The sequence below is a fragment of the Trichosurus vulpecula genome, chromosome 4 (genome assembly GCF_011100635.1).
Source record: "Trichosurus vulpecula isolate mTriVul1 chromosome 4, mTriVul1.pri, whole genome shotgun sequence".
Lineage (NCBI taxonomy): Eukaryota > Metazoa > Chordata > Mammalia > Diprotodontia > Phalangeridae > Trichosurus > Trichosurus vulpecula.
Genome location: NC_050576.1, coordinates 283,688,381 through 283,749,171, shown reverse-complemented (window position 1 = coordinate 283,749,171; position 60,791 = coordinate 283,688,381). Strand labels below are relative to the sequence as shown.

Sequence of the window (60,791 nt, the reverse complement as noted above, 5' to 3'; positions counted from 1 at the left end):
GGGAAGGTGGCTTTATCTGTTGTAAATAAACTTCCTATCATTTTTGCTTTCATCCTGCTCTGCCAAAAAGAGAAGGGAGAGTTCAAGAACCAAAAAATGAGAACTTGTCTGTAAAAGGAAAATGGGGAATGAGGAGGTAGTTGAAGAACATGGGAAATGGGAATCTTCTAACACTGAAGTTAGAGTTATACTCTTGTTTTATTACTTTAAGAGCCTATCAAAAACAAACAAAACTATTCCCTTCTCACTAAGAAGTCCAGGGATTGGGAATCTGGGATGTCGGTGGTCCTGAGGCAGTGTGGCTAAGGGAGCCTGTCCTATGAGCTGAGGAGATTGGACGGTAGGACTGAATGTGCTGATTTTCAATAAGAGAGAGGGTGATACCCACACAGGCTGCTAAATGTGCCCTCTCCATGGCCATCAGGAGGCAGCTAGGTGGCATTACCAGCCTTGCTGTCAAAGACAATCAGCCAGCATGGCCTAGGATCAGAGGGGAGCTGGAAGGGCCTCCTAGAGGCCCTCTAATGTACCCTTATCATTTTACATAGGAAGAAACTGGCCCAGAAAGAGGAAGGGGGCCTGCTCAGAATTGCACAGGTAATATGTAGAAGAGCCAAGATTCAAACCCTGGATACCTCTTGACTATAAATCCAGGACTGGTCTGTCCTAGTCCAAGTCTTCATTCCCTGAAGCCATGTCAGGAGGCTGCTAACCTCCTTCCTCTTTATTCCTCCCTCTGTTGTTCTGTTTCCAATCTCACCAAATCAAATGTCTCCTCAAATCATAGAAAGCTGGAAGGAATCTTAGAGCTCTGCCCTCTCATTTTACAGATGTAGAAACTGAGGTTCAAAAGGGAATGCATATGTTCACAGAATAACAACAGTAACAGCTGGCATTTGTTTCATTAATGAACTTAAAATTACACTAACACTTTTGAGGTACTTTGAGGTATAGTACTTTAAATATAGTAAATATATATAGCAAATATATAAATATAGTACTAAATATAGTAAACATAGTACTAAATATAGTAAACATAGTACTAAATATAGTACTAAATATAGTAAAAAAACAGTATTAAATATAGTACTAGATATAGTAAGCATAGTACTAAATATAGTAAACATAGTACTAGATATAGTAAACAGCACTAGATGTAGTAAACATAGTACTAGATATAGTAAACATAGTTCTAAATATAGAAAACATAGTACTAAATATTGTAAATATAGTACTAGATATAGTAAATGTAGTACTTTAAAATCTGTAAAGCACTTTACAAATGCTCTTTCATTTTATCTTCATAACAACTCTAGGAGGTAGGTGCCCTTATTATCCCTACTTTATAGATGAGGAAATTAAAAGTAGAAAGACTGAAATGACTTAGCTAGAGACATAGTTGAATGTCTGAAGCTGGATTTGAACTCATACCTTCCTGATTCAAGGTCCAGTGCTTTGTCACCTAGCTGCCTCTAGTGGTCACTGAGAGAGGGCATCGTTACGGGCCTGTGTGGGTGCCAATCTTTCTCTTTCTGAAAAGTGGTTCACTTAGATCCGTCTCATTACTTCATTGGGCAGGCCATTTAACCCTGAAAAAAAAAACACCACCTCCTCCCAATTTCACCCATCCCATTTGCAGGGTGTCTCCAATGAGATGAAGGGGGGAGGTTGAGTGTTCACTGGTAGACTTAAATATATGTACTTGGTTTAAAGGGATACCAGTGCCTCTATTGTAGATCTTGAAATTGCAGAGGCTCCAGATAGTGAGAAGACTGAGCCAAAACCCAAAGCCCATAAGGGAATATCTTTGAAAATCATTTATACAAAACTAAATCGAGGCGTCCTGAGTACTCAGAGTAGGTCTGTGCTGCCATCTTGTGTCAGCATCAGAAACTCTAGCTGCGGTTTTCTAGAATTGCAGACTATTTGGTGTGGTGTGTAACAATCGATTATCTAAGAACTTGTGGCTTCCATCTTTGGTCCATTTCTTTCATCTTCTTCGAATAGGGACAAGAGCAAAAAAAAATAAAAGAACGGGAATTCAGATCTATCTAATATGGTCTGTATGATGTTTTTAGGTTCCCTATGCTTATCTTGTCCTTGTTAGGACCCTGAGAATGGCCTAAGCCGATAGTTCCCAACCCATGCTATTGCAAGGGGTCAATATCCAGTCATATATTTTCTTCACTATTAGATACTAATGATGCAATTATTATTATTGTGTGTGTGTGTGTGTGGTGGGGGGTGTCTGAAATTTTGGTAGGGTTAAAAGGGTTCCTCATATCCCAAAAGATGTGGGGCAGTGCATTATAACGAGAAGAACATGGATTTGGAATTAAAAGACCTGGCTTTGAGTTCTCCCTCTGACATCTATGCCCTATGTGCTTTTGAGCAACATAAACTCTCTGAATCTCTGTTTCCTCACCTCCGTAAGGAGGCAGTTAAACTAGATGAACTTTAAGGGCCTTTTCAGCTCAAAATTCTTTACTTTATGATGGACAAATTGGATATTGACTTTCCCTGTTGGCAGAATCAAGGGCTGAATTTCAGATTTGGAAAGGACCTCAGCAACCATCTAGTTTGTCCTTCATTTAAAAAGAGGACTGATGACGGCACAGGGTGATGTCTTGGCTCATGCATGAATTGTATTTAAGTGAGGCAGAGTTGCACAAAGTTGTTAGCCTCACTCTTTCTTAACATCTTGACAAAAGTCAAGATGACTGGTGATGACCGGGATGCAGTGGATGATCTTGGTATCTTTGAAGTCTGACCAAACTCTAAGCCTCCATAGCACCTGCTTCAGCTGCCTTCCTGGCCATTGGAACAAATTGTTCTCATCTGCCCATTCCACCAGGTGAAATTTTCACATGCTTGAGGTAAACACCTCGTCTAACTCCCCAAGGGGTTTGTGGTTACCCTTAACCTGGTTTAGCCCATCTGTTGAGACGGTTTACTGGGGTGTGGCTACTGTGCATGCTACAGCTTCTTGGAGCCACAGGTGAGAGCTGCCTAACGGGTGGACACCAAAGATGGATGAGCAGCCTGGGAAAGGGCTCAGCAGCCCTCACACCATAGGTCCTCCCTGAACAACCTGTACACCCCATCAAGTCCAACCAAATCTATCTTCCCAAATAATTTCTTTTACAATATATCCAACAAGTGGTCACCCAGCATTTGTTTGAAGATGCCCAGCCTATTACTATATCCTGCAGAAACACATTCCACTTTTGGGCAGCTCTAGTTGTTAGAAGCTTTTTTCCCCAACATCAAATCTAAATTTGTCTCTTTACAACTTCTTCCCTAGTTCTAACCTCTGGGGTCAAACCTTCCCAGTTGATCTTGACCTCCTTTCTCCATCCTCTGGCTTCCTGGAAGCCTCAAGTCCCCCTCCAGTAGAGGGATAGGTTTTGAGAGATTATATAGATTTTCCACCAAAATTTTCATGATTCTCCCTCCTCCCCCTTATCCCAAGTGGCATTCCCATGCCTCCATATCTCTTGAACCAGCATTAATGGATTAATCAATAGAATTTTAGACCCCCAAGAGGCCTGTGGTCAGCCAGGGAAAACTGGGAAGAGTAAAGGCAACAGACTCAAATTAAACTTGGGTTCAATTCTTGGCTCTCACTAAATATCTGTGTGTGTGTGTGTGTGAATAATTCACATCCCCAAGGTGACTTGGGATTGCCTAAGTGTTATAGTGGTCCTAGAGTCAGGAGACCTGACTCGACCATTTGGAACTTAAACACAAGTCATTTTCTGGGCCTCAGTTTCTTCATTTGTAAAGTTAAGATAATAGACTTTCCCTGAGACTCATCTTTTTCATCTGTAATATAAGGGGATTAAGTTAGACTCTCAGGATCCTCAGGCTGCTGAATTTATGACCTTTCAAGACTATGATAGCTACTTGTTGGCTGTGTTGTGGTGAGCACAATTATCCTTCCAGGTGGATGGGAATTTAGGATGGGTAGAATTTCCCAATTAAGAAATAGAGGTTATAGGGTGGTTTAGGTTCAGAGTCAGAAGACCTGGGTTCAAATTCTAACTCTATCTCTATTTAAACTTTAACCAATCGCTTAACTACTCTGGGTTTCATTTTCTTTAGATGTAAAATAGTAGGAGGGAGGTTAAATAACCCAGAAAAAACCCTGAACTGCCTGCTATTGCTGCCAAGAACACTTTCTCAGGAGAGAAGGCCAGGAAGGTCTTCGAGAAGACAAAAAATAAAAGTTATCATTACCTTTTTAGTTAGAATTAAGAGTGTAATGAGAGTTCCAATCCAGCTCCACCATTAGTTTAGTTATAAAACCACCGGGCAAATTGCTTCTTTTGTAAAATGAGATTGGCCTCATTATCTCTTCCAATCAATCAACAAGCATTCCTTTATTCCAGCTTTAACATTTGATGTCTAGCCTGCCCATTGAGACCCAATTCAGGAGGGGATAGGGAAAGGGATAGGTTACCTACCTCTGCCTAAGACTGAGCTGACTTTTTTTTTTGTTTTGTTCTGGAAGGAAGGATTAGGGGCAAATAGTTCGAGTCACAGAAAAACAGCTATGAGCTCAATATAAAGTAAAAACTTCGTTAAAGTCAATACTGTTCCCAAGTATCAGGCAACATTGGATGTCCTAAAACTGAAATTGGAGCCATGATTTTGAGAGATGTGTTTGGGATTCCTGTTCCAGTACAAATTGGATTAGGTGGCTTCCAAGCTCCCTTTTCCCCCTGAGATTCTAAGATGAGATGGTCCTGTCCACTTTGACTGTTCTATGATGATTCCAGGTGTTAGAAATCTGAATGGGTGACTGAGGAACTGTGGGATTGTCTTACTCTTTTTTGAATGGTTTAGGTACAGATCTACCTAAGGCTGGGGAATTAGATTAGGTCCCACTTGCAATTTTCCTTGTTTCTTTGGCACACCAGACATAGGATATCAGCACCGCCCAAGTCCAGGGATACAAAATACATTGGATTGGTCCATTTGAGTGACTTGTCCCTGGATTCTGAAGCTCTCTGAAGGGGCCTCCTTAGCCCTAATTTAGAAAAACTGGATTTAGAGTTGGAAGGGAAGTCAAATAATCTAGTCTAACCCTCACAGACGAGATAACTGAGGTCCATTTCAAGTAGCAACCTTTGCTCCCAATCCTTCTCATCTGATTTTGCATCTACTCCTGGCTCAACCCTTACCCCTTTGCTTGCCCTGTCTTTCCTAGGTCCTTGGAGGAAGCTGACGGCAGGCTAACTGAATGCATAACTTTATTAAATAAATGCTTTGTCATGACAAAAGACAAAGATCAAAGAGTAACATAAATTATAAGTTGAATAAATAGTATACAGCAATCTTCACTTTTTTAATAAAATGTGAGATCCTTTGTTTTTTTATTTTCTTAAGTACAAAATGCTAAAACAGGAGCTAAGCTCTTCCACATTCAGGTTTTTTTTTGTTTTATTTTCCACACATTGAGCTTTTTTTTTGTTCGTTTCACGTTTCCATTCTTTTCACTGGTAAAGATTATGAGTATTTCTTTATTTAAAAAAATTGGAAAAAAAGAAGAGAGAACAGAGCTATGGTACTTATGTAAAAAGCTATCAAGAACTAAAGTAAAATGTGTTGTGGTTATTGCTATCTTAAAAAAAAAGAACCAGGTTGGAGACTCGGAATCTGAGGGTGTGTTGTCTGATAACTGTACTATCCATATAGATGCCTAGGTGGTGGTGCTAGGAGGAGGAGATACAGGGCTCATGCTAATGATCAGGAGCTGGGGGTGGGCTGGGGATGCTGAGGCGGGGCACACAACTATAGGGGAGTCCCTTTCCCCTCATGTCTCCTCCGTCTGCCCCATCACCCCCAATTCCCCTCTGCTTGCCCCCTGCAGGTCTGGAGAGAGAAAAAGAGAGAGATTGGAGTCTATGAAGAATGACAGAAGGACACACTCTATTAGAAAAATCAAGAAAGTTTTTTTAAAAAAAGAAATAAAAAAACTAATAAGAAAGCAGTGGAGAGATAGTGCAATATAAAGCCTTGCACACTAGTGGTTTTTTTTTTCAAACAAACAAACAAACAAGGGCAGTATAAGGCCCAGGTTGCTGGTTGGTGGAAACCCTTCTCTCCTTGTCCCAGCCCTAACCCTCCCATTTCAAAATTTTCCCTACCCGAATATCATGCCTAGCACACCCAAAAATCTGTCTGAGACCAAAGGTCTCCTCTCTGTGACCAACTACACTCATGAGTTACTAACTTTTGAACGGCACCTTCCCAAGGTTAATAGGGTTCGGGGAGAAAACCCTCCTCCCCTTCCCCTGAGGGCTTGGGTGTAGCTGTGGTAAACAGTAGAGGCTGCCTGCTATAATAATTGACCTACCTGAGATGGAAATGGGTCAGCTCCACATCCCCAATTTCCTTCCCTTACCCTATGAGTCACCATGGGCAGTAACAGTGAAGGAGAATTGGGGCATGGACAGAGGACCTGGTGGGATCTTCCTATACCCCTCTCCTCTTTTGGGAATGAATGTCTCCAGGCTTCTATTTGCCTGGCTGTTAGTTTAAACTATGCATATGCATCAGGTTTCATTTCTTGCCAAACTCCCTCATTGCCTTGGGGATGGGGTGGAGGGAATGAAGGTCAGCTCAGACCCATTCCCCCTCACCAAAGTGGCTGAGGCAGGAAGAATATAAAGGCAGCTCCTCTACTTCCAAGAAGGGTGAGGCAGGAGGTGGACCAGAAACCTTCTTAAGCAAGGCCTGTAGGGAGGCTGGCCGGATACCCTGCTAACCCAGAGCCTAGAGCATCAATGATGAACAAAGGCTTGGCAATTGGCCAACCTCCAGAATTAGGGATGAAGATTTCATAGGAGCTATGAACTCCTGTGTCATTTCAGACCTGTCTTCCCTAAGTACTTTCTCTCAGGGGCGTGGGCCCAATGGGAAAAGGCAGTGTCCCTTCTGTCTCATCTTCATTATCTCTCAATCCATCTTCCTGGGCTCAGGTCAAGCTACCTGTTTGGGACGCTCAGTTCAGGTAGTCCCAGAAGTTGTGGCCATCTCTGGATGTTTACTTCCCAGAAACATCCTCATGCAGTCTCTAAGAGCTAGGTACCTCAAAGGGATAACTAGGGTTTGGGTCAGTAGATTTGGGCAGTATCACCAAGCTGCCTCCACCCATGTAGATCCATTCCCAAGGTTTTGGTGGGTTTCTTTTTTTTAAAACAACCTACAAGAGTGGACTGAGGGGGTTGGGAAAGATGGAAGAGGAGATCAGGGTGAATTCAATTTCCTTTCTGGAGCTAGAGAAGACCCCCTTTTATTTGGACTTTGAACTCACAGTACACTGACTTCCTCTTCCCACAGCATCCTCATTTGTTTAGCAACTTGTGGTGCTCACTCATGAGAACCGGACAAGCTTATGTCCAACCTCTAGGGATGGAGCTGAGGACGCCAAGGGTGGGGAAGCATTCCATCCAATGAAGCAAGGAGTGGGGATAATGAGGGGATAGGAGAAAGAAGGAAGGAAAAGAGGGTCAAAGAGAAAAGAGAAGAGGAGAGAGAAAACTAAGGAAACAGAAGATAGGGGAGTGTGGGAGAGGGGCAGAAAATGAGAGGACAGAAGTAAGATTCCTGGCTCAGTCTTATCTTAGGGGAAATGGCACCCCAGCATCTGCTTAGCAAATCCCAGACCAATAGATTGCTCAAGATCCAGGGAGAAAAAAAAATAAAAGAGAGAAAGTAGAGAGCAAAGTAAGAAAGGATTAAGGATACTGGCCTATGTAGATGGGGGAATGTCCAGGGTGGGGGTGGGGTGGGAATAAGGATTGGTGCAGAGAGATGGGGGAGGCAGAGAAGGCCCAGGTACAGCCCTGCTGCTGTGCTCCCCTTCTGGCCCTTTGTCTCAAGTATGTTTATTTCCCTCTCCTCTCCCTTGCCAAATGTTCTGCTGGGGGGAAGTAGGAGTCAAGGCCATTCCCTCTGGATTATTTCCTTATACTCTACAGCTTTGAATATTCCAACTCCACTGGAACACTTGTGCTTCTCTGCCATGCTCTCCCCAGATTAAGGCGGGATGAGTTTGAGGTTGGTCTCCTTGGGAGTGTGACACTAGGTAAAAGGTATGTGTTTTGAAGGGATGTATCCATAAAGGGATGGATTCTCTGCCAGTGTCCCTGCCAGCTTCCTTCTGACCAACATTTAGCCTCAAATCTACCCCATCCACTAAGGAAGAGTAATGTCTTTTCCCATTCCTGCAGCAGAAGAGGAAGGAGGGAGGGTGAGCTTGGATCAGAATTCTTGTTATTACCAGCCCAAATGACCCATGCCAGCCAAAATGTCCCTGGCATCATCCTGTCCCTCCCTTCTGAGGAAGGAAGAAGTAACTGACCAGAGTGGAATCAGAGACCAAAAGAAAGCAGCCTTGGCTCCAAACCTGCTCTGCCATAGTGGCATCCTCCTCCTGCTCCCGACCCTCCAGCTCTCTTCCAATTTCCATAGCAACTTTTGGTAGCTATTTAAGCCATATTCTGTTCTTTCCCCTCTCCTGGTATCTCCTCCTTGTTCGAAACTTCTGGCTTGGGATAGCCAGAGTCTAGCTCTCCTCTGGAAAGTAAAGTTTCTCAGAATGGAACAGTGCATGTCCTTTTCTCTCCTCTCTCTTTATTCTTGCATCTAGGGTGGGGAAGGAAGTCTGGGGAGCCTACTTCTGCCCTGTTCCCCTGTGCTCTGATGCTGGAAAGAGATAGGCAAGGAAGCACTATCTGTCCATCTCCAAGGCACTGGGGAAGTCCCTTGTTAATTATTTTCCCAACAGGGACAGAATTAACCCAAAGTTCTGATCTAGGCTCTTTCTACTTTTCTCCCTCTTGGCTGCCTCTCATTTCAATCTTTCATCCCCTTTCCCAAGGTGAAGGCTGAGAAAGAGGGTTTCAAAATGCAGTCTCCAGCCAGCTGAAACCCAAAGGCTGGGAAACCACAAATCTCTGTCTCATAACCTGTGGCTTGGGTTATGGTGGTGAGCTAAAGGGCCCAACTCAGTTCAGTGTAAAAGCCAGAGTTATTTCTGAAGGGCCACAAGAAATAAAAAAGGGAGGTGTGGGGGAAAGAAGGGATGTCTGTGTGTACACAGGCACAGAACTGCCTGGGAACATGCCCAAGCAGACATCCAGGCCGGGAGAACCAGAGGGTCATGGGAAAGCATTGATGCAAAATGTTGATGGATCTATATCACAATTTCACAGGAAGCACGTGCTTGAGCTTTCTGTTTTTGAGAGACCCCCTGCCCCCCAAACGGCAGGCAGTTGATGCTGGTATTTTGGTTTGTGTTGGGGGAAAATCTGGGCTTTTCTTGGCTTTGCCAGACTGGAAAGAATCCTCAGTGCCCGTTGAAACTACTTTTGGAAAGTCAATGCAAACCATTTGGAGAAAGACAGAAAGAAAGGAAAAAAAAAAGATATAAAAGTATATATGCAGACATATAGCCTTGTGGATAAATACAAGCCCACACAAATGCTTTGCCAGTCCATCCTCCCCTGTGGAGGCTACACTAAGAATTGAAAAAAAAATCCATATCCACACCCTTGGCATTATTTTAGTCACCTTGGAAGAAAAGGAAATTCCAAGGCTGTGTATGTAGTAATGACTGGTTATGTCTGTATGTGGCCTGAAAGATACACACAGACATAGGTGCATATAATGTGTCAATATATGTCTGTCTAGAAAATCCTACCAAGCTAGGATCATTCAGAAGTTTGGATTGTTAAAAACTAAAACAGTAATGGAATGCATTTTCATTTTTTAGACAAACCTTGGAAGAATCAGGGGGTGAGGGGAGAGGAATGATAAGCCTGAAGAGGCCTTGGGAGCTGACTGGAGGAGGAGACACAGGAGAGCAGAGCCCTGGTTCGCCCTTTCTTCTACCACCAAAACCTCTCTCCTCTTTTCACCAAACCAAACTGAAAAAAACCCTCAGCAAGCAGCTGGATCCCACCTAATAGCTCAGGCCCTCCCCAGGCAAAACCGTTTCCCAGCTAAGGGTCCCTCTTGGCAGCAGGATGTGGGCCAATACAGGTTACTAATTACTTCTCCTCTGGTCTTTCTTGCTTTTCTTGACTTTTTGTGTCCTTCTCAGTGATTCTCTTCTGTCACATGCTCTCTATTTTCTTCTTCCGCTCTTCCCTTCTCCATTCATTCTCCTTACCACCCCACTCTTTACCCCATCAACCAAAAAAAGGGGGCTGTCTTCTTGGCTTATTCTGTCTCTGTTGTTGTTGTTGCTTAAAAAACAAAAGGTTGAGAACTTGCTAAAGATTCCGAGGTCCTCAGTTTCTTCAAACATTTTTTTCCCTTAAATGAGATGAAATGAGTGGCATCCTCGGGGTGGAGAGGGGCACTGGCTGGAATGGGGTGGGGGAAGGGAGCTGGGGAAAAGCTGAGGAGTGGGGGGGTGGAGGGGCAAGGGATGAGGGATGGGAGGGATGCCTCACTCAACATTGCTGCTATCAAAACTGTGACACTGGAAATCTCCATCAACGTATTCCATCCCTGGCAGCTTCATCCCGTACTTGTCCACGCACCAGCAAATGCCACGTTTGCGGCCCCGAGATGGCTTGCACTAGGGAGAGAGGGTGAGAAAGACACAAATGGACTTAGGGTTGGCACAGGGTGAAATGGAGGAAGAGCAGATGAGTGAAAAAAAATGCATCTCTAAATCCTAGATCCTTGTCTGCCTCTTCTCCAGCCTGGCATGCCCCACTCCCCCAAGTTACAAGCATACACAGCATACACACCATTAAGATGTGCTGGTCTCAAGGGAGGGCTAATCCCCACAAAATGGTGAAAGAGGCTATGTGTTTATCTTAGGTTTCTTCCACTCCCCCTTCCTAGCATTCTCTACCCCTTCATTACTCCAACCTGCCTAGAGTCAACACTTTACCTAAGTGCTCACGAAAAGGTGAAGATGGTTCAATTAAGTTTTACTACCACTCCCTGGCATGTTCCCATTTTAAGAAACTACAACTTAGGGGTGTGTGTGTATGTGTGTATGTGTGTGTATGTGTGGATGAGTGAACAGCAATGATTAACACAAAGGAATGAATACGTTCTTCTTAATGGTGACATCCCAAGCACTGTGTCGCCTGGATAAGGGGAGGTGATTTTAGAAGGACAGGTTGGGGTGTGTCCCCAGTTCCACTGCTGACTTTGCCTATTCATCAAGCTGGTCCCATAAGGAAGCCAGAATAACTGAAATTTTACTTTGTTCACCATTATCCTCCCTTTGACCGCAGACTGTGTGTGGTGTCTGGCATTATGTTGGGCATTCAATAAAAACGTGTGGATTGACTGAAATCTGCATTCCTTTGACTTTTACCTCCTCATAGAAAAAAGAAGGTGCCCCCTCCTTTTTTGGATGCTAATTTCCATTCCCTTGTTCATTAAGCAAATACTTTTTGAGTCCCTATTCTGTGCCCTCTCATCCCAGCATCAGCTCGAATGGGATTTCTTCCTCTCTTCCTCTCAGTGGAATTAGTCCTCCACAAATCACATTCCCCTAGTCTCCCTGACTCTGACTACAATCTCTGACTCCAAGTTTCTTACCCCTGATCCCACAAAGTTTATACTACATGACTCCATTAAATTGATAGAAGAGAAAGGAACAATGATTACCTGTTTCCTCTTGTAAAAGCCTTTACGGTCACAGTTGGGCAGGTAAACAGTTCGGGGAACCATACGGGGGCTGGTTTTGAGCTCTTGCAGGGAAGCTTCCATGTGCCTGCGGCAGGGGCCCTAGAAGGAGAAGTGAGAGTTGGAAAAGCCAGGGCAATCACTTGTGACTGCTAAGGGGGTAAGACCTAGGGCCACCTCTGCAGGGGCGTATGGTCCTAAAGACATAAGTCATTTATAAGATTCAACTCCCTTTATTACTGATTAGTTTTTACTAAAGATTTTTTTTCCCACATTAATCCCAGATCTTACCATTTGGCACCATGTTAGACAAAGGTTGGGAGAGGGTGCCCTTCTTCCCTGCCCTTGTCCCCCTTTCCTTACCCCACACATACTTTTTCACCTTTCCTGAATTCCCTGCTTCAGAACAGTATCTGCTCAAGTTCTTCAAGGACAGGGTTCCGATGCTGAATTGGGTAAGGGTGCCATTGTAGGGGAAGCTACGCAATTCTGTGGGCCATAGGGGCAACCCAAGACTAGTTCTCTCTGGTGTGGGTTTTGATCCTGCCATCTTAAATTTTCTTGAACTGACTGGAACCTGTCCAGGTCCACAAAATCTTCTCCCTGCCTTCAGGCCAGTCCCCTAGTCCAGCCAGAATGCAGCTCCCCACTTTTGAGTGGGGCTGATTTGATTCTTTCTAAGGTCAATCATGAAATTACCTCCCCGGCCTTTCCCATAATACCTCCTTGGGGATCTTTAGCCAGCCCAAGGAAATGCCAAGAATGAGGCATGGGTGGCAGAGTAAACAGAAGTTATCTCCATAAGGACTCACTTGTTCAGACTCTTGTCTCATCTCAGGGACAGAGATGACCCGGGACTGGGCAGTGTTCTCAGCAATGCCAACAAACTTGGACTGGGTCAGCTTCTTCCGGCGGTCTTTCTTCAGGGCCTCAGCCTTCATCTCAGAGAGGTGAACATGTTTGGGCCGGAAAACTTTTGGGGAGTAGGTCTCCTCAGCCATCTCTGAAGTGGTTGGCTCCTCATGCTCCCGGGATTCCCTCTCTAGGAAGATAAGTCAGAAAGAAGATCAGTGCCTTGGGACTTAGGGCCTACAGAGCATCACAGATGAAGAAAGAGTCAATTTGGAAGCAGGAGATCTGGGTTTGCTTCCAGCTCTTTTATATTGTATGGTATGGTATGGTATGGTATTGTATTGTATTGTATTGTAATGGTATTCCTGGGTGAGTCACTTCTCTTTCTGAGCTTCAGTTTCTTCACCCACAAAATGGGAATAAAGATACTTGCCCTGTTCACCTCATGGGGCTGCTTTAAGGATAAACCTTAAAAGGCTCCAGAATGTGATGTCCTATGCTACCTGGTCCGTGTGTATTGGGAAGGAATATAAAAGGGAGAAGATACCTTTGGGACCTTGAGTCTAATGAAGGAGATAGGGCAGACACATCAAAGACAGAGAGGCTGGCAGCCTAGAAGGCCGTACTTAAGTGTCAGAGAGCTTCCTTTAGTCACTGAAGACTGGTACAGTTAGTTCAGGGAGGTTTCACAGGAGAGGTGTGTTTGGAGCTGAGATCCAAGAAGTCTGGCAGAAATGAGAGGAGAACATTCTGAATGCAGACGAGGTGAGTGAAAGGGGCAGGGGGGAGATCACAGGATTCAGCAGGTCCAGGCAGAGGCAGGGGCAGGCCCTTTGGTACAAGGTGTGACAGGTTTTGTTTGACTAGGGTGGAGAGTCTGGGGAAAGGGGCAGTTATAACTTGGTTAGCGAAGGAGAGATAAAAAAGACAACATATCCTTAAAAGTCACTCTGAGGAGTCTGGGGCAACTAGGTTTAAGGAGATTTGGGAGTTGGGAAGATCTGGATTTAAATCCCAACTAATACTATGAGATCATAGGGAGATTGCTTAAGGTCTCTTCATTTGGAAAATATGATTAAGACTACCTATGGTAGCGGCAGCTTGCCCTGGAGTCAGGAGGACCTGAGTTCAAATCCAGCCTCAGACACTTGACACACTTACTAGCTGTGTGACCTTGGGCAAGTCACTTAACCCCAATTGCCCTGCCGTGCCCCCTGCAAAAAAAAAAAAGAATACCTATGGTATCTAACTCACTATCAGACTCTCAGCAGATGGCATGCTGACACTGGGGTCAGGAAGTCCCTGAGTACAAATCCAGCTTCAGAAACTTACTAGCTGTGTGACCCTGGGTAAGTCACTTAACCTCTGTCTACTTCAGGTTCCTCTTCTGTAAAAGTGGGGACAATAATCACATCTGCTTCCTAGGGTCTGAAAACTAGCATTTATTTTATTTTATTTTTTGGAGGGGGGAAGGAAGAGGGCAATTGGGGTTAAGTGACTTGCCCAAAGTCACACAGCTACTGTGTCAAGTTCTGAGGCTGAATTTGAACTCAGGTCCTCCTGACTCCAAGGCCAGTGCTCTACTCACTGCACCACCTAACTGCTCCTCAACTAGCATTTATTAAGGGTCAACTATGTGCCAAGCACTGTGCTAAGGAACTGAGGATCCAAAGAAAGACCAAAAAAAACCCCAAACCCCAAAGCAAACCAAAACAAACCAGTCTCCATTCTGGAGGATAAAATAACAAAATATTTCTAAAGCCCTTTGCAAACCTTAAATCATTATATGAATGCTGGTGTTTTCATCAGTATGTGAAGCGCTATATCAATATGGACAGTTATCATTTGATGGCTAGAAAATATGGAAAGCAGATTAGTTGGCCCTCTCTTTGTGTACAGTCTTTGTCTATTTTTTGTCCCAGAATTACTAAAAGATATATTTGAGCCTGGGGAGCAGGAGATTGGGGGACATAAGGGGCAAAGATTGCAGAAGAAAGAGCAGTAGGAGGAGAGCAGGACGCGAAACATAGGAACTAGAGGGAAAGAGAGACAGGAAATGAAGGTTTTGGCTTCTTTTTCCCCCCCTGCCTTAGTCCTCATGTCCAACCTGGCTCTATGACCTCTGTCCCAACCAAGCTGGAGTGTTACTTAGGGATCCCTGGTAGGCCAAGAAAGTCTGACAGCTGAACCGTGGCTAAAGCAGTTATATATAGGACAGGACTGATAAGAGACTATATTTAGCTGACTTATGACCTTTAACAAAACTGGGTTCTCTTTCTTATTCTATTATTCTTTCTCTTTTTTTCTCTCTTTCTTTCTCTTCCTTCCTTTCTTTCTCTCCTTTCTCTCTCTCTCTCTCTCTCTCTCTCTCTCTCTCTCTCTCTCTCTCTCTCTCTCTCTCCCCCCCCCCTCCCTTCCTTCCTCCCTCTCTCCCATTGCTGTTTTTTTTCAGATGAGTTCGCCAATCTGGATTAAGTTCTGATCTCCCTGAGCACTCTCCCTTTTAGTCATCACCTTCTTCTTTGCCTTACATTTATGTATCATTCTAAAGTTCACAGAATGCTTTCACATTTATTATTGCATTTTGATTTTTAGGACCATGTGAGATAGGTAAGGCTAGGGTTATTACCCCTACTGTATAGATCAAAAAGTTAAGGAAAAACGAGGTTAAGTGATTTATCCAAAGCTACCCAGCCAGTAAAGTGGCAGGGCTGAGCACAGCACCCAAGACTTCTGCCTTCAAGTACAGTGGGTGTATCATGTTGTACCGATACTGCTATGTACTCCTTGATCCCTTTGGCTGAGGTTGATTCAATTTGTGGGAACCTGAGGGTTCTGCCTTAGATCACTGTTCCCTTTGTAAAGGAAAAATGGCTAGGTGCAATGTGATAAGAACAAGAGATAAGGATAATACTAGATTGGCTTTGGATTAGGTCTAATGTTTACAATGTTTTCCCTTAGATTGAGCCTAAATCTTTCTCTCTACAAATGCAATCCACTGCTTGCTTTATGGGAAGTTAAGTGGTACAGTGGATAGAGTACCCAGCCTGGAGTTGGAAAGACTCATTTTCCTGAGTTCGAATCTGGCCTCAGATACTTACTAGCCATGTGACCCTAGCCAAGTCACTTATCCCTGTTTGCCTCAGTTTGCTCATCTGTAAAATGAGCTGGAGAAGGAATTGACAAACCACTCCAGTATCTTCCCCAGTAAAACCCAAATAGGGTCAAGAAGAGTGAGGCACAATTGAAAATTAAACACCAACAAGCCCCTTATCCACTCCCTTCTTTTCATACTTCAGTCTTTTTCATCTATAAAGTGAGGGGGAAAGAAAAAACATCATTGGAGAAGGTCCTAAGTGCTCAAAAGGAGGTGAAAACCAACAATCTCGCCTTTAATCCATACCCATCTTCTCTGTAATTCCAAACCCCTACAATCCATTGGGACACAGGTTATAGCCAGCAGTGTAGTTTAGCCTGGGCTCCACAAGGTGGTGCTTAACCACATGTTCTCTGGGCTATTAACCAGCCCAACACCGAAGAAGAAGGAAGGATCTGGTAGAATAGGAAATAGACAAGAAGCCCAGCTGGACCAACAATGCAGGATTCAACACTGTAGGCAAGGGAAGCATTATTAGGGGGAGACTTCTGTGCATGTTGACGATAAAGAAACAAAGACTATCCATTCCTTTTGTCTACGTAGCTCAGTCACTGAGTCAAAGGAAAGCTGAAGCCCTGCCCAATGTTAAACAATACCAGGCTTCTCCAGAATAGGTTGTTGTTGTGTTTGTCCTTCGTTCTTGAAGAGGACCATGGCATCAGGGGAATGATGACACGACTTGCAGTTGACTTGGATTTGAGTGAAGGAGGGCTGCGCGAGGCCACCAGCCTCACTTTCTCCTCCACAGCCATCTGGGTCCAGTGGCCAGATATTCATCAGGATGACTGGAGATGACCCAGGATGCAATGGGTGACCCTGGCCCTTTCAGGCTAAGGTCTTTTCAGGTTCTCCCTTTGAGTGAGGTAATGCCCATTCAGTGAACAGGCCTCTTTAAGAAGCTAATCAAGGATGGTTCCTTTAATCAAAAACTCAAAAGAAAAAAAAATCAGACTGGGAGGGGAAGACTGTCAGGGTTCCAGCCCAAAAGAGAAACAGTTACTATCTAGTATTTAGAAACACTATCTTTTAGAGCTGGAAAGGCTGGGAGTCTACAACCAGATCCCTAACAGAGGCATGAGACAAGCAAAGAGTGGCCTCTCGTTGCTTTGGGGGCCAACTTGTCTGCATTGGACAAGATCCCAGAGCAGAATAGGGAAGTGCAGTTGTTGGGAAGGAAGGTAGTTCTGCTAGGTCACTGATTTTTCTGGCTGGGTCAGTTAAAAGTGGGGGAACAGGTGTAACTTCACATGGAAGCCAGAAGATGGCAGCATGGGCCCACAGTTTAATAACATGCAACACCCTCTGTCTTTCTTCTGTCCTAGAGTTTGCAATGACTTTGAAGCTGACTGGAGGGGATGAGATGAAAAGGCTGGGAAGGTTTTGTAGCTGAGCAATGTTAATTTTTACACAACTAAAATTTTGAGGTTGAGGTCTCTTTTTATCTTTTTTTTTACCCTTCCTGCAACCAATACCTTCTCTTTTAAAACAATATTTGGTGAACTATTTACAGTTTAAATGCCTAAAGGTACAGTAGGATGAATCTAATTGTGAAATTTCAGGCATCAGTGAGGCCTGTTTTCAAGCAGGTGGGCCTTCTAAGGGATCTTAAGTTGGATCTTAAGAACCGGGACTCTATAACGTAACTAACCGATTTGTGGAATTATAGGACTTTCGTAGGATATTAGAGGGAGCTGAAAGGCCATCTAGCCCAACTTACTCTTTTTAAAGACTTGGAAACTGAGACTCAAAGAGTTTAAATATCTTGCAGAAGTTCACAAGCATTAAGAGCAGGGGATGAGACATGAACCTAGCACTAAAGAACTCTATAGCTGAGCAACTGAAGAGATATCAATAGCTAACCATCTAATGATTACACTATTTCATGGCCATCCAAAAAGTCTAACCATCCAATGATTATTTTCAAAAGGCCTTTTAACCTGGTGGTTACTGATCTCTTTGTCCATAAAAGTAAAACTATAGATTTAGAGGCAGAGCCCTGGTTTGACTCCCAGAGTTCAAAATTTATATGAATTGGGGGCCAGTCACTTTATCTCTCTGGGCCTCAGTTAGTTTATCTATAAAGGATGCTTCAAGTTTCTTCCAGTTCTAATGCTCTTTATTACTCTAAGAGAAACATCATACAGACTCTCTCTGTATTTATCCAACAATCTTGTTCTTAGAAGGCAGCTGGATAATGATGGAGAGCAAGAGCTTAGGAATATTCTGGGGGTCCAGTTATAATGTGTGGCGGAGGTGAGTGACTCCCAGTCCCTTACCCTAAATAAGTTTGAAACTGGAATGGGTGAGAAGCAGAAAGGACTGGGAATGGCTGAAAGACAAACAAAAGAATGGGCTTCCTTCCCCTGGGGTTGTGCCAGCACCTGGCCCAGGCAGCTGACAGATTCTCCTTCCCCAGATGCACCTGTTTAGCTGGGAGCTCAAGAATGCTGACCTCTGTAAGAAGAGAGCCCAAGGGTGAGTCTTTTTTCTGCACCACCTCCAGCTGGCGTATGGTGCTGACTTATTTCGTTGCCACAGGCTATCTTCTCTACAAGTCATTTATTCTGTGGAGCCCAGACTCCTGTACAGTAAACCCAATCTGATAAAGTGCCCTCCTTCCTGATCTCACCTGTCCTTAATGTTTTCCTGCAAAGGAGAGGCCACAGCCTGCCTCTGTCTACCTAAATCGTTATCCCCTCAACTCTGAGGCATACCACCTTAATCAGTCATGCTGCAATTCAAAAGGCTTTTCCTCTTCTTTTCTGGAGAAAAGATCAGTCACTTAATAGTCTCCTTAAAATTAATATCCTTTTCCAGGAATGTGAAACCAGTTCATCATTTCAAGCTAACTCAGCTGAAATTTTCTAATGTCCCCCTAGAGTTCTGCTGACTAACTTTTCGTTAAGTCTTTCTTGGGGAAAGATGGTTTTTAAGATTCATTGAATAAGCCCTAAAGCTTACATTAACCTCCCACTACCCTCTTTTACTACTTGGGGTTCAAGTAATGGCCACACACCAATGGTATAGAATATTCCTGCCTGCACATGTCCTAATGTCAGTACTTCAAGGACTGTTTCATAATTCATCTGCCACCACTCTGGAAACAGGGGGGGTTTATGAGTCAAATCTGCTTGGTAAAGTGGAGAGAATCACTGGATTTGGAATTAGATATTGCCTGGGTTCCAGAACTGTTACTACCTGTGAGTCACTCAACCAACTCGGGCTTCAGTTTTCTCATTTGTTAGTTGTAGTGGTCTCTGTTCCTTTCGGTTCCAGATCTATAAGCCTATGACCTTTCTGAATGTCAGTTTCCTTATCTCTAAAATGAGAGAGTCAGAGTAGATGTCCTCTAAATCTGTGATCTGGGCCTACCTTGGATCTCATGCTTTTTTTTTACCTCCTTCTGGATGCACATCAGTGTTGACCTTGACTCCACAGGGCTCAGGCCTTGGGGAGTAAAAAGATAGAGTCAGATGGACATTAACAAAAGACAAAGTGCCCTTTGTTTAGTTATGGGCTAACAGAAAGACAACAGACTCTTGGAGATTGTCTTGGGATTAAGAGAAGGAAGGAATGAGCAGAGTCATGATTTAAAGGGTTGGAATGTAAGAAAAGGACAGTAAAAAAGCCTTGAGAAGAGAAGACTGGGTGATACTGAAGAAGTACAGAGATACAAGCCCGAGATTTGGAGTGAAAAGATCTGGGATTGAAACCTGGTTCTCTGAGACTCCCATTTTCTCCTTTGTAAAATCAGAGTAGGGAAATTAGAGCTGGGGTCCTTGTCCTGGGGCTTACAAAGTTGTTTTTAAATAGTATTCTGCTAACTATTTCATCTTATACATATTTTATTTATCATGGTACATATTTTTTATTTTCTGCATTTAAACCCTTTCTGCAAAGGGGTCCATTGGCTTCTCCAGACTAGTGCTAAAGGGGTCTATGAGAAAGAAAAGAGCCCCGACGATCTCCAAGCTCCCTTCCAGCTCTAAATTCTAGGGCACTAGGACCAAAGCTAGAGCGGAAGGAATTCAGGGGAGAAATTAGGGGAAGAGCTTGACAGTGGGTCTGTTCTGTCAAACTCTCAAAGGGCAATCCACTTAAAGACAGGATGGTACCCAGGGATGGTCGGTAGAGGGAGACAGAAACACATGCCAGAGAAAACCAGAGCCAGCCCATGGCCTGCTGTCCCAGGTCAGAGCTGAGTTATAAATTATTATGAATATAAACAACTTCTTCAACCTGGAATTTGTGGGCCTGCCTTGCTCACACCATCCAAAATTTCTCCTGCTAGTTGTGGTTCTCTCCAGTAATTAAAGGGACACGAAGATATGTGAGCACTGGAGAGGGTTGCTTAAAAGGGGGTTGGGGTGGGGGTGGGCAATGCTTGAAGCTTGAGAGCAGAAGAGGGGGGTGAAAAAGAGAGCTATGCAATGTATCTGTGCAAGCTCGAGGCTATTTCTGATCACCTGGAACAGAAATTGTCTTGGAGAAGAGAAAACATACACACATGCCCAGAACTCTCTTCTCTCAGTCTAAATTCTTTGGCAAGATGGGGGGTGGGGGGAGGAGGGAGAGGGTACATGCAGAATGCTTACTATTCCATCCTTGGAAACTCAGGTCAGTCCAACAGACTTAATGGGCCCCCATGGCCTTATCCTTTTGTGGGCTGGCCAGTGGTGGATCTAGAGGATGGGGATGTCAGCTTCTCTCACATTACTTCCAACTTTGGGGTGGAGAAGAGCCCAAAAGGGAGTCTAATAAGCATTTCTGCCTTCTGTTCTCCCCAAATTTCCAACCACAACCCCTTTAATTTTGGCTTCCTGACCCAGTTTCAAGACTCCTCTGCCTCCCTGGAATCAGATGCCACCCGTGTCTGGAGAGAGAAGGGCAAAGGGCCTCAGACAATTTGTTCCCTCTGTTCCAAAGTCCAAAGTTCTTGGGGGATTTGGGGGAACAGATGCTCCCTGTCCCAAGCCCTCAGCAAATGTGAAAATCCACAATTCTTGTTTTCTCTCCTTCCTGCAGAACTTATACTTGGAGTTTTCTGGTAAAGACTGATTCAGTACTTAGGGAGGAGGTTTCTACATTAGTCTTCTCCTTCCCTCCAACCCCATCCCCCTCTATCTCTTTCCCCCTTCCTTCGCTGTCCTGCTTCCCCTTCCCCCACCATTCTCTCCTCTCTTCCTCCAGTCACCACTCAGCTTGTCAGTGGCTCGCCTTCACTCCACAAAACTGCTCAGCCTGGTGATTCGATTAAGGCCTAAGCAATCTCTGGAGAAGACAAGGAATGTTAACCCTTTCCTGGTCAAAGGTGGGGGTAAAGAGCTATTTCACTTCAGTCGTGGGTACCAACCAGTCCTAAGAGCACCAGAACAGTTAATTCAAAATGCCCAGTTGTTCATCTATATATTCATTTGAATAGGTGGGGCATAATTCACAAACCTTCTCTGCCTATTCCTCCAATTTTGTCCCTTCCTCTTCCTCTCCATGCCTCCAGACCCAAATGCAACTTTGGGAACAAGGGATTTCAGGAGGGATTCTTCAAGAAGAAGGGCAACCTCTGCAACCATGTCTCCAGAGAAGAGATAAATTTATTCACAGCACCCCACCCTGCATCAAGAATCCTGGTTAAGTCTGCATTTTCCTCTTCCCTCCATCATGCCATTTAGAAGCTGAGACCCCATTTTACAGCTAGGAAAGCTGAGGCCCAAAGCAGGTAGAAGTTGGCTGCAGATCTTCGTTAAGCCCTAGAGCCTCTAAGTGAGTTGGAGGTACGCGTGTGAGGGGAGGGTGTCTAGAGCCGGATGAGAATAGGACTTGGGCTTCACCCCACTACATTCACAGCTACCCACATCTACAGACATGTCCTTTTCATCTCACATATTCTACCCTATTACCTCCGTTAGGTGATTTTTGACACAGCTTCTCCAGCTATGAAGTGAATGGGAGAGAAATGAGTCTAGAGAAAGAACTCTAGAGGTCTTGGTTTGGAAAGAGCAACACCTGACTGGCTGCATGATCCTAAACAACCGTCATCCTAAGACCCAGGAGAGAATGAGCACCAGAATACTCCCATCCCCCACTCCCTTGGCATCTAGGACACAGCAGAAGTCTTACGTGCCTTCGAGGAACAGAGGTGATTCAGTAACTTGACTGACAATTTCAGTTCAGGTTCAAATCCATTCTCCAGCAGTTCCCATTTATTTAGGGTTTTAGGGAGATTGAGTGGTACAGAGGAAGGTATACTGGCTTGGGACTGAAAGGACTTTGGTTCAAACGCTGCTGTCTGTTATCCATGTGACCTTGGACAAGGCAGTTAGCCTCCTTGGGTCTCATTATAAAATGAGAAGGCTGAAGTCACTTCCAACTCTACGATCCTAAGGCCTACAAAGTGCTTTTCTCAAAAACAAACAAACAAAAACAAAAACAAAACCACAACCACCTCTGTAAAGTAGGAAACAAAAGCATTATTATCTTCATTTTTACAGATGAAGAAATTGAGGCTCAGAGAGTTTAGGCAGTTTTTCTGTAGTTACAGGCTTCTGGTCATAATTCAAGCCCTGGTTCCCAGATTGTAAATCCAGTGCTGCCTCTTTGTGAGGAAGCTCAATTTTATTTTGTGGGATGAACAAACTCAGTGTTTTGAAAAGCTGGACTAGGGAAGCATGGTGTAGTGAGGAGACCATTGGACTTGTGAGTCAGGAAGACCAGGTTTCAAATCCTACTTTGGACACTTACTAAGCAAATTATTTCTCTGTATCTCAGTCCCCTCAACTGTAAAATGGACATGATTGGGTCTAAGGTCTCTTCCATCTCTAAATCTATGATCACATGAACGTGGACCAAGAGACCCTAGGAAAAAATGGAGAAGTGGGCTCCATATTGTTCTCTTCCCCTAGAACACCCCACAGTTGGTGGGATCTCCTCTAGAGAGCTGACTCCAAGTAGCTTGTTAATCTCCTATATCTCCCCTGCCCCTCATCATTTATCCTTGGCCCTGAGCCCAGCTCCCTAGCTCAGGAAGCTCTTGTTAGGATGTCACCAGGGTCTTTATTTTTGGTCCCCAAACTCTTAGGAGATGTCCTCTAATCCTGAGAGCTGATCCTGAGATAAAATGACTCTGCTGATACAATGCTTAATTTTATCCTGCCCTCACTTCTCCCATCCCCCTGAACTACATGTGACTATAAATAATTCTCCTCCCTAGCCCACTCCTGATTGAGAGCCTTGTGGAGCCCAACTGAGTATACCTCTGGGCTCAGCCAACAGCTCGGGGTCTCCTCCTGTACAACACCACCCCCAGCCCTCGTGATGTCCCAGACATCAGCATACAGCATGAACACACCCTGGATCATCCCTGCATAGGTTCATCTCACCTTTCCAGGGAGAACATGGCTCAATTCAATTTAACAAGCATTTATCAAGCACCAGGGGTACTATGTTAGGCAACGGAGAAATGAACAGATCCCTTGCCCTCAAAGGCTCTTACAACATCACATGCCTAACTACAAGGTAATTAAAGAAGGCTGAGAGCACTAGTAATTGGAGAAGTGGAGGAGGCTTCCCCTAGGAGGCGACTGACACAGGAACTAAGCCTTAAAGGTAGAAGATGAGTCTAAGACTAGGAGCTGATAAGGGAGTGAATTCCAGATAAGGCGTGGGGGAAGGTGGGGGCATTAGCCTATGTGTCTTCATGGTAAGTGCATGGAGGAGGGAGATGGAATGGGGAGTTGGGAGGACAGCTAGTAATCTAGTTTGGCTAGAACACAGAGTACATGAAGTAATTTGAAATAAGACTGGGAAGGAATGACTAATGTGATAGCAAGCTGGGAAGGTAGGCTTGGAGCTCAAAGGTGGAAGACCTCTAAAGCCAGGCTGTTTGTATTTTATCCTGGAGGCAATAGGGAGCCACTGATCATTCTTGAACAAAGAAGTCAACATAGTCAGATTTGTGCCTTGGAAAGACTTGTTTTGACAGCTGTATAGATGAAGGATTGGAGAAGAGAGAGAGACTGGAAGTTACTTTGATGTTCCTGCCATTTTGTTCCTTTGGCAAACAGAAAGACCACGGCAGATAATCCATGCACTCTCACTATTAACTCTAATTAATTCTATTAACTCTAATTAATTCTAATCACTAATTAATTGGTGGGAGACTATTCCAGGAGATATGTAGTTCCAAGCTTATTCTGCCTTTCCGCAGAAGAAAATAGAAGAAACAGAGCTGTGCTTCTTGGTTCCACTTTTGTCAATACCAGTCAATAGTCTCTGGAAAGCCCAGTCCCTGATGTCCAAGTCCACTCCTGCTGCCTGAAGCCCTTCCAAGTGCTCTACCATGACCACATGTCTGCCACTCAGAGGCAGCCCATCCACCTCCACCCTTTTTCCAAATGGAAATAGCAACTCTGACATCCAGGGTCATTGCTCATAGCAAGGATATGGGTTCACAGTAAGCAAGCAAAGAGCTTGAGGCTGATCTTGAATTCAGGGCTGGAAAGTCCCTGGCCTTCTGCCAAAACCACCGGAAGTGATACAACCAAAGAGTTGAGTGGCCAACCAGTGCATGTGGAACATGAGAATGGGTTGGATTTCTTTTGAATCTCATCCCTGCACCTTCTATCCTAACAATCATTGGAACTAGATGACTGCAAAGGCCTTTCAGTGTCAACAGTCCATGGTCCTGGGATTCTAGAAATGCCACTAGGATAGCTTACCCAGCAGTCACAATAGGACTCAAAAATGGACTAAGTTCTAAGCCTCCATGGTCCATGTGACACTGAGGTCATGCTATTGACCTACTTGCCTTAGAAAGAAGGGAAGAAATTCCCAAGCATTCCTGGGTTCTTCTTCCATACAGAAGTTGCCCACCTAAACCTGGGTTTAGAGGCATGAGCTGGTGAATCATCACCTCTGTCCCCTAGCATTCCAGCCAACCAGTCAGCCCCCTGCTAGGACCTGGGCCTGGGAATATTGCCACCACTTGGGAGACCAAAAGACTGGATGACTGTGAAAATAATATATAAAGCGTCTCATTCTCCTGAGGTCTGACAGTTTCCTAGCCCGTCATGCCAAATGACTCAATGGCAATTTGAAGAAAAAGAGAAGGTGTATATTGGTGGGGGGGGGAGCTGGTGAAGACTGGGTGGAGGTTTGTAATGCCCCTCCCTGATTCCTCCTCCTACCCACTCTGTCACTGGCCAGAGTTTGTCTTTCCCCAGGCTCCTGGAAGGGACTGTTTTCTTTTCCTTTGTGGTCAGTGTCAGACGCACATGTTCTGGGCTTCTTTTAACCTGAATTATAGGCTGGAACGGAAATGGGCACCAGCCTTCCAAGAGGAAAACCAACCTAGACAACTGTCATGCAGAAAGGAAGGAGCAAGGGGAAAATTTGCTGGCGGGGGGAGGCCAGGCTCAGAAAGCTGTATTGACCGGTCAGAGTTGGGGAGCCTAACTCCCTCTGTAACTGAGTAACTGTAACTGAGTGCCTTCCCCTCTGTAATGGCAGAAGAGATGGTGTATTCTGGGCCAACAGGCAAGGCCAGGACCTCGTTATGCCTCAGTTTCACCACTATGAAAAAGGGTACAGTGAGAAAGAGCATGGGGTTTGAATTCAAAAGACCCCAATTTAAATCCTGGCTTTGCCACCCACTACTCTTGTGACCTTAGGCCTCAACCTGTCTGGATCTTGTTTTCCTCATCTTATACAACTAGAGGATTTAGCTAGATGACTTCCTGGGTTCAATTCCAGCTCTAAATCTATGACTCCATGAACAGGAATGACATATTGGGCCTCTCTATCACTCCACCCCTCTGTGTTCAGTGGTCCCTGCTGGTGGCTAACATAGTACACTACTGTTCTTAGGAGGTGGGCTGGTGTCCTTCAGATGGGAGATATACAGAGTAAATGAGAATACAGTGAGTGTAACTGACTAATGGGAAGAAAGTACTTCTTAATTGCTTGTCATCCCTATCCTTCTCTCCCTTGTGAGACTCCTGACTCTCCACTATTCCCTTCCAGGGACAAAGTCTAGATCTGTTGGAAAGTATAGGGGAAAAAGAATAGAGAAGAAAAGTTTCAAGAGTAATGATAACTAGCAGATTGGCTCTTGGGAATGGCCAGCTTAGTTGAACAGGGTCTTAGGGAATGGAAATCACATGCCAATTAGCCTGTAGTCGACCTCTTCTCAACACTTCCAAGGGGGAAGCCTTAGTACTGGTACAATCATGGTAGTTCTCAGATGGAACACTACAGAAGGAAATGGTACTAACTTCCAGGGCCAATGAGGAAAATGACTGGAGAATATCCCAAGTGGCATTATCCTGAGTGACACTTTCCTCTCTTATCAGGTGTTCCCCTTCCCCCCACTCCTCCTTGAGTTCCAACATGCCACAAACTTTTGATTTTTGTGAAGCTCAGTAGCTGGCTATCTGAGATGGATGGGCCACAGTAGGAATTGAAGAATCCTTAGCTTTACCACTTTCCCTCACTTCTTCATCTCTACCTACTTCTGCCTAAACAAGCACTATGCTCAATCATAGGCAAGAAGGCCATTGGAAAGAAGATTGTACAAACTCTCTCTTGAGACCAGCTGAAACCTGGACAGCTTTCATCACAGGGAAGATCTTCCTTATGTATAATCATATCCACCTCATGTTGTAGTTTACTTCTTTCTGGCTTTAGAAAGGATGAAAGGAAAGTTAGCATCTTTTAAACAGAAAATTTCCATGCATTTGAAGACCTAAATCCAAATGTGACCTTTCAGAACAGCTTCCCCACTCTCCAAATAGTTTTACTTTGTGTACACAGGGTGTCCCAAAATTCTTAGTGCAGTTGGAAGTGATTCCAACTGCACTATGACTTTTGGGACACTGTATTTTGTAGTGATTTCTCTCTCTCTCTCCATATACATACATACATATATATCTTTGCATGTATATATGTATATCATATGTGTATATATGTATGTGTACACACACACATATTCCATCTGTAGAATTTAAGCTCCTTGAGGGCAGGGACCATTTTGGGTTTTGTCTTTATATTCTTGGTTTTTGGCATATAATAAGGACCTAATACACGCTCATTGAATTGCTGCTTAAATAAACCTTCTCAGTTTGTCTCCTGGGTATGCTCCACCCCTCCATCTCTCTTACCACCACCTTTACTGCCTCATCTTCACTAAATGGAGCTCTGACACATAGACAGGGGCAATGATAAACCAAGCAGGTCTCCTCTTTATTTTGGGGGTTCAGTCTCTAAATTTAGGAGCTGAGACACTAGTCTCTTGGCATGTCTGTATCTCAGTCTTTGGCTGTAACGGAGTCCCTCATTATATATATATATATATATATATATATATATATATATATATATATATATATATATATACATATATATATATATATATTATATACCCCCCATACTTTTGTATAACAATATGTACATGTTTATAAAACATATGTATGTATACATATATACATATACATAAAACTAAAAAACTAGGAGGGTTGGGTAGCAGGAACATAGTAAAGAACTCTGAGGAAGAAAGAGGAGTAAGAGGAGGGGGAGGAGAGAAGGGAAGAGGAGGAAGCAGTCTAGTTCTCAGTTACACATTTATTTATTTCTTTGACCCTGCCCTGGGGACATTTCCACTCATGACTCATCAGAACTCGAGCTGCTCATTCTGCACTGTACACTCCAGCAAATAAGTGTGTCTCCTCAACAGTCCTCGGGGTGGGAAGGACGAGAGGAACAGGGATCAAGTAGATCTCTTTTCTTGCCCTGTGACATCTCCCCTCCCTCCATTTCTCTTGTGTTGTACCTGTTTTGGTGTAACAAGGGGAGTCTTGTCAGAAAATTAAGCCAGAGGATGAGGAAGCTGGTGCTAGGGCCTAGCTCCTTGGCTCTGGTTCCCTTAAAATGTTCTTCTGGGAGCTGGAAGTGGGGTGAGGAGTTTGGCAGAGATGGTCTCAAGTTGTTTTAGTCCTAGGTGAGGGAGGGGGCTGAAAGCTGAGATCTCCCCCAGAAAGCTCCAACAGGACTCTCAACCACTGGTAGAGGTAGAAAATGGAGGAGGAGAAAATTATACCTAAAAATTATGGGGAGAGGGAAGAGACAGGAGCGGTTGGGAGGAGATAGCTCCTGTATTATATTACTTTAGGGGGGTAGTGAGGACCCCTCTTCAACCCCCTCAACCAGTCTCCCTAAGATCACACTACCTTTCTCCAGACTCAAATATCAAACACTAAGGAAACTTCAGAGGTTACCTAGCTCCTGAACAGAGGTGCAAATTTGGCCTTTTGTTGGAGTTTCAGAATTTGGCAGGAGTGGGGGCTGTGAATAAATAGCCCACTCAGGTGTGGTTCCAGATTTCTGGGAAGATCCTGACTAATTAGAACCATAGATTGTTATAAAGTTATAGGTTATAAGTAGCTACTCATTTTCTTTTTCAGACTGGGGGGAGGGATCTTTTCTAAAGATTCATCTAGTGGTGTTAAGCCATTGTATAAATAGGCTTTCTTCCCTCATTCCTTAAAATCCCCAAGGAAAGAAAGATTCCAGACTCTGGGATCTCATAGCTCCTACTGCCATAAGACGCCCCCCCAGTGGCAACTCTGGGCTCTACATCTCTGCCCACAGTACTGGCTGAATATCGCTGGATACTTGCTTGTTTCCACGGAGAGAGGGGGGCAATTCTGATGCCACTGACTTGACTTTGACCTCATGGTGCCCTTGGCAGATCTAGCATCTTCCCTTCTCCCAAAAGGAGCACAAGATCAACTTGGCAGGAATTCCCTTCCCTTTCCTGCTTAGGGACAGTATCAATGCTTTTCAGTTTCTCAACCAAAGAGTCTTCTGATCTTTAAAATGAATATTCAATAAAAGAAAATTAGCTCAGGCTCTTTATCTCTCCACCCATTTCCTTTCTCCATTACCTACTCTTTTCCTCTTGTCCAACTAAAATTAGGAAACCTTAGCTGAAAACTGTTTTGCTAGTCCTGGTGAAGGCAAGGTCCTCCAAAGTTCATTTCATCCATTCCCCTGCTTCTGAGGACAAAGTTCTTTCTCCTGGTAACAAGAGGTGGCCTTATTAGCCCAGAGAATAGAAGAAAAGGAAGGAAGAGGATTAGAATATCAAAGAGAGCATACTGCTAGGGCATGGGTGAGCACACAGGATGTTCCGGGGTTGGTTTTACCAGTGGCAGATTCATCTTAAAGATTTCCCCCAAAGAAGTGAATTCAAAAAATTTAATTCTTACAGATTAAGAAGCCAGGGCCACTCAAAGCACCTGCTGACAGGCCTGGCGGATCATGTTTCTGGATCCTTACTCAAATTTTCTTTTACCCCACTCCTCCCTCATAATCCATTATCATGTCCCCACTAGTGACTTCAGAAGAGAACACAACAGCACAACAGATATTATGGTCAATCTAAGTTTATAGTAAAGTGGGGGAGGTGGAGGGAAGAAACTTCTTTTGACTTTGAGGGGAAAGTAGAGGCTTAGGGAAAATCTCTTGATTATTTGTATTTGCAAATATAAACTAAGTCTCCTGGATTCTGTGTATAAGGCAACAATGCTGACGCAGATGCAAGTATGTTTCAATCTATGAGCATCTAGTATCTGCTCAGCTCTGTGGGTTTGATTATGGCTTTGGATGCCCTGTTTAGATCACCTCCACCATCAGTGACTTGGAAGAAGCAAGATTCTCTGTGACAAAAAAAAAAAAAAAAAAAAAAACTGTTGAAACTTCCTTTTCTCTCACTGGAGCTGACCTCTTCTCCTTCCTCCTATCCCTTCCTCTCCTGTCTGGTACCTGGTCTGTTTCATCTACACATTTAAAGTTCATTGCAGATGAAAATGATTCAAATTTAGATTTATTGCCTGTTCCTGGTTTCCTGGGACATACAGAGTCTAGTGTTTGCCAATTCCTTCTCCAAAGTTGGATGGGTCTCATCATCATTTATATTAAGAATTTCAGTGGTCAGTGGGGTGCTCAGGCTCTGAGCAAAGATTACACACACACACACACACACACACACACACATGTGTGCGCACATACACTATATATACATACATATATAGTATGTGCGCATGCATATAAAAATTATATACATACATGATACAGTGTGTATATGTATGTATATAAGATATATTCCCCCGTATTCCCTTCCATATGTATGTATACATATATATATGTGTGTATATATACATATATGTGTGTGTATGTGTATATATATATATATATACATACAGAGAGAGAGAGAGTGAGAGTCTTTTCTTCTTCATAGGCAAGGGTTCTCTGCTCCTATGATCTTTGCTCTGACCTTCACTCTGACCCCTAACCCTGAGGTCAATACAATTTTCAAGGTTACTGCTATGTGTATACCTGACCCCTCCCCTCTCCCTCACCACCAACTCAAGTTCCAGTCTATCGATCTGCAGTTTCCCTATGTCTGTGAAAGCTGGAGTCCATATGGCAAAGCCAAAGAAGAAACTCAGGGGAGGAGACAGAAAAGGGGGTGGGGTGGGGCAGATAGAGAAAGGAGAAAGAAGTATTAGGGGAGAAAAAGAGAGAAAGGTAGCTCTCTTTGTTGAACTGCATACTTCTCTTGTTTGAGCTGACATGGGGGGGGCGGGGAAGAAAGGAAAAAAAGAGGAAATTGGGAAAAAAGAAAAAAATATCCAGTTAAAGTTTAATCTGTCTGTTGCCCTCCCAGTTCTAGCTATGGTTGGCTCACTAGGAAACCTTTCAAAGGCTTTTTTTTTTGAAAGGAAAGGAAAGGGGGAAGGAATCTGGCTCCCTCACTTTTCCATGAGCTTGTTCAACTCAGTGGACATGAATTTGGCTAATAAAACTAGCTCTGGAACTCAGTTTCCACATGGCTCTTGGACTAGGCAGGGAACTATGGCTAGGCCGACCATGGAAGCCAGAAAGTGAGGGGAGTCACTGACACCTTGCCCCACCCTCCCCACCTGCTGGCCAAAAGGCTGTAAATTCCATACCCCCTAATCCCTAAGGATGAGGTTCCCATTTTTTGATTAGGTGATGATTTTTTTCCGTATCCCCTGAGCAGATAAAAAAATTAGTGTGGTATATTCCCACATCTGACACATGCTAACCTGTGACAGGGAATAAAGTTGATTCACTTGAGTCTGTTTCTTCACCTGTACAATATGGAAATTAACACTTGTTCCTTCCTATCTCAAAGAGTTGTTCTGAGGACCAAATTTATGTAAGACAATTTTGAACCATAAAATGGTATTAGACATAAGCTATTTCTCTTTGCTCCAACTCCTGAATAGATCAGAAACTTCAATTACTAAAATATAGAAAAGCAGCCCTGCCCTTCCTCTTTATAACCTCTCTCCACTAGAATTCCGCCCCCCCCCCAATACTTGGCAGTTTTCCTGGCTGACAAACTTATCTCCCCTTCCTGCAATGCTGGAAACCCAACTGGGATGTAGCACCCCCCCCCCTCCCATTTAGTAATGGAAGCACATATGGGAACTGCTTCAGCTATTATGATACAGTACAATCATAACATTTGATTTCTGTATTTATATCTCCTCTTTTCAGCTTAAATCTGGGTTTCCCCTGTGTCTTTCGGGTTCACCACACATTGATGCATCTTTCATATCTATCTATCTATCTATCTGTCTCATAAACATAATATTGCTTTAATACATAGAGGCATATGATGGATTGTGCCCAAAAGTAAGGTGGAATACTTCAAAAGCCTATCCCTCAGTACTACCACCCCCAATTACCTCACACTGGGTCTAGCACACAGTAGGTGCTTAATAAATGCTTCTTGATGATTGATTTCAATCACTGTTTATGTCTGTGTATAGGTTAGTATACTGTGATTGTAACTCTTTGTCTCAAATCTTGACTGTTTAGCTAACTTGACACACTTTTGTCTCAGGCTTTTTCTCTGTCTTTGGACTGTGTGGCCAAATGGGAGATAGCAATCTGGCTCTTGAGCTCCCTCTAGTTGTGCAGCAACAGGCCTATGAAGATATACTTTCCTTTCTTTTTCATTCTTACATTTTACATTGGAGAAACCATGGCTGCTTTCTACCTCCTTCGTTCTGACCTCAGAAATGCTGGTTTTTTTCATGGTCTCCCCTCCCCCTGCCCCGTGTGGTTTCAGGACAAGCCCAGCCACCTTGGACATTTCTCCTTCCATCCCTTCACTCACACTCCCATCTCTCAAAAGGGTGGAAGTCTAGGGGATGCCAGAGGCCGGGGATTGCAGAAGAGGAATCTTACTTATTTTTTCCCTGCCAGCCTAGCTTCCCTGTGCCATAAACTGGCTAAAGCTATTCTAAACCACCCTGCTCTGTCCCTAACTCTGTAACTTTCAAGGACCCCTTTAAATTGTTGCGGGGGAGGGGGGGCTGGGGAGAGGCGATAGATGTCTACATTCCCTTTCCGAATGTTTGAACATTCTGTGATTCCAAGACGTGGCCAGATCCCATTCCCAAGAGAAAGAAACCTTCAGGCAAAGCCAACCGGCTCACGTATGTCATACACCTGCTCTGGGGGAGGTGGGGGTGGGGCAGGAGGGGCTCCCATAAGAAGGCGGAGCGAGGGGGCGGGGAAGCAAGCCCTGCCAGACAAGGAAAACCAGCCCCCTCATTCGCGGGGTGGCACTAGCCAGTTGCTCGAAGGCGTGGGGGTGGGGGAGGGGAGCAGCAGTTTCTGCTAGCATCACGCTTAGGAAACAACCTAGGCTCTTGGAAGACTGGGACGCCAGGGTCCTTCAGGCTGCTCTCCTTGAATGGCCTGTCTCCCTAGCCCTTACACACACACACACACACACACACACACACGAATAAAAAAGAGACGCATGACGCTGTGTGAGGATACTTTGCATAGTTTGAGTGTGACCAGGTTATTACACAGCGTGCTAGGTTCCAAGACAGGAAATCAACTCATACCTTTTCCCTGGCGCTAAGCTAGTTCAAATCCATATTTCTGAGGATCAAGGCCGGTCCGGCCGCCTTTTTTTTTTTTTTTTTTGGCTTCTAAAAAAATAACCGGATTCTGGGCTATCTTTCCTGCTCCCCCGCCCTCTCCGCGGCTCCCACCACCTTTCTCAAAATGCAACCTCTGGAATCACTTGCTTGTCCAAGACCACTGAGGAGGGCGGTCGGGGTGGGAACAGGGGATAGGGACGGACAACCCGCAGGACACTCAAGCCACAAGATGCCACCTGGGAAAGCCGTCCTTCCTTCAAGAATTTGGCGACCGCGACCACACGGTTCCCGGACACCACAACTCCTTTGCATTGCACTACGAAAAAGAGTGTCTGCGGGGTTAGAATGTATGGGCATGTAGTGAGGTGAGGGTGGGAGGCAACAGTGGCTGGGGCTGGGGTTGGGGGGCGGGGAGGGAGGCGCCCTGGGATCTGAGCCAGGACACTTCTCCAAGTTCAGAATTTCTAAGCGCAGGTTTTCTAACCCCCTCTGAAAGGAGTCAATTACAATCAGTCTGGGCGGGACGTGCCCATGGCTCTGATCTGGGACCTCTGGCTCAGGTTCCTTTCTAGCTTTTCCTCTCTCCCTCTCTTTTTAAGGATCAGGTAAAGCAGAAAGGGGATGGGACCGAAAAGGGCCCCGGACCTTTGTCCACCGAGTAGCAAGCCTCGTCAATCACTCAGGCCAAGGTCTCCAGGATGCTCAGCAAGTGCGGTGTAGGGGGAAGGGGCGGAAGTTACAGGTTGGGAGTCTTAGCCGCACAACTCCAACACTTCTGGCGTGTGCTCCCCCCCGCCCCATCTTCTCTTAACTGTAATATGTTCTTGTCCCCCAGTACACTCACTCCCCAACGCGTAGGGATCTGCCAAACGCTTGGTTGGGAGTATTATAGATGAAGACGGGGAGGGGTGGTGTGCAGAGCAGCTGAAGGAGGTTGGATTTCGGAGTCGCCAATCTTTCTCCCGCCACCTTCCCACCCTCACCTTTACCCCGCGGTACAATTCAAATTTCTGGGGCTGGTGGGGAAGAGCGCTTAGGAAAATGCCAGGAGAAGCAGCCCAGCTTTCCGTCTTTGCGGATGGAGACTGGGCAGCGATCCAAGCTCAGGCGGGAAGGTGCGCGCCGAGAGGGAGGTGGTGGTGGTGGAGGTGAAGGGGTTGGTGTGTGGGAAAGAGAAGGAATTTTGAATTTTAAAGCCCATCGTTCATCCCAAGTTCAAAAGCGCTGATCTTGCATGAGAAAAATAAAAATAAGAACAGCCTTCTCGAAACCAATTTGCCATTGGTAATGAGGGTGGGGTCTTGAGAATTATATAAGCGGACGGAGAGCGGGGGAAGGGGAACGAGAAAAAGTGTCACAAGGGGCATCAAAGAAAGAGCACCCACCCCCACCCCCCCATTAAAGGAAATTCTCGGCGGATCTTTTTGTCTTTTAGTTAGGAACAAATTGCGAAGGGGGGTGGGTGGGAAATTAATGTGCTGGGATATGTGAAAGCCCCACCCCAGCCTGGATTCTGGCGGTGACAGGGGCTGGAGTAGAGAATCCCAGCTGAGGTCAGCAGTCGGGAGAGGTTAGGGGGACAGCAATGGGAAATTGGGGGAAGGGGGGTCCGCGAGGTTGCGAAGTAGCCCCGAGCGGCAGGATTGGGCAGGTGGCTCCAGTGTCCTGGAGAAAAAATCCCAACACCCAAGTCCAGGCTGGCTCCAAGCCACTTGCAGAGGAAGGGTAGATAGTGGATTTCAAGCACTTCCCCGCTAGCCTCCCGCCGCGCAATGAATGACCCGGACAATAAAGTTCCCTCACCGATCTTAGCTTGCTCGCGGTAGCTCTTTTCGTTGAGGCAGACCCCGCGTCCGTGCAGGAGGGCGTGCAGGGGCTTCTCCTCGTCCTGTCGGGGGAGGCAGCGGAGCCCTTGGGCGCAACGCTCAGTGTACACTCCGCACGACTGCCCCTCGTTCAGCGCGCAGGTCATGCAGCAGCCGCAGCCCGGCTCCTTGACCAGCTCGCAGCCCAGGGGGCTCGGGGGGCACATGGACAGGGCTTTCTCGTCGCACGCTTCGCAGTGCACGAAAGAGCCCAGTCCTTGGGCTGCTCCGATGCAGGCGGACAGCAGCAGGAACACCGTAAGCAGTATCATCTTCCTAAAGTTCCCCCTTACCTTGGGGCACGGTGCAGGGCTGGGGAGACTGTGGGGGCAGGGTGTGTGTGCGGAGGGCCGAGTCTTAATATCTGCCCAGCTACCTATTGTCTCGGAAGCAAGACAAGGGCTTTCCTCCTTTTCCTTTCTCTACCAAGGATTTTTAAAAAACAGTGCTGAGAAAAATTGAGGTGATGGGGGAGCTGGTCTCAGTTGCAAGAATCAAGGCTTGCAACAATTTAGGGCAAAGAAAAAAATCTCCAGGTGAAAGGAGAAAGAAGAATGACAAAATAACCCCCAAACCCAGCTCACCTGTCTTTTTTTTAAAGTGAAAAACCCCACAAGACAGGTCACCTCAAAGCAACCACCGGAAAATTTGCTTGAAGGTTGGGGAGGAGACTAAAAAAAAAAAAACAAAACTGAAGCTCACACCCAAGTGTGAACTCCTTGTCCTCCCTATGAATGCATCAAGTGGATCGGGGTTGCCACGGAGCAGGTAGAAAGCTGCCCGACCTAAAAAAAGTATAAGCAAGAATTGTTTTACTATAGAAAAACCCCTCTTTTCTCCTGTCCACTACCTCTTCCAAATCGCCAGGTTCTCTGCAAAGCACGAATAAGAATCCTGCGGAAGGAGGAGGAAGGGGAAAATATTATAAAAGCACCACCACTTTGTAGCTCTCCCAACACTTTTCCCCTGGAGAAGTTTCTAAAGAGACTGATTATTGCCGAGCAGGCTGTCTTTTTTAAATAGACGTCCCCCTGGCTGCCGGCCAGCCGTTCGCTGCAACCCGAGAGCACACGACACCCAGTCTGAAAAGATGCCAGCAACTCGCGCAATATTGCAGCGCACACTCACACGGCCTGGGGGGTGGGGCGAGGACTTCGAGACACCGAGCGGGCTCCCCCTCTAGTCTTGAACACCACCCCTCCCCCCGGAATGCAAGGAAGGGGAGCAGGATTTGGGCTTCTGGAAAGCGGGTCAAGCAGAAAGGAGAACCAGTTCTCTTGCAGGGATGGACACAATAAGCCATGTAACTCTGTCTCACCCCCCACCCCCACCCCAAGACTCGCACACCCCGGCCCCAGGGAGCAGGAGGGAGAAGCAGTTTAGTTTTAGCCAACTCTACATACACAGAGTCGAAGAAAATCTTTTCTAAGCTTTGCAAATCGGCTCTTTGCCGATGTCTATTTAAGTTACCATGTAAGGTTTGGGAAGATGGGGATGGGGGGGGGGGCGGTGAGGCGGTGGCTCGAGGTGGTGGGCTGAGTTTTTTTTTTTAAGGCAAAAGAAAAAAACGTTTCTGGAAACTTTGCAAATTTCTGTTCACCTGGTTCTCTTAAGTGACCATTCATTCCCTTAGGGCTACATTATTGGAACAGGGATGCTTGTGTGAGCCCCAATTCCCCCTTACTCTGTCTGCGTCTGTGTGTAAGGGTAGTGTGTATGAATGGGCAGGTTTTTTTTTTGAGGCAGTGGGCGGCACAAAATTTAATATTGTCAACAGTGAGGAAAGAGTTAATATAACATTCACGGTTTAGGAAAGCCAAACAATTCAGATTATTGGTGAGAAAATCTGGTTATTTCTAAATCAACTTCATGAAGTTGAGCATAATCTCGGGATGTTCTTTTGGGTGGATAGGCTTGTTAGATTCATACTGCCACCCCCTTTGGGTTTTCTTCAGCTTTGTTTCTAAGGACCTTCAACTAGATAGAGTGTTGTGTGTGTGTGTGTGTGTGTGTGTGTGTGTGTGTGTGTGTGAGAGAGAGAGAGAGAGAGAGAGAGAGAGAGAGAGAGAGTACCAGTCTGCTTTTTAGAATAAAGATAACCATCTTACGGATACACTGTAAATTAGGGTCCCTCTCCCATGACCAGAAATGTTATGAGACCAGCTGAAAGCCACCACAATTGGGACACATGCGGGCCTATTCCAACCACCCTCCCAAACTTTTCTTAATAAAATGCAGGGGAACCTCAAGCTAGAGCAGAGGTACAGAATTGGAGCTGAACTGAAATTGATTTAGGAAATGCACTTCAGAGGCCCAGGAAAGGAACATTTAAATGTCCAGGAATTTCTAGGTGGCATTTTTTTCTTTAATTTGGGAGTGGATAGGTACTATCCCCCTCTGCCTTCTCTGTTCTTTATGAAATTTCCTTGAGACCAGGGGCTGTATTTCATAGAGTTTGCCACTAGACTGCACCCTTATCTATGATTAAAAAAACCTCAGTCGAGTTTGCTTAAGATACTTAACTGACTGGACATGTTGAGTAGATGACCATTTTATGTTGCTAATGTTCCCACGGCTGTTCTCTCTTCTCACCTGTCTGTTTGCTATAAGGGTATTAAGGAACCAGGCACTGAAATTTAAAATTGGACTTTTCTTTCTTCTTGACAAACAGAGTGGGGGAGAATACAGACCTTTATATACCTCTATAGTTTTAAATGACTCCAAGCTTTTTTCTTTTCATTTCTCCCCAGTAATTCAGTTTTGGAGCAATTGCTTACCCCCCCCCTGCCCCCACCATATGCAATTTTTTTCACTTTTTTTGGTCAGCTACAAATTAGAAGAAAAGTAGTAAAACTTTGTTGTCTACCACTTCCACACCATCTCAGCTGAGCCCAGGGACACTGGCAGAATTGGGGAAGAATGGAGAAGTTGTGTCTCTTTTTCTTCCAAAGAAATATGAGCTACCTAATTTCAGCCATCCTATATTTCTGGGGTGAGTGCCATAGATGTATCTTTTGGTCTGGCAAATTTCCAGTGAAGGGAAAAATAACACCTCTGAAGAAAGGTGAAAAGAAAAGGGGATGATTCACTGGGGAGGAGAGAAGACTTGGTGTTGGGGATAGATGTTGGGGTGTGGGGTTTGGATTTTGAGCATTGATATACAAATACCATCTAGCAAACCACTGTTCTCCACCTCTAGATAGGGAAGGTAAGGGGAAATGGATTGTGGTGGAGTGAGAAATTGAGGTTGGTTACAAGGAAGAGCAGCCTCTCAGGGAGTTTTAAAGACAATGGAATGGCTGCCCAATAAAAACCGGAATCATCTTCCCCAGAGTACTTGAAAAGTAGATTATTTCTCTTGTCTAGGTCTGATATGGATTTCTGCAAAGGCCGGTGGATAGATTAGACAATCTCTGACCCTAAGCTTCTATGATGCTGGGAAGCAATTCATTCTACTTTTGACTTCCTCCCAACTTAAAGGTTTGTACTCCCTCCCTCTCCTCCCCTCACTAATTTTTCAGGTTCTTTTGTTCTTCTTCATTCTACCACCACTGTAAAGTACAGGCATAAACTCCCTTAAGAGTGCACCATGCTAGCCTCAGGGAAAAATCATCTATTTTAGCAAGTTTGGTTGGAAGGAGTTCACTTTATCCTCTCCAGATTGCACTTTCAGGGGTCAGATTCACCACTGAGGTCTTCTTCATTCAATTCCCTTCAGTCTGGCATAAGACAGTTTTAATACACTTTAGTCAAGATTTTCTCTGGAGAGGAAGAAGGCTAAATGCTGCTCTCTTGTTGAGGGTCCCTCCTATTGGGGTTCTTAAGAGTTTAGCTGCAGATTGAAAGGAGATTTCAGCAAATATAATTTTAGAAAGATTGGTCTTTGTAGATTAATCTTTTAAAATGTCAGTAGCATTTGAACTCCATTGTGTCTGCCACTGCCTTCTTGTACTGAAGGAAGGAAATTAGAGAAAAGAATGGGGAGCTTATACTAAAGCCAGGGTCCAAATAGAGAGTGGGATGAGGGAAGAGATCTGATCTGTATCCACAGACTTCTCAGGCTAGAGGGAAGAAGTGGGACAAATGAGTTCTTCTTCATCCTGACTTCTTTGACAAGAATGGACTTTCAAGGACTATTCCTTTTTTGAGATTACCTTGAAAAAATTTTCTCCTTTCTTAGAATGTGGAACTCAGTTATTCAGGGGATAGGCATCCACTGTGGGCCCTGTCCCCAGTTACCCCTCCCTAATCCTTAATGATCCCAAGTGAGGGTTTTGGAAAAAGTATGGCAGCTGTCCATTAAGATGGGTCAGAAAGGATCAGCCTTTAATGATTTACAGTGGTATTGTGGAAGTATTCTTATCTTTCTTCTCTCTACAAACCCCCTCACCTTTCTCTGAGGATTGCCTCTAAACCAAACCAAATAACTCTCAATCTCTGGTCTTGCTAAAGAACTCAAGACAGAGATTGATCACTTTCCCCTACGCCAGGACACAGGGAATACACTGGTACTTTTGCCTCATGCTTGTACATAACATAGATAAAGGATTTTTTTTGAAGAAATACTATATATAAGGTGGCAGTCACTGAGGCTCTACCAGAAACCGAGAAAGAAATTCTGAGCAGCTTGAACTTTTCTGTTTAGCCTTTCAACACAGCCTGGCTGTAGTGAAGTCACTGAAGGCTAGGTGGCAGAATGAATACATTATTCGACACAGTCTTCCTGGGAATGAGAAGAAGGAATTGAACTCTGGCCCTTATCTCTACTTATAGGGGAAAACTGAAATGTTATGGACATATGCTACTGGGAAATGAATTGAAATCCCCCCTTGCCCCAAACCCACATCATTACTATCAATGTAGGAATTCATATGGGCCCAAATCAACTTTTTTTTTTCTGGGGGAGGTGGGGCAAGACCTGTAAGGAAGTCCCAGTGAGGAAACTCCTTTCACCAACAGAGAACATATCAGCAACTATTCTTAGAGAGTAGTCTAGGGTCCTGAGAAGTTAAATGAGTTTCCCAGAGTCACCCAGCCAGCACTAGACAGGACTTAGACCTAGGTCTTCAAGTCTACAAGGTTGACTCTTTGGAGTCCACTAGGATCAGTTATGCCACATTTCCTCTCACCTCCAGATCAGCCTTGAAATGATCCTTGGACACTTTTTTTCACTAATGGAATCAATAATGCCCTTTGGTCACCTTGGCAGTGGGACCAAAGAGCATCAAATGAGAGTATTTGTAAAGTGCTTAGCATGTGGTAGGTACATAATTAAATGTCTATTCCCTTTTCTTCTCATCTTCATGGGCTTCTTAAGTTCCAATCCTCATTTTCCTTCAACTGGCTATGTGACCTTGAATAAATCATCTCACCTCTCTTGGCTTCAATTTCCTCATTTGAAAGCTAGGGGACAGGACTAGATTCAAATATTCTGTGCTCCATTTTTCAAGTCCCTGGCCTTGTAGAGACTGGCCCATTTGAAATGAGTTACAATAGCATTAATGAATGCCAGTAAGCCCAATGTATTTAATCCCATTCATGGATAGGATTTGGGCATTTGGCACCTTTGCTCATCAATAACTTAGTAAAACTATATAGACAGTGAACTAGAGGGTTGCAAAGACCAAAGAGAAGCTAGGTCAGGTCAGAATTTAATTGCTTTTGGCCAAAGGCCCAGGCAAAGTTAAAACAAAGGACAGGTATATTGTGAGCCCACATGCAGATAGAATGGGTTTCCTCCTGTAACAATATTTCAGAGTTAGTTTCACAGAGACCCATCAAAGCAATATATCTCTGTGTGGATTTAATGACAGTGTCTAAAATAACCTTAGCTCATATTTCTAAGCTCACATGTCCAAAAAGAGAGTCACTAAATGTTAGGGATATAGCTGACAGTAATTAATTTTGTCCATTATTATTCTCGGGTGGCTGACTACTAGTTAGATTCACCCAAAAGATGATTTTGGAATGGTTTCAGATCAAAAGGAAAGAGTCAAAAGATAAAGGAAGGTTTCTCATTCAGAGGCTCCACAAATAAGGTGCCTTATAGGGCTAAGAGGATCCTATCTGCTTTATAATCATGACTCTGGAATGGTCTGGAAAAGTTGCCTTAAAGGCTTTTTTCTGAGCTTGGAAAAAGCATGATCTGCTGGGACCAAGAAGTGAGATAACCTGGTTCCAGTCCTCCTAGGTCAAGAAAGGGTGGGGCAGGGAGGGACAGGCAGGGCAAGAAAAGGTTGGGGACTAGCCCAGGAGAAAGGGGCAACCATGGAAGTGATGTCTCTTGGAGGCCAGTTTGATGGGATGGTGGGCAGGATAACCTTTTAGAAAGCAGTGACCCTGCTCACCTTAGAAGTGGTGAGATCTCTACTTGGATTTTCCCTAGGGTTATACCCAGGAAGATAACCTATAGAATTTTCATGCTAGTGTACCGTTTGTCAGTGCTTTGTTTAGGCTTACACAGACTGTGCATTCTATTCTTAGAATGTTTGCAAGTTAACATGTGACACTGTTTTCTCTAAAAGCTGTCATTTCTTGACAGAATTGTAACTGGGGTAGGGTCAATGGAGCTTTGCTCCAAGATGTGGAAATTTAATACATGCTGTCCTGCAGCAGAACAGATGCCACTATGTTGATTAATTATCTCTTCTACTTAAGTTTATTGTCTCAGTTCTCTTAAGAATGGAGGCATCTCCTTTCTCCACACCATTTCCTTTCATGATTTCATAAGCTCTCATGGGTTAATTATAATCTCTATGCAAATGACTTCCATATCTGTATGTCAAGCCCCTATCTTTCCCTGAACTCTAGTCCCATATTACCAGCTGTCTCCTGGACATTTTCACCTGGATATCCCTTAGGCATCTCAAACTCAACATTTCAAAATGGAAATCATTTTTTTCTCCAGCCAATTCTTCTTCCAAACTCTATTGGCAACATCCATCATCATTTCATCCATCATTCCACCTCCCTAATATCTCACTTATGAAGCCCCTTTTTTCCTACTCACACAGCCTTCACATAGCCTACATCAGACCCTACTGGCCGATTGTAATAGCCTTCAAATTGGTCTGCCAGCATCCAGTCCTTCCCTCTCCAGGCCACCTTCCAAACAGCTGACACATTGATATTCCTAAAACACAAATCTGATCAGGTCACCCTCCACTCAAAAATCTTCAACAACTCCCTGTGGCCTCCAAAGTAAAACAGAAAACCCTCAACCTGGCATTCAAAGCCCTCCACAGTCTGGCTTCCACTTGTCTTTCTGGGTCTTACTTCATATTACTCCTAACCAAGCATTCTAAGCTGAAATTCCTCTGGACTGCTTGTTGTTTCCTGTAAACAAATTCCTTCGAAGGCCTCCATGCACTTGTATGAATGTCCCTCTTTACCTCTTCGTTGTTCACTTAGCTTCCTTCAAAACACAGCTCAATCTCCAGCTTCATAAAGACTTTCCTGCCCCCTTCCCCTTCCTCCTTTTGGTCTTCTCTCTCTCTCTCTCTCTCTCTCTCTCTCTCTCTCTCTCTCTCTCTCCCTCCCCTCCCCCCCTTAGCATTTTTGCATACTTCCTACTTATTTACATATTATTTACATTGTTTCTTCCTGCTAGAATATAAACTTACTGAGGGCAGATACTTTCTCATTTTGTCTTTGTAGTCCTAGTACCAGGCCCAGGCCCATCCATTCACATAGCAGGAGCTTAATAAACTTTAAATGAATTGAATTACTACTTGGCAGCATCGTGTAGTGGAGGCCTCACCTTGGAGTCAGGAAGCCCATGGGTTCGAGTAGGATCTCTGAAAGTGAAAGCTATATGACCATTAGCAAGTTACTCAACCTTAAAGTGCCCCAGGCAACTTTCCAGGACTATTTGCTACCAAAGAGCTGCCAATTTGCTAATGTAGAAGGAGTTTCTGCACCAACAGACCTCTTTTCCCCTTTTCTCTGAGGCTATATATGTGTGGTGGACTGGTGGAGCAGTAGATAGATCACTGGACCTGGAATCAGGAAGATAAAATCAAATCCAGGAGTTCAAATTCAGCCTCAGATGTTTACTAGCTATGTGATACTGGGTAAGTCACTTAACAGCTTTCTGCCTTGGTTTCCTCAACTGTAAAGTGGGGATTATAATAGCACCTGTCTCCTAGGGTTGTTGTAAGGATCAAATGAGATATATTTTTTAAAGCTTTGCAAACCTTATAGCATTATATAAACACTAGTTATCATTACATGTATTCACATCAAGTTGAATTAAGGAACATTTTCTGCTGCTTGCCCCAAGCATCTTTCATGCTGCTCTGCTTGGCTTGAGTGTCAAAACTGGTAGTTATGACCCTTGTTTCTTTCTCGTTTTGTTCCTTTCAGCTAGCCCCTCACGTATATACTCACTTCTGGGACATCTGAAATGTCAAAGAGAGAAGGGAGTCAGAGGGAGGAAGGAAATTCCCTAGCTAAGTCAGACCTGTGCTAGAGAGGAACGCCTTCATTAGCTTTAAGTGCCACCAGAGCCACACTACAGTGAGTGTGGCTCCCAAGGTCCACACATGGGTGAAAACAGCTGGACGGGCACCAGTGTACTCCTATCACTTACTAGCAGTGTGACCATGGACAAGTTATGAGTTTCAGTTTTCCCATCTGTAAAATGGAGATAGTCATACTCACATAACCTATCTCACAAGGATGTTTATGAAACCACTGTGTAAACAGTCAGGCTCTATATAAGTGTGAATTAATAGGATTATTTGTAGGCATAGCATAGGCAGGTATAAGGAAGAAAGAGAGAAAAAAGGAAAGGAGGAAAACAGGAGAAGGGAAAAATCAAGGAGGCAAGAAGATATAGTTAGTTATACAGTGGTGTGGTGGTAAATGTTTAACAACAGGATCTCTAGAGGGAAAAAAAAGTACCACACCAGTATACTTTTAGGTTTAATCTGCATTAACATTTTCCTCATTACTTTCTAAAGTCTTGACAATCAACAAAACAATAAATTTAGCCACTATTTGTAGTCCAGATTGGTGATTTCTGAGGTATAAGTGTTCATACTAAAATTATAGCAAGCTGGCTCTTAGCCCAACCTTGGCAGCTACATTCCTGCAAAACATGTATGTATATATGTATGTGTATACATACATACAAACATGCATGCATACATATACCTTTGCCACCTCTTTACAAGGCTCGTTGCTAACAGTACTTTGAGCTGAAAGAGACCTTCGAGATTATTTGGTCTAACACCCTCATTTTACAGCTGAGGAATCTCTTTCATCCTCCTGTGTATCCTGCAGAGGCAGAGTAATTTACCCAAGGCTACACAGGGTAGCAGAATGGGGCCTTAAACTAGGTCCCTTGGCTCCAAACCCCACACTCATGAGTACAGCCTGCCTTTCTTTAGGTGCCTTTTTTTGTGCGGGTGAAGATCAAATAAAATAATATATATATAAAGCACTCTCTAAAGCACGAGGTGCCATGAATTATTACTATTGTTGTTATTTATTATTGTTATTAGTTAGGAAAAGGGGATCCCCAACAATGGCCTCCAATAATTTCTACCATAGATCATTTTTCTTCTCCTGATTTAGAAGCTACTGGTGTGCTTGGTTACTCTTTGATTCTTGGAGTCAAAGAAAGGGTTCTGAGACTGAATCAAGGGCAACTTGCTCATTATACGGGATGATGAGAAGAAAAGGATCATAGGACCATAGACCCTTCCTTCCTTCCTTTCTTCCTTCTTTCCTTCCTTCCTTCCTTCCTTCCTTCCTTCCTTCCTTCCTTCCTTCCTTCCTTCCTTCCTTCCTTCCTTCCTTCCTTTCTACCTTTTTCTTTCTTTCTTTCCCTCCCTGCCTTCTTTCCTTTCTTTCTCTTTCTTTGTTTCTTTCTTTCTATCTTTTTCTCTTTCTTTCCTTTCCATCCATCCTTCCTTACTTCCAACCTTTCTTTCTTTCTTCCTTTCTTTCTCTTTCTTTTTCTTTGTTTCTTCCTTCCTTCCTTCCTTCCTTTCTTTTCCTTCCTTCTTTCCTTTCCCTTCCTTCCTTCCTTCCTTCCTTCCTTCCTTCCTTCCTTCCTTCCTTCCTTCCTTCCTTCCTTCCTTCCTTTCTTTTCCTTCCTTCTTTCCTTTCCCTTCCTTCCTTCCTTCCTTCCTTCCTTCCTTCCTTCCTTCCTTCCTTCCTTCCTTCCTTCCTTCCTTCCTTCCTTCTTTCCCTCCTTTATTCCTTCATTACTTAATTTTGATTTTCAGTCCTAAATTTTCTCCTTTGTGCCACCCCTTGAGAAGACAAGAAATATGAAACCTTTTGTACATAGGAAATCATGCAGAACATGTTTCCACATTAGCCATGTTCTGATGGACCACAGATCAGAGCTGGAAAGGCCCTCCTGGGCCAGCTTGTTCAATTCCCTCATTTTACAGATGAGGAACCTGAGGTACAGAGAAGTTGAATGATTTGGCCATGGTCACACAAAGAATAAGTGGCAGAGCCAGGATTTGTATGCAGGTTCTCTGATTCTAAAATCAGCCTCTCTTTACTGCCTCACACTGCCTGGGTGGGATGGTCCATTTGGAGAAAAGAGCTTGGAGGCAAGACCCTTGAGGTTTAGATATTTCTATTTTTTTATCTCAAAGGTTGAGCCCTTTTTTTTTTTTTTACTTTTTGATCTGGGAAATGAGAAGAGACATCTTTTTTTTGTGGGAGGCAGTAAGGGTTCAATGACTTGCCCAGGGTCACATAGCTAGTGTCTAAGGCTGGATTTGAACTCAGATCCTCCTAACTCTCTATCCATTGTGTCACCTAGCTACCTCTCTCTCTTTTTTTTTAAACTTTCATCTTCTTACTTGGCCTTGCAACTTCCATCTTCCAGAAAAAAGGAGGAAATCATGAAGGATTGGAGGAAAGGAGCCCACCTAATATTCCTATGAACATAGACAACAGGAACCAACCAAAATTATTTACCAAGTATTTCCCAAGTACAAAGATTATCTTGATTTGCAAAAAAATCTACTGAATGGAAATGCTATTGTCAACAATGACAGAAGACATCCAGCAAATTCCCTGGAACTTGGAAACTCCTATTTCTTGTTACTGCTACCCATTGTCACAATCCCTTTTCACACGCTTCTGAGCAGTGTGGTGTAACGAGTGAATGAGTGAATGATTTGGAGTCAGAGAGCTTTAGTTTAAACCTTGTCTCTGCTATTTCCTGTATATTTTGGAGAAATCACTTTACTTGTTTTAGCCACAATTTCTTCATCTCTAAAATGATAGTATGGCCTTAGATAACCTCTGAAGGTCCTTCCAGCTCCCCATGATGTGTGGTTGTAGTAATGACAGTGAACCCGCTCTTCCAGAGGAAGGCCAGCTGCATTTCCCCTTCAGGGTTCTAGTGAGGGCTTGGGAATGTCTTTATCTAATGTTATCATCTCAAGCCCAAATTCCAACGTTCCTCCCACTGCTAGTCAGTGACTACCTGTTATATTCACCAACGTTATATTTAACCAACTAACATCAATTAGCTTTTATGAAGGGATATTAACTTTGAAGATACTGGAACAGAAATACAAACATTTTCCTCCAACTAGTACAGAAATACAAACATCTTTCCCCCTCCCCCCACTGGGAGGCTACACTCCCTCTCATACCACCTCAGTCTCTGGAGAGAATGCAGTTTCTACATAGTATTTGCCTCCCTAAATTCACCTACCTATTTGACATGGGTGATGAATGGATGAGTCTGCATCTCTGCTACTGCTGGGCTAGGTTGAACACGTCAGTGGGTCACTCAAGTCTTTGGTCCCCGTCATCTGGTTTTTGTCAAATCCTGACATGGACGAAGAATTGGAAATTTTGGGAATGGCCATCAATCGGGAAATGGCCGAAGAATTTGTGGTATATGATTGTGATGGAATACTACCGTGCTATAAGAAATGATGATCTCAGAAGAAAAAGATGGACTTGCATTAAATAATGAAGAGTGAAATGAGCAGAAACAAGAGAAACTTGTATAAAGTAACAGCAATATTGTTTTATGAACAACTTTGAGTGAATAAGTCATTTTGACTATTATAAATATCCAAATTAACTACAAAGGACATAGGAAGAAAGATGCTATTTGCATCCAGGGAAAGAATGGATAAACTTATAGAAATATGTATAGAATTATTTTACATGTACATACACACAGACAACAGGGTAGGGGGAAGGGAAAAGTGGAAAAAATTACATGATAACATTACATATTTAAAAGGAGTAGCAAAGTTCTGCATAGTAGATCTGCAATTTCATGTGCAATCTTTTAAAAAATTACTATACTATATTATGGAAATGCTCATTTTATTCCACAAATTAAAATAATATACATAATTTTAAAAATTCCTGACATGGGCTGCAGTTTCCAGGTGGTAGTGGCTCACTCTGTTGACCTGTGGACGTTTACAAGATCATGGCCATCTTCAATCTCCTTCACCTGAAACAAGTCTATTTCCTCCTTCTCTCTCCTTCCCATGCAGGAATATGCCAGAGCCAGTTTGAAACAGCTCCTGAGAGCTGATTATTAAATGTTCAGTGTGAGCATTTATGCCTTAGAAATCAGTAAATAGTACAAATCAGGGCTTGATTTATTGTTCTGTTGCTTGTCTAGCCAAGAAAAATTATATAGAAAATATCAATGCAGAGTACATTTAAAAGTGTATCATTTGTACATTTCCCCCCTAGAGAGAGTCAGTTGTTAAACATTTACAAACACACCACTGGTTCCATGGCCCAAAGGAAGTTATTATCTAAGGCATTCAGCTTTGACAGTTGGAGATAATGAATATGTAGCCTGTTGAACAAGCCTAAAACAAATGCACAGAATAAATACTTAACATTAAGTACTGACAGAAGGGCAAGTCTATATCACCATGTACCACATTGCCATCCTTCTAGCCCACAGAGAATGAAATTGGGGCAGAAAACTGTGCTGCTTATTAGTTAGGGGTGACTTCGTGGATGAGGTTACTTCCTGAAGAAGAAACAGCATTCACACACACACACACACACACACACACACACACACACACTAACACACACACTAACACACCAAGTCTCACACTCAGATATATTTGCAGAATTAGGCAAAGAAAAAACTTATCAAAGGGAGAAGGGCAGTAACAAAGGTGCAGATGTGAATTATATAACATAGAGAATGTATAAGTGTACTCCCTGTATGTATGCATGTATATGTATGTACATATGAGAAATTTCCCTGAGTCCTGATTACAGAGGCCAGTTATTATCATTAACTGAAGTTACTCCCATTCTGGTAAGGTCCCCTATACCCCTGTCACCTTAACATGAATGATTTTATAGCCAGTCTTTGGATTTTGTGTCCCTCTCCTCTGTGTCTCCTAAGCCTTGGCTTATCCTCCTTTCAACTTCAGGCTTTTTAGTTCCTTTTCATCTGTCTACTTAAAAAAAATCTAGGGCCAGGATTTCTCCCTGGTTACCTTTTCTGGGTTGCCAAAAGGGAGTGGGGGTAGGGGAGAGGGGCAAGAGAAACAAAACCCAACCCATTGTAATCTCTCTAGTTTACAATTAATTAAATTCCCCATTATCATTGCTCTCCAAAGCCAGTTGGGAATCTTACCAGATGGGGAAGGTGGTCCCTGCCCAGGAGAGGGCTGGTTCTGTGTCATTGCCTCTTAATTCTGTGTGGGAATCTTAGGTTCTCTAACAGAGTTTCAGTCTGAAGGGTATGAAGACAATACTTTTTCTTCTAGGGACCTGGAGTGGGGAATTAAGGTTATATTAAAAAGCTCAGCCATGATGACTATGACTCCAGGACTATGAAAGCCTCAGGCTTAATACTGTATTTCAATCTGATCAGTGAATAGATTCATAGGATTTAGGAAATGGAGGGGACCTACCTTAGAGATTTTCTAGAGCAGAGATTCTTAACCTGGGGTCAGTATACTTTTTTTTAAAATTCGGATAAGTATATTTCAATATAGTTGGTTTCCTTTGTATTTTATTTTATTATTTTAATTTCCTTTGTGTTTCATTTTATGCAGTCAGAAACATTGTCTTGAGACAGGGATTCATTAGAGTGCCAAAGGGGTTCATCAACCCCCCCCCCAAAAAATGTTAAGCATTCCTGATCTAGAGTAATAATTGTTTCAACCTTCTGTATTCATTTTAAACATTTTTATTAAACAGTGTGCTGTGGACTGTGGTAGATGTTTACACAGATGCAAAGGCCATGATCCCTGCCCTCCTGACATATGTAAACTAATACATAGACTACAAATTAAAGTGTGAGTCCATTAGAGGAGCAAATGAGAAGCAGCCTGGGATAGTGGAGAGAGGGCCAGTCTTGGAGTCAGGAAGACTTGAGTTCTAGTTCTGTTTCTGACACGTAGAGCCTGGGAGATTCTGGGTAAATTCTTACTTCCTAGAGCCCCAGGCAACATTCTAAAGGTTGCAGGGCAGATACCAGCCTGCGTTGGTAGAAGAAATTCCTCATCTTGATCTCCCTACACTGATGATTTCACAGATCTTAAAAGAAAAGGGGTGGGGGAAGGCCAATCCACTGTGAGAACAAATCAGTGGTGAAAATAATCGTCAATTATAAAAATATTGAACTTCTAGGGCATATATGTAGAGCTTAATATATATGCCTTAGAAGTTCAATATTTATATATAGAACTTATATATGTATATATATACTATATATGCATATATACTATATATGTATATATGTATGTATATATAATATATATTTAATTCACATATTATCTATGTATGTATATGTATATGACATATACATATATTATATACATAAAACTTCAAGGGTCTGACTAGATCTAGATTTTGGTGGGGTGTTGGGGCTATTTAAAAAAAAGAGGTTTCAAAACTAATTTCAAGGTTTTTGAGTCTAAGAGTCTGAGAGGATACAGGTGGTGAATGAAAGAATATGGGAAGGACAAGTTATCCAAGGAAGGAGTAGGGGGAAACCAAGACTTTGGTTATGGTTGGTTTGAGGTATGTAGCTCTCCTGAAGTGCAAGCAAAGAGAGATGGAGACAGAGAAAGACAGAGACGGTCACAGACAGATGTTGTTTCTTGTCCTTCATTTTCGAAGAGAACCAATGACATCAGGAAGGTGATGTCAGGCCTTGCCAGTGAATTGGATTTAAGTGAGGGAGGGTTGTTCAAAGTCATCAGCCTCAATCTCTCCTCCAGAGTCATCAGGGTTCAGTGGCAAGATGTAGATAGAACACACTGGGAGAGAAAGAGAGAGAGAGAAACTAAGACTGGAGAGACAGAGGGACAGAGACAGAGATAGGAACAGAGAGACAGACAGAAATAAACACAGGTTTAGGAGTCATTCATGTATTCCTGACAACTGAATAATTGAACTCTCCAAGTGAATGACCGAAGAAGTTGCGCAGGGGGACCTAGGACTGAATCTTAATGAGAAGAAGAAGAGCTTCCAAGGAGAAGGAGTTGGCAGGCATGGTAAAGAAGGATCAAGTAAGGACAGGGTTCTTAAAGTCTAGAAGAGCAAGGACATGATGGTAAAAATGGCAGAGCCAAAGGAATGAGAAGAAACCATTGTTTTGGTCCAGGAGAAGGTCAATTGATCCTTCATGTTCTTATCAGAAGAGTTTTTGTTGAAATGGCAAGGACACTTCAGGGAGTGGGCATCAGTGGGGGTGAGGATGGAGCTGGCAGTTCTGCACTGGGAACCCTAAGAGTTTGACTATGAAGGGAAAAATATGGGACTGTCACTGAATGGGAGTGTCATTGAGAAGCTGTGAAACTGCTTAAAATCCGGGGTGTAGAAGAGAGGTAGGGGATGAAGGCAGGAACAGGAGTCCATAAAGTGGGAGGAAATAAAAACCATTCCTGCTTCATGTGGAAGGTTTTCTTTTCTTTTCTGTTTTTTTTTTGGAGGGGGGAAGGCAGGACAATCGGAGGAAGGTTTTATTTTCTAGAGTGGGAGAGGCATGGAGTCTTTTGCATTTGCTGGGCAGAAGGAGAGGATGGATGGGGGTGGAGGAAGGTGGGGTGGAGGGCACTGGGGGAAGCTGGCACCTGTTGGATTTGATCTCTTTTTGCTGAAGTAGACTATAAGCTTGTCAACAGTGGGGGTGGGAAAGAGATTAAGGGCTTCAGGAAAGAACTGAACATGTGAAACACTTGGCATCATTTGTAAGCTAAGGAGTTAGGAACAGTCAGTTGCCTGAGAGTGGTTTGCTGAATACAGCCTCATATGTAGCTATAACCCCTTCGGTTGCTTTCTCAGCAGGGGAACAGCATGGCAGAAAATGCATGCGTGTTAGGGGAGGGGGCAGCTGGGGATCAGTGGTAGCAAGAGGAATCAAACCATGTAAGATCAAACTAGTTGCTTCAATCACCATCCTCTTCCCTCCCTTTTCCCCTTCTCCCTCTCCTCCTCTCCTAGCTCTCTATTCCCGGAGCTCACAGTGGGGAAGGAGAACCTGTGGTTTAGAAGCTGGAGGCAGGGAGCCCAGATCCTTGCCCCACCTCCACCTCCTGATACCACCGCAAGAGCTGCCTCAGCCTGTGCGTCTGGCCTTTGACTGAAGCTCAGGTGGGAGGAGGCAAAAATCTGGTGATTTGGAATCTCCTCCCAGAAAGGAATGCTTCCAAGGGCCAACTCTCAAACCAAGCTTTCGGGGAAAGGTGGGGCCTTGGAACAGAGTAACAACCCCCCAAGACTTGAGGACAGCATGATCTTAGTCTTCATTTCTTATCCTCTCGGAGGGGGACTGTGATGGGCAGAACGGCTATCACTGAGCCTCCCTGCTCAGTGTGAGAGCCCACTGTGTCTAAGCCTTAAAAAAAACCCAAAACAAACAAAAAAACCCAAAACAAAAAATAAAACAGGCCTTGGGCCTAAATTTAAGTTTCATAAAATTTGGAGTTGGAAGGGGCCTTAGAAATTATTTAGTCCATACTTCTCAGCCCCAAATATACAGATAAGAAAGTTGAGAAAAGGAAGGAAGTAAGAATTTATTAAGTGCCTAATAGGTGCCAGTCACAGAACTAAGCACTTTACCAATATATTTCATTTGAACCTCACAACAAGCCTAGAAGGCTCAGGGAAGAAGTGACTTTCCCAAGGTCACACAGGATGCCAGCAGTCGGTATTCTTTACTCTATACTATACTTATGCTCCTTAGGGAAGTTTTTTTTCCTATTTAAGGATGTTGGTCCATGGGGGAAAAATTGAGTACTGTACAAGAAAAGCCCTTTAATTTAGTTTTTTCTTCTTCTTAGAAATGCAAAATAGGAAATTTGCCTTCTTTTAAAATTGTCAACAGAGCATAAAGCCTTATTAAATAAGTATAGCTAATACTTAAAATACTAAATTATATATTAAAAATACTAAATCAACTAATTGCTAAAAATACTAGAAAATATACTTTAGTTCCACCTTATGCCTAGTTAAGGTGAGAGTAGAAATGGGGCTGGGAATGAAAGAAAAGAAAGGTTGAATGGGAGAGAAAGAATGGCAGAAGGGAAAGAAAAATAACAGGTGATAGGAAAGATACTGAGGAAGGATGGAGAGAGATGCTTATTAGATTTGGGGGCATCAACTTTACCCTAGCTGAAGATTATAGTACCTTATCACTTAATATCTATCAATCACCCTATTGACCACTATTTTGCTGACCACAGTTGATAGCCCTTCAAATCCTCTAATGCCTTTTGATTAGATAACCCAGGTGGAAACTATTCTCTAGGCTCCAGCAGTAGCTTCTTGAGCAGAATATAACTGCAAGATATGTATAAAATCAAGTTAAGGCTTAAAAGACATTTCAAAAGTTTTAAAGTTGGACAGAAATCCCTTAGTCCAAATATTTATTTTGTAGAAGAGAAAACTAAGAACTTTGGAGGTACAGTTCTTTCCCAAGGCTGAGCACCTTCTGAGGTCTTTTGACCTTTGGTCACTGTTCCAATGAGCTTAAAAAGAACTTTTACTATGATATTTTTCCAAGGGAAAGAAGGTTAGTTAGTGAGTGGGAGGAAGTTCCTCAGAAGATATTTTCTATAGAGAGACACCATTCAAAATGAAATATGAGAGTCTAGAAGGAGAAATTCCAACCTCGGAGGTTAGTGATCATGTCCATAGCCTAGATATTTTGGGTTACGTTTTACCTATGTAGGCACAAGTTCAGAACATTAATCAGTTAACGGGCATTTATTAATGATGTGCCAGGCACTCTGCTAATTTCTGGAAATAAAAAGCCAAAAGTAAAAGTCTCTTATTTTAAGGGAAATCAAAGCATGGAGGTTACATTGTCAGTGGGCATTGGTGCCTATCCTTGAAGTCCCAGGTTAGGATTATTGAAAAAAAAGGGGGGCAGGAAGGCCACAGTCTGTGACCAGTAACCACACCTTCAGGGCACCAGTAAAGAATATAAACAATATTTATTATTTTCAGTAAACAACTACCTGAGGACTACTGTAAGCCAATCAGTGTGGAAACAGTCAAATGTCGCTACATTTGCCTAGATGAGAAGACCGGCCTGGATTAGTTTAAATCCTGAATTGTGAAATACATCTTTGGAAAGAAATGATTGTCAAGTAGACATGTAATAACGGAATTTGGCTAAATGAATTGCCTCATAGAGATGGGGTGGGGGATAGAGGTAGCTTGCTTTAATGAATAGATAAGAAGCCTTTGTAATTAGCATCTCAGTTATTTGAAGGATGCTAGGAAACAGTTTGTTCTCTAAAGTAGTAAAAAAAATATCTTCCCAAAGCCCGGTTTATACTTTAATTTGCTAAACCAACTAGTCCTTTTTTGATAGGTACCCTCAGCCCCTGTCTGAATAAGCAAGAACATTTCATATTGGTGGAGTCGGAATGAATGAGCTCTTTCTGTGCTTATAAAAATGGAAGTCAAATAATTTGGCTAAAAAAAGTTCTCCCTGATCCAAGAATGTGCCGTGCTTTGCCCTCTCTGACCCACATCTTTATTTTCTTTCATTCACTCTTCCTCCTGCCTTGTCGTTGTTCAGGCATGTGCAGCCCTTGACCCTGTGGGACCATGGACTGGCGGTACTGTCCATGGGGTTTTCTTGGCAAAGATACCAGTGTATTTGCTATTTCCTCCTTCAGCTCATTTTACAGATGAGAAAACTGAGGCAAACAAAAAGCTGCCTGCCCAGGATCGTACATAAGTGTCTGAGGCCAGATTTGAACAGGCCTGGGGAGCTCTATCCACTGAGCCACCCAGTTACTTCCTGCCTTTTGTTGTTCAGTCGTGGCTTAGCCATCGACAAATCCTCCTTTTGCTGCCATCTTGCTAGGCTCATATAACTTGAGTCTGTCTCCATCAAACACCCATTAAGTTCTCCCCAGATTTGTTTCCAAAATAAAGGAAAGGGAGAGAGAAACTCTTTGATTTCCCTTATGCTGTAGTGGGCTAGGAATAAGGAGATGTAGATTCTAGTCCTGCCTGGGCCATTAAGTGCCATATAACTCTGTGAAAGTTATTTCTCTTTTTTCAACCACAAGTTCCTCCTCCTGTAAAATAAAGGAGTTGGACAGGGTGGTTTCTAAGATTCCTTCTGACTCTAAGGCTCTTAAGTTCTTACTCTCTGTCCACTCTGATTTCTTTTACAGTAGCACACCTGGGTTTGAATCTTAGCTCTGTTATTTACTATCTGGGTGACCTTGGTGGGTAATTGAGGCCTCCTGGCCTGAATCCTATTCTTTTATGACCTTATTCAGTGCTAATTTTCATGGTCTCCCATCTTTATGTCTTTGTGTTGGTCTCTCCCCACTTAAAAAATGTCAAATTTAAAATTGTCAACAGAGCATCAAGCCTCATAAATAAATGTAACAAGTATCTGGAATCCTCTCTGCTCCACCTTTTAGTTTCCCTGGCTTCTTTCAAGATTCATCTCAAATGTGATCTTCTGCAGACCTTTCCTATCCCTCCAATGGCCAGTGCTTTCCCTCTGAGGTTTTTCCCCCATCTATTCTGAATGTGTTTTGTATGCACCCAGTTATTTACATGTTACCTCCCTCATTGGGTGAATGAAGACAGTTCCTGTCTTTTTGTCTCCTCAGGGCTTAGCATGGTGCCTGGTATGCAGTAAGTAGTTAATAAATGCTTGTTGATTTTCTAACAATTACTTATTCTCTGTCCCTTTCCCCTCCTCCCACTTTCATAAAGTCTTTCTTTCTCCATGTTGCTTTTTGTTGTTGTTATTAACCAAGAGTTATATTGTCTCCAGGCTTCTCATTATTGTTTCATAAAATTCAATTCATCACACATTTATTGAGTACCTATGATGTTATGCTGGGCACTGGAATGCCCACTGAAAATATGGAGCCTAGTTTTGGTCCAAAACACATTCCACAGCCAGCCAATGGAGGCCAATGCACGGGCTCATTCCTAGCTATAATAAACACATTTTGGTTGGTATGTGGCCTAATGTTCATTTGTCACCCTGGTAAGTCATTTAACCCATAAGGGACCATGTGGTATAGTGGACAAGGCTCTGGACCTGGGTACAAATTCCACCTCTGGTGTGTACTAGCTGTTTGATCCTGAGTAAGCAAGTCACTTAATATGTCTGGACTTCATGTTCATTTGTAAATGAAGCAGATGGCCTTGATGAGCTAAAAAGTCTCTGCAGGCTCTAATCCAATCACCCCATTATCTGCTTATGCTCCAGGATTTCTCTGCTAAGGCATATATTGATAAAACACAGTGAGTTAGGTTCTACAGCTCTTGCTATCTCCATCTTATAGATGAAGATGTTCAAGCTCAGGGTGGGTTATCACTTCCCTATACTCACATAACTAGTAAGTGCCTGAAGTGGGATTTGAACCCAGGTCTTCTTAACCCAAGGCCAAATATGCTAGCTTCTCTTCCAGGATGCTTTTCCATGTTCTAGATGGATCATCGAGAAGTATTTACTGATCATCTACTCTTTGCCAAACATTGCTCTAGGTGTTAGGAATGAAGTAGTGCCTGCCTGACTTGTACAATGTAACTATATGTAAAATGAGTTGTGATCTGCTTGGTGGAGGGAATTAACACAGGCAGAGTGCCCTAGTCTGACAGAAATCCTTCTCGGATTCTGGACTCCCCCCAAAAAAGGCAGAAAAAAGCCATTAAAGCTTCTTGAAGAAGATGTCCACATTCCCAGTGAAGAATGAGGTTTTCCAGCTCCATCTACCAAAGGTTATTCAAAGTGTTAGTAAAGTGAGAGGAGAAAAAAATTTCAAGAAAATTGATGGGAAGTGTTTGGCTCTGAGGCTTTCTGAGGTCCACTCCCAAATTGGGCCTGTGACAGCCCTGACTCTCCTCAGCTCCTTTGATGTGGGCTACCTGGACTCTGGACTAAGCCAGACTTGGCAGAAGGGACTGGGGGAGGCTGTGTGGTCTGGTGGAGGGCCGAGCCGAGGGGCAGAGGGAAGGAGCCCAGATCTGCCTGTGACTCACAGCTCCTGTCTCAGGCCAGGCATCCACCTCCTTGAATCTCATTCAGCTCAGATGGAAAATTGGGTAGAAGACCCAAGTCAGAATTTCACTGAGCAAACCAGATGTGCTCCACGGAGTAAACAAGAGAAAGCCGCCCTGTTTGTGCTTCAACTTCAGAATCTGGCGTGTGCTCATTTTTGTCCATCTTTCCGTCTATCTTCCTGTAGCTTGGTGAGTTTGTCTCTGTGCCCCTTTCTCCTTTCTATAACTTTACCTTCCTTAATGGGCTTCTGCTTCTCTCCCTGGGCTCCCAGCTCTCTTCAGAAATGCCCTCACAGCATTGACAACTCCTCCCCCTACCTGGACACACACAAGCCCTCCCATTCTCCACAATGTGGCATCTTGTCCCCACCTTCACCAAGTGAAGACTAGGTTGCCTCCTATTAGGAGTTTTGAGTTTTGCTTCCCACCAGACTTCAGACCATCCTTTTGGCCATGGAAATGTTGGTGGGGAGGGGATAGAGAAAGGGTGGAAAACTTCTGTCCTGGTAACAGCCCCATGGAGCTCTCTCTGTCTGAACAGCAGCAGGGATCTATGTCTATAAATGTATCTACGTCTATGTCTACACACATGTGTATATATACACATATATAATGTCTATATAATTATTATTATATAATCCATTATATTATATAATAGATACATACACATATATTTCTATTTTGTACACATACACATACATATATATATGTGAACACATACATATATATATATTTATAGGTGCTTATGGTACAGAAACAAAGAACAAAAATTTTCTTTTAAAGGAGATGTTTTCTGTGAGCTTTGTTTTCATTTTCTCTGCTATCCCCTACCTTGCCCCCAGTGCCCACAAATGGACTAAGTTCTGATTACCCAGTTTCACTGCAGGTTACTTCTCTACTAATATTCTTTTCATCACTCCAAGATAATCCAATTCTTTTTTCCCTATTTTTTTTCCTCTTCTTCTCCCTTCCTTAGGTAACTCTTCGGTTATTTGTCCTCTTCATCCCCATTGGCCTCTATTTGTAAAAGGGAAAAAAACATTCTTGGCATGTGAGTCCCTCCTGAAGAGGCTAGGAGACCTGCTTCCTAGCTGAATATGACCCTTCTTTCCTGGGACCTGACCATTATTCTCAGATCCTCCCACTTACTTTGGGTGGTATAGTATATGAGTTGTTTCTAAAGGGTCCATGACTACTTCTTCTTGTAGATTCCTCTTTTCTTTCCCAGGTCATCCATTTTTAAGGCTGACAACTTTCTTAGAATCTCTAGGAGAATAGTAGTGGTCCCCTGCTTTTGCCTCTTGAGATATATACATACATATAATATACATAAATATATATATATACACATATGTACACACATACATATATGCATACACATATACAAATATGGGTGTATGTGTATACAGAGCATTTTTCTCATATTCTGAAAGCTGTCAGTAGGATGTAATTCACTTGACTTTTGGCCATTTCCCATGTCACCTAACTACTTATGGCTGGGAAGTTCTTCTTTATATCTAATCTCAAACAGGCTAGCTTCATGCAAACTTCTTTCCATTGCTTGCCCATTCTGGTCATCCCTCTTGTTTCTCTAATTCCTTCCCCCTCAGTTTCTCTGAGAGAGATGGTTGAGACATTCAACCTGTAGGGAAGGCTTCGAATTCCATTTTACTCCTTAAGGAAGACTGATATCTTGAATATCTACTATCTCTTCCCTCCTAAAAGGCCTCAGTGCATTCAGAGACATTATCCTTGTGATCCTCTTTAAGATTTCTGGGAAATATAGACCTTGATCATTGACAATATCTATTTTTACAGTTGTAGAAGGAAAAGATTAGACAGAAAAGGCCCAGGGCTTAGCAGTTTGTCTCCGTAATAATTGGTGATCTTTCCGTCTGAGGCAGGTAATATCAGAAACCTCTCCATCCCCACATCCACCTTCCGCCAACTCTTACTCAATAGCTAGAGACCCACTTACAGGGTAAAGCTCACCTGAGGGAGTGAGTCAGAGGCACAAGAGAGTCTTGTCAACACGTGCCCAGTGAAGGAAAACCTGAAGAGGGAGGATTTTCTATACTAAAAGATTCCCAAAGAGGTAGATGCTCACCGCCTTTCAGAAGAAGGATTTTACCAACTCCTAGACCTCAGCTAGTATGTGCTTGGGACAGTTTTTAAAGCTGGCTCTTATATCTGCCCCACCTTGTATTATCAAAAACCTCTTAAACGTAATGCAGGGTAATGACTTTTTCAGCCATAGGAGCTCTTAAAGACCATCTACTAAGTTTTAGAGGAGTTGTGATTTACAGAAGTACAGGGTGGGCCCACACTGATAAAAATACAGATCCTAGAAGAATTGATGTATTGAACTAGGTGAAGGTTTATTTGTGGTTTTTTTTTGTCTTGTTCCTGTAAGCAAAACAAAAGTATTTTCCTGTGTTTAGATGATCCCAAAAGACTCTTCTTTTAATATTTGCAAAGCTTCCTTGAATGTAAAAAGATGCAGACCTTGTAGCCCTAGTAATGGATGCTTAGGACAATTGGTATTCCTCCTTCCTTTCCAGACCCTGTTCTTGGGCATTATGATGATGTCATCTGAGAAACCAGAAAGGCAAAACCTAGGCTTTGTGTGTATGTGTGTGTATTGGGGGAGGGTGGGAGAAGGGGTTCCTTTTAAACTCTCCATACTCACTTGTTCTTGGGATTTGGGCTTCACTCAATCTGTCATCTTTACCAATTTCTTTCATCCCTTCCTTGACCAAATCTTTTTGTCTGCAGGGGTAGGGAACCTTCAGCCCTGAGGCCAGATGTGGCCCTCTAGGTCCTCAAGTGCAGCCCTTTGACGGAATCCAAACTTCACGGAACAAATCCCCTTAATAAAAGGGTTTGTTCTGTAAAACTTGGACTCAGTCAAAAGGCCACACCCAAGGACCTAGAAGGCCACATCTGGCCCAGAGACTGCAGGTTCCCCACCCCTGGTAGAGGTTTCAGAAAGGATTAGAGTTCTCCCTGGAAGCGGGAGGGGATAAATGAATGACCATGGTGTACTGGAAATAATACTGGGTTTGAAGTCAGGGGACCTGGCTTTGATAACTTGTTTCCTTACTTACTGCCTGTGTGATCTTGGGCAAATCTCATAACCTCTCTGGGCCTCAGTTCCTTCATCTGTAAAATGGGGGAATTGGACAAGCTTGCCTTCAATGCCTCTTTCAGCTCTAAATCTTTGCTTCTGTGATCTCTTGAAATCCACTAGAATTCCAAATGTCTATGAGCATAGATTAGTTTCCATTTCCCCTTCTCTTTAAACCCCTGACTCCTCTGGTGAAAGCAGGCAGAAAGACCAGGAAAATCTTAGAAGCCTGGACAATTCTAGGTACCAGATCACCAATCTTCAGATAACTGAATATTAGATGCATGAAGAAAGCAAGAGAGCTTCATAATTTATGAAAGCATGTGTGTGTGTGTGTGTGTGTGTGTGTGTGTGTGTGACACAAGTCCCGGTAGGTTTTACCAAATTGGAAATCAGTCAGTCAACAATCATTTATTAAGTAACTACCAGGGACTGTTCTAGGCACTGTATATACACAGAAGTAAAAACACTCTCTGCCTTCAGGAAGTGTACATTCCACTGGGGAAGCTTATATTTTGTGGGATATGAACCTTCCAAACAGTAACTGACTGTATGTCTATTAAATGAGAAGCAACTCAGTTAAGTTTTGAGACACAGGCTTGTAGCCAGATTGGTGTTTGGGTGGTGACTTTTTCACAGCTACAGCAGCTCTAAAAGACCATATACTATGTTTTAGAGGGATTACAATCTACAGCAACATATGATGGGCCCACCCTGATGAAAATACAGATCTGAGAAGTATTACAATACACAAGGGTTTATTTGTACATTTGTCTCTTTGCTTTGAGAAAAATGAACATGTTTTTCTATGTTTGGATGATTCCAAAAGATTGTTCCTTTAAAATTTCCAAAGCTCTCTTGAAGCCTCCATGAATTATCTTCTTAATTAAATTTCCCTGTTAAGTCACTTGGGGGAATGAGCTAGTCCCAGGATTCTTGGAGCAATACACAGCTTTCTCTTTTTATCATAATTTAGGGCTGTTCTCATCACCCTCATTTAATTTTCCCCCCTTAGTGCCCATGTAAGAGGAAAGAGGCATAATGAGATCAGAAACTTAAGGCATGGCTGAAGAGAAAATCAATCTTAGCATCATGGGACTCTGCTGGAAAAGACCTTAAACTCATGTAGTATCACCTCCTTATTTTACTGAGAAGGATACTAAGATTCAGTGAGGTGGAATAATGCCTGAAGTCATACTGATATTAAGAAAAGGACTGGGATTTAACCCATATTCTCTGATCTGTCCCCCACCCTTTAGAGAAAACTGGAGAGAGAGAGAGAGAGAGAGAGAGAGAGAGAGAGAGAGAGAGAGAGAGAGAGAGTGAGAGAGAGAGAGAGAGAGAGAGGGACCTTTGTATGAGCTCAGGGAAATCTATTAGGGATGGTATGTCCAGGAAAAAAAGAAGACTTTTGTCTCTATATTCCTGACCCAGGCTGTGCAGAGGGTATAACAAATGTGGACTTCTCCCATTATACTATATCCCCTGTGTCTATGTATTGGGGTTGGTAAGGGAAAAGTGCTGGGGTCACATTTCATCACAACCAACTCTAAGGGACTGTCCAAAATTCTTTGGTTGTAATAGAATTTTTAATTACATAGATCATGCTCTAAGTCAGAGGTTTGGGAATATTTTTGTTATATAGAGATTTG

The 60,791-nt window shown here is 43.5% G+C and overlaps 1 protein-coding gene across 1 annotated transcript; it reads right to left on the bottom strand.

The window, feature by feature from the left end:
* Positions 1-5,238: 5,238 nt before the first annotated feature.
* IGFBP5 (insulin like growth factor binding protein 5) lies at positions 5,239-35,519 on the bottom strand. The gene is made up of 4 exons (XM_036754768.1): positions 34,465-35,519; positions 12,480-12,709; positions 11,650-11,769; positions 5,239-10,597 (listed from the first exon to the last, which is right to left on the bottom strand). The coding sequence occupies exons 1-4, from the start codon at positions 34,796-34,798 to the stop codon at positions 10,466-10,468; spliced, it is 816 nt and encodes a 271-aa protein (XP_036610663.1). The 5' UTR covers positions 34,799-35,519; the 3' UTR covers positions 5,239-10,465.
* Positions 35,520-60,791: the final 25,272 nt, after the last annotated feature.

What these genes read in the sequence shown, in the direction of transcription:
- IGFBP5 (XM_036754768.1), bottom strand. Translation starts at nt 34,798, where the DNA reads ATGATACTGCTTACGGTGTTCCTGCTGCTGTCCGCCTGCATCGGAGCA. An exon ending in CCGCGAGCAAGCTAAGATCG is followed by an intron (nt 12,710 to 34,464) that starts GTGAGGGAACTT and finishes TTATCTTCCTAG; the next exon opens with AGAGGGAATCCCGGGAGCAT. An exon ending in TGAGACAAGAGTCTGAACAA is followed by an intron (nt 11,770 to 12,479) that starts GTGAGTCCTTAT and finishes TTCTCCTTCTAG; the next exon opens with GGCCCCTGCCGCAGGCACAT.